Source organism: Mus caroli, unplaced genomic scaffold (genome assembly GCF_978045245.1).
Source record: "Mus caroli unplaced genomic scaffold, Mus_caroli_1 scaffold_18, whole genome shotgun sequence".
NCBI lineage: Eukaryota > Metazoa > Chordata > Mammalia > Rodentia > Muridae > Mus > Mus caroli.
This window is the reverse complement of record NW_028227273.1, coordinates 70739234-70807480: the sequence shown is the minus strand read 5'-3', so window position 1 is coordinate 70807480 and position 68247 is coordinate 70739234. Positions and strand designations below refer to the sequence as shown.

Below are 68247 nucleotides of genomic sequence, written 5' to 3'. Positions count from 1 at the left end.
GCAAGAACAACATGGCATCAATAATAATGTCAGTGTTTGGTGCCTGCATGTGGAATGGAACTCAAATTGGACAGGTCATTTGATGGCCTTTCCTTCAGTCTCTGCTCCATTTTTCTCCATGCATTTTCTTTAGACATGACAGAATTCTGGATCATAAATTTTGAAGATAGATTTTGGCCCCATCCCAACACTAGGGACCTTGGGTAACTACTGGAGTGGGACTATTCATGTTCCATATCACTATTGTTGGACATTTCAGCTAGGGTTATCCATATTGAGTTCAGAAAGACTCTCACATTCCAGATATTTTGAACTTTTTAGAAATTCCTCCACTGTCCCCTACCTACATCCCCGCAGCTGCATATTTGTATACATTCTCCCTGTCCTCTGGCTTTCTCTCCTTTTGCCTGCCAAACCTGATCCTGCTTTTCCTCTCACCATCCCATCTTCCACACAAGTTCGTCCTTCCCCCATTTTCCCATACTTGTCTTGATCCCCCTTCTAAGTAGGATTGAAATATCCTGACTTGGGCCTTCCTTCTTGTTAAACTTCATATGGTCTCTAAGTAGTATAATGATTATTCTTTATATTTTGGCTAATATGTACTAATAAGAGAGTACATACTATGTATGTCCTTTTAGTTGTTACTTTGCTCAGGATAATATTTTCTAGTTCCATCCATATTGTGGAAAATTTCATACAGTCCTTATTTTAAAAGCTGAATAGAACTACATTGTGTAATTGAACCAAACTTTCTGTATCTATTCTTCTATTGAAGGACATCTGCGTTTTTTCTAGCTTCCCACTATTATAAATAAGGCTGCTATGAACAGGGAGGAGGATGTGTTCTTATGGTGTACTGGTGCATATTTTGGGTATATGCCTGGGGTTGGTATAGCTGAGTATTCAGATAGTACTATTTCCAGTTTTCTAAGGAAATACAAGATTGATTTTGAAAGTGGTTGTACCAATAAAAATTTCACCAGCATGGAGGATGTTCCTGTATTTCCCTCTCCACACAAGAATGTGCTATCAATTGAGTTAACTTTAAGGCAACCTTGTAAATATCAAAAGACATTACTTTTATATAAAATTCAATCATATGTACTTTAAATGCTTTGAGTGCATATTTACTAATCAGCAATTCTTATCAAATTTTATCACTTTCCTGTAAGCAAAAATTGGTATATGAAATCAATCATCACCAGTCAGTTTCTGAGGTACATCAAACAGTACTGCCATTTTTCTTCTCCTGTGACCATTAAAACACCTGTATTAACTAAGAAAAGTATGCCTTTCTGAACTTCTAATTGTTCCCTTAGATTTTGTACATCAGGGCCAATAGCAGAATCATCTTAAACTTGCTTCCCTACCAATTTTAGTTTTCAAAATACTTTCTAAGGGATGCAGTCATTACTGATAATATACATCTCTTAATTATTTCATAGGGTGATGATTGAACCAATCATCTGCTCTAGAAGCAATGCCTGAAAATGATTAAGTATTATTATTGTGAATGCTAGAGATACTGCACACTGAGGAGTTGCAAGACCATTTGGAATTTTCATATATTTCTTAGATTAAAAGGGAAGTGGTGACAGCAAACAGAATAGAAACACATAATAGCATGAAATCTTCAGGACACAGCACTTGAGACCTTTACTTAACCAAGGTGCACCCATAGTGGTTGTGCTAACAAGTGGGCCATATTCCATGAGTTCTAAAGCCATTTGTCATTCCTCCAGCATGGTCCTGTGCAATTTTGGCCATCAAAACTCTTGCCAGTTGTCACATTACCCTTGAAATAAAACACTTGTCAAAATAAAACTTTATTATATAGGAACTATGAATGATGAAGAATTTATAGCTTAAATATCCCTGGAACTAGATTAGAATTGCTAAATTTCTTTTATAAAAATTATTTTATTAACTTTCCTCTATCACGTTCTTTAATAATATACAAGTAGGACCCACAGAGTCAAGAATGAGGCCTTGAGTCTTCCAGTATCATCTGCACCTCAGATCTAAGGCTGTGCCACAGGAAAACAAGCTCAAATTCTGAATGGAGATGTCTCCCAGGATTATTGACACACATAAGACCACAGGTTTATAGGCTCCCAGAACAGAAAAGTTTCAGTCAGAGACAGCAAAACAAAATAGCACCAAAGTTAAACATAAGGCAAGAGGCAAGCACAAGAACCTAAACAACAGAAACCAAGGCTTCTTGTCATCATCACAACCAATTTTCCCCCACTAGATCAAGTCCTGGATACTCAAACACACACACAAAAAGCAAGATTCTAATTTAAAATCACATATCATGATGATGATAGAAGATTTTAAGAAGGACATAAATCACTCACTTAAAGAAATAAGAGACCACAGATAAACACGTAGAAGACCTAAAAGAGGAAAAACAAAAATCACTTAAGGAATTACAGGAAAACACAATGAAACAGATGAAGGATTTGAACAATCCCATATAGGATCTGAAAATGAAAATAGAAACAATAAAGAAATCACAGAGGGAGATAATTATGGAACTAGAAAACCTAGGAAATAGATCAGGAGTCCTAGATGATAACATTACCAACAGAATACAAGAAATAGAAGAGAGAATCTCAGGTGCAGAAGATATTATAGAAAACATTGATGGAACTGTCAAAGAAACTGAAAACTGCAAAAAGCTCCTAATCCAAAACGTCCAGGAAATCCAGGACACAATGAGAAGACCAAACCTAAGGATAATAGGTATGGAAAAGAGCAAATATTCGCAAATTAAAGGGACAGTAAATATCTTCAACAGAAATAGGGAAGAAGACTTCCCTAACCTAAAGAAGTCAGTCTGGAGGTTTCTCAGAAAATTGGACATAATACTACCAGAAGATCCAGCAATACCTCTCCTGGGCATATGCCCAGAAGAAGTTCCAACTGGTATTAAGAACACATGCTCCACTATGTACATAGCAGCCTTATTTTTAATACACAGAAGCTCGAAAGAACCCAGATGCCCCTCAACAGAAGAATGGATACAGAAAATGTGGTACATTTACACAATGGAGTACTACTCAGCTATTAAAAACAATGAATTTATGAAATTCTTGGACAAATGGATGTATCTGGAGGATATCATCCTTAGTGAGGTAACACAATCACAAAAGAAGTCATTAGATATGCACTCACTAGTAAGTGGATATTAGCCCAAAAACACAGAACACCCCAGATACAATTGTCAAAACAGAAGAAAATCAAGAAGAGGGTAGACTAATGGGGGGATACTTCATTCCTCCTTAGAAGAGGGAACAAAATACCCATAAAAGGAGTTAAAGAGACAAAGTTTGGAGCTAAGATGAAAGGATAGACTATCCAGAGACTACTGCACCTGGGGATCCATCCCATAATCAGCCTCCAAATCCTGATACCATTGCATACGCTAGCAAGATTTTGCTGAAGGGACCCTGTTATAGCTGTCTCATTTGAGGCTATGCCAGTGCCTTGCAAATACAGAAGTAGATGCTCACAGTCATCTATAAGATGGAACACAGGGCCCCCAATGGAGAAGCTAGAGAAAGCACCCAAGAGCTGAAGAGGCCTGCAACCCTATAGGTGGAACAACAATATGAAATAACCAGGAACCCCAGAGCTCATGTCTCTAGCTGCATATGAATCAAAAGATGGCATAGTCAGCCATTACTTGGAAGAGAGGCCCCTTGGCAGTGCAAATTTTATATGCCCCAGTACAGGGGAATGCCAGGGCCAAGAAGCAGGAGTGCGTAGGTAGGGGAGCAGGGCGGGGGGGGGGGGAGTATAGGGAACTTTCAGGATAGCATTAGAAATTTGAAATGTATATAAAGAAAATATCTAGTAAAAAATAAGTATGCATGCAAGTGAAAAAAATAAAGAAATAGAAACAATAAATAAATAAATATTAAAAAGATGTCCATAAACATATAAGAAGCCTACAAAACTCAAAAAGATTGGATCAAAAAAGAAATACCACTTTCACATTGTCAGTAAAATTGCAGTTTTTAAACCTTCAATATTCAATTATTTTGTGATAATTACCTGGACAGAAGTGTTCACTCTTTCCACATTTGTTTTGATCATTGGGAAAACATTATGAAAGGTGAAGAAATGAATATTTACAACACTGAAGACTTACACCAGTGACAAACTAAAACAAAGTTACATGGTTCAATCAAGACTCTAATGACACCATGCAAGTAACCAGAAATCCAAATTTGCAAGCCTAACTCCTCTACTCTTTCACTCTCTGGGTGGTCACTCAGCTTATCCCTACTCACCCAACTTCTCTTCACAGTATCTAATCCTCCAGCAGTGGCATATGTACCTGTGCTACCAGAGACCACACTAGCTGCCAGCGTTCTTGCTGTGTACCTCGCAAACTGGCTTTGTATCCACCCACGAATAATATCTTCAATCCTCTCCATTTCACATGACATTTTTCAAGGTACATGTATCTGGAAGATTCCCTGCTCTACCTGTGGAGAGACTTCCTGCTCTCCTAGAGAACAAACAGGGCACCAAAAGTCCAGGCAGGAACCCTGCCCATGTTCCTACTCCATTTACTCAGTGCTTCAACCATCACATCTACATCTAACACCTCCATTTCTCTGTCACCATTTCCAAGTCCTTAGCTTGGGTTAAGACCCCTGTACATGAGACCATGCCAGACAGAAGAAATCCAGCCTTGAACTATCATGGATATCGTCTGACCAACAACAAGCCACATCAACCAGATGACCAGAAGGAAAACAAAAGGATAAAACCAAATACCTATCAAGAAATACAAAACAGCCCTTCCAGTCCATGCCAGCATCAGGTCCTTGCCTGCGGAGTCTCCAGACAGCCGCAAGAACCCCGACAGGATCCCCCACAGTTCTTAAGACATCTGGTAAGTGGAACACAACTTCTGCCAGGAGGCAGGTTCGAACACCAGATATCTGGGCACCTTCCCGGCAAGAGGAGAGCTTGCCTGCAGAGAGTACTCTGACCACTGAAACTAAGAAGAGAGCTAGTCTCCCAGGTCTGCTGATAGAGTCTAACATAATCACCTGAGGAACAAGCTCTAACCAGAGACAACTATAACAACTAGCTCTAGAGATTACCAGATAGTGAAAGGCAAATGTAAGAATCCTACTAACAGAAATCAAGACCACTCACCATCATCAGAACGCAGCACTCCCACCCCACCTAGTCCTGGGCACCCAAACACACATGAAAAGCTAGACCCGGATTTAAAAACATATCTCATGATGATGGTAGAGGGCATCAAGAAGGACTTTAATAACTCACTTAAAGAAGTAAAGGAGAACACAGCTAAACAGGTAGAAGACCTTAAAGAGGAAACACAAAATTCCCTTAAAGAATTGCAGAAAACACGACTAAACAGGTGATGGAATTGAATAAAACTATCCAAGAGCTAAAAAGGGAAGTAGACACAATAAAGAAAACTCAAAGTAAGGCAATGCTGGAGATAAAAACCCTAAGAAAGAAATCTAGAACCATAGATACCAGCATCAGCAACAGAATACAAGAGATGGAAGAGAGAATCTCAGGTGCAGAAGATTCCATAGACAACATCAGCACAACAATCAAAGAAAATACAAAACGCAAAAAGATCCTAACTCAAAACATCCAGGAAATCCAGGACGCAATGAGAAGACCAAATGTATGGATAATAGGAGTAGATGAGAATGAAGATTTTCAAATTAAAGGGCCAGCAAATATCTTCAACAAAATTATAGAAGAAAACTTCCCAAACCTAAAGAATGACATGCCCATAAACATACAAGAAACCTACAGAACTCCAAATAGACTGGACCAGAAAAGAAATTCCTCCCGACACATAATGATCAGGACAATAAAACACTAAATACAGATAGAATATTGAAAGCAGTAAGGGAAAAAGGTCAAGTAACATATAATGGCAGGCCTATCAGAATTACACCAGACTTTTCACCAGAGACTATGAAAGCCAGAAGAGCCTAGACAGATGTTATACAGACACTAAGAGAACACAAATGCCAGCACAGGCTACTATACCCGGCCAAACTCTCAATTACCATAGATAGAGAAACCAAAGTATTCCACAACAAAACCAAATTCACACATTATCTTTCCACGAATCCAGCCCTTCAAAGGATAATAACAAAAAAAAACAATACAAGGAGGGAAATCACGCCCTAAAAAAGCAAGAAAGCAATCCCTCAACAAACCTAAAAGAAGACAGCTGCAATAACAGAATGCCAACTCTAACAACAAAAATAATAGGAAGCAACAATTACTTTTCCTTAAAATCTCTTAATATCAATGGACTCAATTCCCCAATAAAAAGACATAGACTAACAGACTGGCTATACAAACAGGACCCAACATTCTGCTGCTTACAGGAAACCCATCTCAGGGGAAAAGATAGACACTACCTCAAAGTGAAAGGCTGGAAAACAATTTTCCAAGCAAATGGTCTGAAGAAATAAGGTGGAGTAGCGATTCTAATATCGAATAAAATCTACTTCCAACCCAAAGTTATCAAAAAAGACAAGGAGGGACACTTCATACTCATCAAAGGTAAAATCCTCCAAGAGGAACTCTCAATTCTGAATATCTATGCTCCAAATGCAAGGGCAGCCACATTCATTAAAGACACTTTAGTAAAGCTCAAAGCACACATTGCACCTCACACAATAATAGTGGGATACTTCAACACACCACTTTCATCAATGAACAGATCGTGGAAACAGAAACTAAACAGGGACACAGTGAAACTAACAGAAGTTATGAAACAAATAGACTTAACAGATATCTACAGAATATTTTATCCTAAAACAAAAGGATATGCCTCCTTCTCAGTACGTCACAGGACTTTCTACAATATTGACCATATAATTGGTCACAAAACAGGCCTCAACAAATACAAAAATATTGAAATTGTCCCATGCATCCTATCAGACCATCATGGACTAACGCTGATCTCCAATAAAAACATAAATAATGGAAAGTCAACATTCACGTGGAAAATGGCCAACACTCTTCTCAATGATACCTTGGTCAAGGAAGGAATAAAGAAAGAAATTAAAGACTTTTTAGAGTTTAATGAAAATGAAACCACAACACACACAAACCTATGCGACACAATAAAAGCATATATAAGAGGGAAACTCATAGCTCTGAGTGCCTAAAAAAAGAAACTAGAGAGAGCACACACTAGCAGCTTTACAACACACCTAAGAGCTCTAGAAAAAAAAAGGAAGAAAATTCACCCAAGAAGAGTAGACAGCAGGAAATAAGGAAACTCAGGGGCAAAATGAACCAAGTGGAAACAAGAAAAACTATTCAAAGAATCAACCAAACGAGGAGCTGGTTCTTTGAGAAAATCAACAAGATAGATAAACCCTTAGCTAGACTCACTAGAGGGCACAGGGAAAGCATCCTAATTAACAAAATCAGAAATGAAAAGAGAGACATAACAACAGATCCTGAAGAAACCCAAAACACCATCAGATCCTTCTACAAAAGGCTATACTCAAGAAAACTGTAAAACCTGGATGAAATGGACAAGTTTCTAGACAGATACCATGTACCAAAGTTAAATCAGGATCAAGTTGATAATCTAAACAGTCCCATATCCCCAAAAGAAATAGAAGCAGTCATTAATAGTCTCCCAGCCAAAAAAAAGCCCAGGACCAGATGGGTTTAGTGCAGAGTTCTATCAGAACTTCAAAGAAGATATAATTCCACTTCTGCACAAACTATTCCACAAAATAGAAGTAGAAGGTACTCTACCCAATTCATCCTATGAAGCCACAATTACTCTGATACCTAAACCACAAAAAGACCCAAGAGAGATAGAGAACTTCAGACCAATTTCCCTTATGAATATCGATGCAAAAATACTCAATAAAGTTCTCGCTAACCGAACCCAAGAACACATCAAAACAATCATCCATCCTGACCAAGTAGGTTTCATCCCAGGGATGCAGAGATGGTTCAATATACGGAAATCCATCAACATAATCCAGTATATAAACAAACTCAAAGACAAAACCCACATGATCATCTCGTTAGGTGCAGAAAAAGCATTTGAAAAAATCCAAAACCCATTCATGATAAAAGTCTTGGAAAGATCAGGAATTCAAGGCCCATACCTAAACATGATAAAAGCAATCTACAGCAAACCAGTAGCCAACATCAAAGTAAATGGTGAGAAGCTGGAAGAAATCCCACTAATATCAGGAGCTAGACAAGGCTGCCAATTTCTCCCTACCAGTTCAACATTGTACTTGAAGTCCTACCCAGAGCAATTCGACAACAAAAGGAGATCAAGGGGATACAAATGGGAAAGGAAGAAGTCAAAATAGCACTTTTTGCAGATGATATGATAGTATATATATGTGACCCTAAAAATTCCACCAGAGAACTCCTAAGCCTGATAAACAGCTTCGGTGAAGTAGCTGGATATAAAATTAACTCAAACACGTCAATGGCCTTTCTCTACACAAAGAATAAACAGGCTGAGAAAGAAATTAGGGAAACAACACCCTACGCAATACTCACAAATAATATAAAATACCTTGGCGTGACTCTAACTACACAAGTGAAAGATCTGTATGATAAAAACTTCAAGTCTCTGAAGAAAGAAGTTAAAGAAGATCTCAGAAGATGGAAAGATCTCCCATGCTCATGGATTGGCAGGATCAATATAGAAAAAAAAAAAAGGCTATCTGCCAAAAGCAATCTACAGATTCAATGCAATCCCCATCAAAATTCCAATTCAATTTTTCAACGAATTAGAAAGGGCAATCTGCAAATTCATCTGGAACAACAAAAAACCTAGGATAGCAAAAACTCTTCTCAAGGGTAAAAGAACCTCTGGTGGAATCACCATGCCTGACCTAAAGCAGTGCTACAGAGCAATTGTGATAAAAACTGCATGGTACTGGTATAGCAACAGACAAGTAGACCAATGGAATAGAATTGAAGACCCAGAAATGAACCCACACACCTATGGTCACTTGATCTTTGACAAGAGAGCAAAAACCATCCAGTGGAAAAAAGACAGCATCTTCAACAAATGGAGCTGGCCTAACTGGCCATTATCATGTAGAAGAATGCGAATTGATCCTTTCCTATCTCCTTGTACTAAGGTCAAATCTAAGTGGATTAAGGAACTCCACATAAAACCAGAGAAACTGAAACTTATTAAGGAGAAATTAGGGGAAACCCTCATAGATATGGGTAAAGGGGAAAAATTCCTGAATAGAATAGCAATGGCTTGTGCTGTAAGATTGAGAATGTACAGATGGGACCTAATAAAATTGCAAAGCTTCTGCAAGGCAAAAGACACCATCAATATGACAAAAAGGCATATTCCCAATATTCCCAAAAGATTGGGAAAGGATCTTTACCTATCCTAAATCAGATAGGGGTCTAATATCCAATATATGTAAGAACTCAAGAAGGTGGACTCCAGGAAATCAAATAACCCCATTAAAAAAATGGGGCTCAGAGCTAAACACAGAATTCTCACCTGAGAAATATCAAAAGGCTGAGAAGCACCTGAAAAAATGTTCAGCATCCTTAATCATCAGGGAAATGCAAATCAAAACAACCCTGAGATTCCACTTCACACCAATCAGAATGGCTAAGATCAAAATTTCAGGTGACAGCAGATGCTGGTGAAGATGTGGAGAAAGAGGAACACTCCTCCATTGTTGGTGGGATTGCAAGCTTGTACAACCACTCTGAAAATCAATCTGGCGGTTCCTCAGAAAACTGGATATATTACTACCGGAGGGTCCTGAAATACCTCTCCTGGGCATATATCCAGAAGATGTTCCAACCAGTAAGAAGGACACATGCTCCACTATGTTCATAGCAGCCTTATGTATAATAGCCAGAAGCTGAAAAGAGCCCAAATGTCCCTCAACAGAGGAATGGATACAGAAAAATGTGGTACATTTACAAAATGGAGTACTACTCGGCTATTAAAAAGAATAAATTTATGAAATTCCTAGGCAAATGGATGGACCTGGAGGGTATCATTCTGAGTGAGGTAACCCAATCACAAAGGAACTCACACAATATGTACTCACTGATAAGTGGATATTAGCCCAGAAACTTAGAATACCCAAGATATAAGATACAATTTGCTAAACGCATGAAACTCAAGAAGGATGAAGACCAAAGTGTGGACACTTTGCCCCTTCTTAGAATTGGGAACAAGGGCTGGCGAGATGGTTCAGTGGTTAAGAGCAACGACTGCTCTTCCGAAGGTCCCGAGTTCAAATCCCAGCAAACACATGGTGGCTCACAACCATCCGTAACGAAATCTGATGCCCTCTTCTGGAGTATCTGAGGAAAGCTACAGTGTACTTACATATAATAAATAAATAAATATTTAAAAAAAAAAAAAGAATTGGGAACAAAACACCCATGGAAGGAGTTACAGAGACAAAGTTTGGAACTGTGTTGAAACGATGGACCACCTAGAGCCTGCCATATCCAGGGTTCCATCCCATAATCAACCTCCAAACGCTGACAACATTGAATATACTAGCAAGATTTTGCTGAAAGGACCCAGTTATAGCTGTCTCTTGTGAGACTATGCCGGGGCCAAGCAAACACAGAAGTGGATGCTCACAGTCAGCTATTGAATGGATCACAGGGCCCACAATTGAAGAGCTAGAGAAAGTACCCAAGGAGCTAAAGGGATCTGAAACCCTATAGGTAGAACAACATTATGAACTAACCAGTAATCTGGAGCTCTTGACTCTAGCTGCATATGTATTAGAAGATGGCCTAGTCAGCCATCACTGGAAATAGAGGCCCATTGCATTTGCAAACTTTATATGCCCCAGTACAGGGGAATTCCAGGGCCAAAAAGTGGTAGTGGGTGGGTAGGGGAGTGGGTGGGAGGGTATGGGGGACTTTTGGGATAGCATTGGAAATGTAAATGAGGAAAATACCTAATAAAAAGTATTAAAAAATAAAATAAAAATAAAAATTATAATTGATGACTTAAATACAAATAAATATATGTAAGAAAATATGGTTCTGTGATAATCTGGATAGTTTTGGATACAGCAGGATTCAGGTATTTCTAGACTGGAAAATTTTTTTAATTCTCAAGACAGTGTTAGTACTGATTCTCTTTAGATATTCTGTATTTGTTACTGCTGCATCCTTGTCCATATGCATTCTCAGTGGATATCAAGTGCTCTAAACATGAGGCTGATTTTTTTCTCTGGAGATTTTGACACAAAGACCAATGGGTAACAAAGACCTCAGATTTTGTGAGGCCTTCCTGAGTCATTAATGCATGTCTCATGGTGGATCAACTAACAAAATCCATTGATATTATTTAAGGTGTTCACATAAACAGATTTTGAGGCAGTCCTGGGACCAAATTTTCACAAAGAGAAATCTTTCCAGGGACCTTAATTTCCTTAAATATGTGTGATGTCAACCATCAAGCTACATCATCCTCATCTGTATTATCAACCAAGTTTATCACACAGTGGACATCAGGTGAAGATCCTCAGGAGAGAGCATCAATGATTCTTCCAGGGGTGAGGAAACACCTGTAGAGAAGGAAACATGAATGCATGTGTAGCATCTCCCTGGGACACAGTGTTAATAGTACATGGGGATATATTGGTACCTGTTTGATTTCCTGATCTGTTTGGCACTTCACAATCAATACTGCCCAGACTCAGAACAGGAAAAATATGTTCACCTTAATTTTCCTCTTCTGGCTCCTGAACATTCCACTTCTTGTGGCTGATTTTATTTATCCGAGGTGCTTTTGGAAAATAAAGCAGAATGAAGACAAGAATAGAAACCAGGGAACAGGATGTACCTTCATGATTCAGGCAGTACAACAACCTGTGGAGAAAGAGTATTTTAGTCATATTTTGGATATACAGTAAGTGCTTTTGTGTTTTCCATGTACAGTCATCATGAATGTTTCCCAAGACTACTGAGGATGAGGAGCAAACCAAAACTATGAGTCTTTTGCAAAACAAGCAAGAACTTGAAATATTATTACATACTTAATGCTATATTATCACTTTAATTTGCAGAGTATTTTTTTCATCCGCCTCACACTTAGGAATGGAAATTTAGCAATAAAACAAATCTGGACCTGAATATGTCACATAAATACAGTTTCCATTTCTCAAGCCAATGGTATCTTATCAAAAGAATGCCCATAAATTTTCTACAATTTTACCCTAGGTGTTTAGGCAAATGGCCATAGAGTTTTCTGATGGTCCTTCCATCTCAGTATAGATTCTTGTTCATGTTTTAGGGCCATTAATATTTGAGACACACCTACCTGTGCACATTCAGCCACTTTTTAAATTTCCTTCATGTGGTCCCTGTTTATGTACAGATGCTGCATCAAAAGTTGAATGAAGATAGATGTCCACTGTGAAGTTTATATTTTTATCTATACAAATTCACTGGCTTTAACAACTTACAAATTCCAGTTCTTTACTGTCTCTTTAGAATAAGGACACGATATATGTACTTTAAGGGATCTGTTTGTGTTTTTTTTAAAGTGATGTTATTACTAATAGTGGCTCATTTATGTGAGGTGACCTTTCATAAGCATTTCAGAGTTTAATGAACTTCCAGCTTCTTTGTCATTTCAACCACATTACACAGATCATTTCAATCTTTATGGGGTAGAGAAAATGCAATCCAGTGTAGAATTGTCCTTTTATTGATTACAAATGTTATTTGTAAATTGCTGTTAATTATAAACACTATAAACTTTTACAGAACTCATACTGAAAATCACAAGTATGCTCTGGCTTTGGCTTTTTCCATATATGAAATCAACATGAACCCTGATATTTTGCCAAATATGTCGCTAATATTTGAATTTTCAGCACAAAATTGTGTCTGGGAATCTGAATTAATGAGTCTTATGCATTTGAGTTTACAAAATTTTGATATTTTCCCTAATTATATGTGTGAAGAATACACCAAATGTGCAATGGCCCTTACAAGGCTGAATTGGGCAACAACTGTGAAACTTAATACAATCCTAAACAACTTTATGTCTCAGCAGGTAAGTGTGTGTGTGCATGTGTGTGTGTGTGTGTGTGTGTGTGTGTGTGTGTGTGTGTGTGTGTGTGTTTATTGAGGCAGAGTGGGAATTCTGTCATGAAATCATATATCTCTAGTGCCAGCATGACCTTACTGGGCCTGGGCAAATATAAGTAGTTCAAGGGTATTATTCACAGACCTGATGGGGCTTCCAGATTACTTTATATGGATTATATATGAGGGATAAAATAATGGCTAGCTAAGATATCTAGAACTGTGTATAAAAATATGTTTACAAGTTCTAAGAATTCATTGTACCTTGTGCTGGTTCCTGTTTTCTAGTTCTTTCAGATTACTTATGGACCCTTTCATCCTGTCCTGAGTGATCATGAAAATTTTCCCTATCTATATCAGATGGCTTCTGACCATACATCTCTAGCCCTTGCCCTGGTATCCTTCATAATTCATTTCAGTTGGAACTGGGTAGGGTTGGTCATCTCAGACAATGATGAAGGTATCCAATTTCTCTCCTATTTGAGAAGAGAGATGGAAAAATATACAGTCTGCTTTGCCTTTGTCAACATGATTCCAGTCAACATGAATTTATACATGTCAAGAGCTGAAGTGTATTACAACCAAATCATGACATCATCCACAAATGTTGTCATCATTTATGGTGACACAGACAGTACCTTAGCTGTGAGCTTTAGAATGTGGGAATCCCTAGGTATACAGAGACTATGGATCACCACCTCACAGTGGGATGTCAGTCCTAGTATGAAACACTTTACATTTGGTAACGAATATGGGACTTTTGCTTTTGGACAACACCATAGTGAGATTTCTGGTTTTAAAATTTTTGTCCAGGCATTGAACTCTGTCAAATGCTCAGATGAGCATCTAGTAAAGCTGGAATGGATGCACTTTAACTGTGAGGTCTCAGCCTCTAAATGTAAGACACTGAAGAACTGCTCATCCAATCACTCATTGGAATGGTTAATGGTACATACTTTTGACATGGCCTTTATTGAAGGGAGTTATGACATATACAATGCTGTGTATGCTTTTGCCCACGCACTCCATCAGATAACTTTTCAAAAGTTTGATAATCTGCCCAAGGACAATGGGAAAGAACACAATTATAGCTGCAGAAAGGTAATGTTTCTACTGTTAAATCATGTTTAGTGTTATTAATGTTATAGTTGTAAGAGACTACGAATGCCCAAAACAATTGTGCTAGAAAATGCTTTCCAAAATACGAAGAATTTTTATTGAGCAAGTATATTTTTATATTAGTATAAGACTCTAATATTAAGCAAATAGACTATGAGGCATAATCTGTCCATGTAGACCTGTCATTTTGTTATTGATTACTTGGATATCATTATACATGTTCTGTTACTGAAAACATACTGAGCCCATGCTCATGAGTCTACTAAATGATGAGTTGTAGTTCGTTAGTTCTCAAGTACATTATAATCATTGTAGAGTATTGTTTTAACTGGACATCCAAACTCATGCTGTTCCCACTCTAGACTAGAAGTATCATTTTGTGCTCTGATAGTATTTACAGAGAAATTCATGTTAGAATTCAGTTCATTACATTTATGTGTAGTTATGTGTGAATGTATATTTCTCCTTTCCTATTTGTATGTTTCTATGTTTTTCTATACTTGTGTGTATATCTATATCTGTTTCTATTAATAGATATAGATGATAGATATGTATATATAGAGATATATATACATACATATATATATATAGAGAGAGAGAGAGAGAGAGAGACAGAGACAGAGACAGAGAAAGACACACGGAGAGAAACAGAGAGAGATGAGTCATTTTTTTGATATTTTTATTACATATTTTCCTCAATTACATTTCCAATGCTATCCCAAAAGTCCCCCATAGCGCCCCCCACTTCCCTACCCACCCATTCCCATTCTTTTGGCCCTGGCATTCCCCTATATTGGGGCATATAAAGTTTGCAAGTCCAATGGGCCTCTCTTTCCATTGATGGCCGACTAGGCCATCTTTCGATACATATGCAGCTAGAGACAAGAGCTCCGGGGTTCTGGTTAGTACATCATGTGGTTCCAACAATAGGGTTGCAGATCCCTTTAGCTCCTTGGGTACTTTCTCTAGCTTCTCCATTGGGAGCCCTGTGATACATCCAATAGCTGACTGTGAACATCCACTCCTGTGTTTGCTAGGCCCCGGCATCGTCTCACAAGAGACAGCTATATTTGGGTCCTTTCAGCAAAATCTTGCTAGTATATGCAATGGTGTCAGCGTTTAGAAGCTGATTATGGGATGGATCCCTGGATACAGCAGTCTCTAAATGGTCCATCCTTTCATCACAGCTACGAACTTTGTCTCTGTAACTCCTTCCCTGGGTGTTTTGTTCCCAATTCTAAGAAGGTGCACAGTGTCCACACTTTGGTCTTCATTCTTCTTGAGTTTCATGCGTTTAGCAAATTGTATCTTATATCTTGGGTATCCTAAGTTTTGGGCTAATATCCACTTATCAGTGAATACATATTGTGTGAGTTCTTTTGTGATTGTGTTACTTCACTCAAGATGATGCCCTCCAGGTCCATCCATTTGGCTATAAATTTCATAAATTCATTCTTTTTAATAGCTGAGTAGTACTCCATTGTGTAAATGTACCATAATTTCTGTATCCATTCCTCTGTTGAGGGACATCTGGGTTCATTCCAGCTTCTGGCTATTATAAATAGGGCTGCTATGAACATAGTGGAGCATGTGTCCTTTTTACCGGTTGGGACATCTTCTGGATATATGCCCAGGAGAGGTATTGCTGGATCCTCCAGTAGAACTATGTCCAATTTTCTGAGGAACCGCCAGACTGATTTCCAGAGTGGTTGTACAAGCTTGCAATCCCACCAACAATGGAGAAGTGTTCCTCTTTCTCCACATCCTCGCCAGCATCTGCTGTCACCTGGATTTTTGATCTTAGCCATTCTGACTGGTGTGAGGTGGAATCTCAGGGTTGTTTTGATTTGCATTTCCCTGATGATTAAGGATGTTGAACATTTTTTCAGGTGCTTCTCTGCCATTCGGTATTCCTCAGGTGAGAATTCTTTGTTCAGTTCTGAGCCCCATTTTTTAATGGGATTATTTGACTTTCTGGAGTCCACCTTCTTGAGTTCTTTATATATATTGGATATTAGTCCCTTGTCTGATTTAGGATAGGTGAAGATCCTTTCCCAATCTGTTGGTGGTTTTTTTGTCTTATTGATGGTGTCTTTAGCCTTGCAGAAGCTTTGTAGTTTCATGAGGTCCCACTTGTCAATTCTCGATCTTACAGCACAAGCCATTACTGTTCTCTTCAGGAATTTTTCCCCTGTGCCCATATCTTCAAGGCTTTTCCCCACTTTCTCCTCTATAAGTTTCAGTGTCTCTGGTTTTATGTGAAGTTCCTTGATCCACTTAGACTTGACCTTAGTACAAGGAGATAGGAATGGATCGATTCGCATTCTTCTACATGTTAACAACCAGTTGTGCCAGCACCATTTGTTGAAAATGCTGTCTTTCTTCCACTGGATGTTTTTAGCTCCCTTGTCGAAGATCAAGTGACCGTAGGTGTGTGGGTTCATTTCTGGGTCTTCAATTCTATTCCATTGGTCTATTTGTCTGTCACTATACCAGTACCATGCAGTTTTTATCACAATTGCTCTGTAGTAGAGCTTTAGGTCCGGCATGGTGATTCCACCAGAGGTTCTTTTATCCTTGAGAAGAGATTTTGCTATCCTAGGTTTTTTGTTATTCCAGATGAATTTGCAGATTGCACTTTCTAATTCGTTGAAGAATTGATTTGGAATTTTGATGGGGATTGCATTGAATCTGTAGATTGCTTTTGGCAAGATAGACATTTTTACAATGTTGATCCTGCCAATCCATGAGCATGGGAGATCTTTCCATCTTCTGAGATCTTCTATAATTTCTTTCTTCAGAGACTTGAAGTTTTTATTATACAGATCTTTCACTTCCTTAGTTAGAGTCACGCCAAGATATTTTATATTATTTGTGACTATTGAGAAGGGTGTTGTTTCCCTACTTTCTTTCTCAGCCTGTTTATTCTTTGTGTAGAGAAAGGCCATTGATTTGTTTGAGTTAATTTTATATCCAGCTACTTCACCGAAGCTGTTTATCAGGCTTAGGAGTTCTCTGGTGGAATTTTTAGGGTCACTTATATATACTATCATATCATCTGCAAAAAGTGCTATTTTGACTTCTTCCTTTCCAATTTGTATCCCCTTGATCTCCTTTTGTTGTCGAATTGCTCTGGCTAGGACTTCAAGTACAGTGTTGAACTGGTAGGGAGAAATTGGCAGCCTTGTCTAGCTCCTGATATTAGTGGGATTTCTTCCAGCTTCTCACCATTTACTTTGATGTTGGCTACTGGTTTGCTGTAGATTGCTTTTATCATGTTTAGGTATGGGCCTTGAATTCCTGATCTTTCCAAGACTTTTATCATGAATGGGTGTTGGATCTTGTCAAATGCTTTTTCCGCATCTAACGAGATGACCATGTGGTTTTTGTCTTTGAGTATGTTTATATACTGGATTACGTTGATGGATTTCCATATATTGAACCATCCCTGCATCCCTGGGATGAAACCTACTTGGTCAGGATGGATGCTTGTTTTGATGTGTTCTTGCATTCGGTTAGCAAGAACTTTATTGAGGATTTTTGCATCAATATTCATAAGGGATATTGGTCTGAAGTTCTCTATCTTTGTTTGGTCTTTTTGTGGTTTAGGTATCAGAGTAATTGTGGCTTCATAGAATGAGTTGGGTAGAGTACCTTCTGTTTCTATTTTGTGGAATAGTTTGTGAAGAACTGGGATTAGATCTTCTTTGAAGGTCTGATAGAACTCTGCACTAAACCCATCTAGTCCTGGGCTTTTTTTGGTTGGGAGACTATTAATGACTGCTTCTATTTCTTTGGGGGATATAGGGCTGTTTAGATCATTAACCTGATCTTGATTCAACTTTGGTACCTGGTATTTGTCTAGGAACTTCTCCATTTCATCCAGGTTCTCCAGTTTTGTTGAGTATAGCCTTTGGTAAAAGGATCTGATGGTGTTTTGGATGTCTTCAGGATCTGTTGTTATGTCTCCTTTTTCATTTCTGATTTTGTTAATTAGGATGCTTTCCCTGTGCCCTCTAATGAGTCTGGCTAAGGGTTTATCTATCTTGTTGATTTTCTCAAAGAACCAACTCCTTGATTGGTTGATTCTTTGAATAGTTTTTCTTGTTTCCACTTGGTTGATTTCGCCCCTGAGTTTGATTATTTCCTGCTGTCTACTCCTCTTGGGCGAATTTGCTTCCTTTTGTTCTAGTGCTTTTAGGTATGTTGTCAAGCTGCTAATGTGTGCTCTCTCTAGTTTCCTTTTGGAGGCACTCAGAGCTATGAGTTTTCCTCTTAGAAATGCTTTCATTGCGTCCCATAAGTTTGGGTATGTTGTGGCTTCATTTTCATTGAACTCTAAAAAGTCCTTAATTTCTTTCTTTATTCCTTCCTTGACCAAGGTATCATTGAGAAGAGTGTTGTTCAGTTTCCACGTGAAGGTTGGCTTTCTATTATTTATTTTGTTATTGAAGATCAGCCTTAGTCCATGGTGATCTGATAGGATGCATGGGACAATTTCAATATTTTTGTATCTGTTGAGGCCTGTTTTGTGACCAATTATGTGGTCAATTTTGGAGAAGGTACCATGAGGTGCTGAGAAGAAGGTATATCCTTTTGTTTTAGGATAGAATGTTCTATAGATATCTGCCAGATCATTTGATTCATAATTTCTGTTAGTTTCACTGTGTCCCTGTTTAGTGTCTGTTTCCATGATCTGTCCATTGGTGAAAGTGGTGTGTTGAAGTCTCCCACTATTATTGTATGAGGTGCAATGTGTGCTTTGAGATTTACTAAAGTTTCTTTAATGAATGTGGCTGCCTTTGTATTTGGAGCATAGATATTCAGGATTGATAGTTCCTCTTGGAGGATTTTACCTTTGATGAGTATGAAGTGTCCCTCCCTGTCTTTTTTGATGACTTTGGGTTGGAAGTCAATCTTATCAGATATTAGAATGGCTACTCCAGCTTGTTTCTTCATACCATTTGCTTGGAAAATTGTTTTCCAGCCTTTCATTCTGAGGTAGTGTCTATCTTTTTCTCTGAGATGAGTTTCCTGTATGCAGCAAAATGTTGGGTCTTGTTTGTGTAGCCAGTTTGTTAGTCTATGTCTTTTTATCGGGGAGTTGAGTCCATTGATATTAAGAGATATTAAGGAAAGGTAATTGTTGTTTCCTGTTATTTTTGTTGTTAAAGTTGGCATTCTGTTCTTGTGGCTGTTTTCTTTTAGGTTTGTTGAGGGATTACCTTCTCGTTGTTTCTAGGGCATGGTTCCTGTCCTTGTATTGGTTTTTTTTCTGTTATTATCCTTTGAAGGGCTGGATTCGTGGAGAGATAATTCGTGAATTTGGTTTTGTCGTGGAATACTTTGGTTTCTCCATATATGTTAATTGAGAGTTTGGCTGGGTATAGTAGCCTGGGCTGGAATTTGTGTTCTTTTAGTGTCTGTATAACATCCATCCAGGATCTTCTGGCTCTCATAGTCTCTGGTGAAAAATCTGGTGTAATTCTGATAGGCTTGCCTTTATATGTTACTTGGCCTTTTTCTCTTACTGCTTTTAGTATTCTATCTTTATTTAGAGCATTTGTTGTTCTGATTATTATGTGTCAGGAGGTATTTCTTTTCTGGTCCAGTCTATTTGGAGTTCTGTAGGCTTCTTGTATGTTCATGGGCATCTCTTTCTTTAGATTTGGGAAGTTTTCTTCTATAATTTTGTTGAAGATGTTTGCTGGTCCTTTGAGTTGAAAATCTTCATTCTCATCCACTCCTATTATCCGTAGGTTTGGTCTTCTCATTGTGTCCTGTATTTCTTGGATGTTTTGAGTTAGGATCTTTTTGCATTTTACATTTTCCTTGATTGTTGTGCCGATGTTCTCTATGGAATCTTCTGCACCTGAGATTCTCTCTTCCATCTTTTGTATTCTGTTGCTGATGCTGGTATCTATGGTTCCAGATTTCTTTCCTAGGGTTTCTATCTCCAGTGTTGCCTCATTTTGGGTTTTCTTTATTGTGTCTACTTCCCTTTTTAGGTCTAGTATGGTTTTGTTCATTTCCATCATCTGTTTGGATGTGTTTTCCTGTTTTTCATTAAGGACTTCTACCTGTTTGATTATGTTATCCTGTTTTTCTCTAAGGATTTGTAACTCTTTAGCAGTGTTCTCCTGCAATTCTTTAAGGGATTTTTGTGCTTCCTCTTTATTGTCTTCTACCTGTTTACCAGCGTTCCTTTGTATTTCTTTAAGTGTGTTATTATAGTCCTTCTTGAAGTCCTCTATCATCATCAGGAGATATGCTTTTAGATCCGTGTCTAGCTTTTCCGGTGTGTTGGGGTGCCCTGGACTGGGCGAAGTCGGAGTGCTGGGTTCTGATGATGATGAGTGGTCTTGGTTTCTGTTAGTAAGATTATTACGTTTACCTTTCGCCATCTGGTAATCTCTGGGGTTAGTTGTTGTCGTTGTCACTGTTTAAAGATTGGAGCAGAAGCTGTGTTCCACTCACCAGCAGTCTCAAAATCCTGTGGCTGGAGTCGTGGGTAGCTGGCGGTACCCCGGTGCTGGTCCAGCCGGAAGAGGCCTGTGGTCCTACTCAGGCCGGTTTTCTGCTTCCCTAACTAAAGCAGTCTCAGGTCCCGCGTGATTGGACTGGAGCAGAAGCTGTGTTCCACTCACCAGCAGTCTCAAAATCCTGTGGCGGGGGTCGTGGGTAGCTGGTGGGTGTCAGCCGACCCTGCGCTCTAGCTCCCCTGGTGCTGATCCGGCTGGATGAGGCCTGTGGCCCTACTCAGGCCGGTTTCTGCTTCCCTAACTAATGCAGTCTCAGGTCCCGCGCGCAATTGGATTGGAGCAGAAGCTGTGTTCCACTCTCCAGAAGTCTTAAGATCCTGTGGCGGGTGATGTGGGTAGCTGGCAAGTGTCTGCCGACCCTGCGCCCTAGCTACCCAGGTGCTTTTCTGACCGGAAGAGGCTTGTGGCCCTATGTAGGCCGGATTTCTGCCTCCCCAACCAGAGCAGTCTCGGGTCCCGCGTGATTGGACTGGAGCAGAAGCTGTGTTCCACTCACCAGCAGTCTCAAAATCCTGTGGCGGGGGTCGTGGGTAGCTGGCGGGTGTCAGCCGACCCTGCGCTCTAGCTCCCCTGGTGCTAATCCGGCCGGATGAGGCCTGTGGCCTTATTCAGGCCGGTTTCTGCTTCCCTAACTAATGCAGTCTCTGGTCCCGCGCGCAATTGGATTGGAGCAGAAGCTGTGTTCCACTCTCCAGAAGTCTTAAGATCCTGTGGCGGGTGTTGTGGGTAGCTGGCGAGTGTCAGCCGACCCTGTGCCCTAGCTACCCAGGTGCTTTTCTGACCGGAAGAGGCTTGTGGCCCTATGTAGGCCAGATTTCTCTCTTTCCAACCAGAGCAGTCTCAGGTCCCACGTGATTGGACTGGAGCAGAAGCTGTGTTCCACTCACCAGCAGTCTCAAAATCCTGTGGCGGGGGTCGTGGGTAGCTGGCGGGTGTCAGCCGACCCTGCGCTCTAGCTCCCCTGGTGCTTATCCGGCCGGATGAGGCCTTTGGCCCTACTCAGGCCGGTTTCTGCTTCCCTAACTAATGCAGTCTCAGGTCCCGCGCGCAATTGGATTGGAGCAGAAGCTGTGTTCCACTCACCAGAAGTCTTAAGATCCTGTGGCGGGTGTTGTGGGTAGCTGGCGAGTGTCTGCCGACCCTGTGCCCTAGCTTCCCAGGTGCTTTTCTGACCGGAAGAGGCTTGTGGCCCTATGTAGGCCGGATTTCTGCCTCCCCAACCAGAGCAGTCTCGGGTCCCCCGTGATTGGCCTGGAGCAGAAGCTGTGTTCCACTCACCAGCAGTCTCAAAATCCTGTGGCGGGGGTCGTGGGTAGCTGGCGGGTGTCAGCCGACCCTGCGCTCTAGCTCCCCTGGTGCTGATCCGGCCGGATGAGGCCTGTGGCCTTACTCAGGCCGGTTTCTGCTTCTGTAACTAATGCAGTCTCAGGTCCCGCGCGCAATTGGATTGGAGCAGAAGCTGTGTTCCACTCTCCAGAAGTCTTAAGATCCTGTGGCGGGTGTTGTGGGTAGCTGGCGAGTGTCAGCCGACCCTGTGCCCTAGCTACCCAGGTGCTTTTCTGACCGGAAGAGGCTTGTGGCCCTATGTAGGCCGGATTTCTCTCTTCCCAACCAGAGCAGTCTCAGGTCCCGCGTGATTGGACTGGAGCAGAAGCTGTGTTCCACTCACCAGCAGTCTCAAAATCCTGTGGCGGGGGTCGTGGGTAGCTGGCGGGTGTCAGCCGACCCTGCGCTCTAGCTCTCCTGGTGCTGATCCGGCCGGATGAGGCCTGTGGCCCTACTCAGGCCGGTTTCTGCTTCCCTAACTAATGCAGTCTCCGGTCCCGCATTGGATTGGAGCAGAAGCTGTGTTCCACTCACCAGAAGTCTTAAGATCCTGTGGCGGGTGTTGTGGGTAGCTGGCGAGTGTCTGCCGACCCTGTGCCCTAGCTTCCCAGGTGCTTTTCTGACCGGAAGAGGCTTGTGGCCCTATGCAGGCCGGATTTCTGCCTCCCCAACCAGAGCAGTCTCGGGTCCCGCTTAATTGGACTGGAGCAGAAGCTGTGTTCCACTCACCAGCAGTCTCAAAATCCTGTGGCGGGGGTCGTGGGTAGCTGGCGGGTGTCAGCCGACCCTGGGCTCTAGCTCCCCTGGTGCTGATCCGGCCGGATGAGGCCTGTGGCCTTACTCAGGCCGGTTTCTGCTTCCCTAACTAATCGAGAGATGAGTCATACATAGAAATTTTTGCCAATCTGCTCATCTATCTGTATAAGAGTTAACATAAATTTGTCTGTTTCCATTTCTTTCTTCATGGTGGATATTGTCAGGATGTATATTCTTTGTACAATTATAAATGTATGCATCTGCAAGTGCCTGGATTTTGTGTGTTTTGTGTATGTTCTTTCATTTTTGTCTGTTTGTCTATGCATGAGATCATAAATTTTTCAGTGTATCAATATCACTCTGTGTTGGGGTATCAATACTTGTCTATGTGAACCTATGAATATTCCTCTATGCATGCATTTTGTGTGTGTGTGTGTGTGTGTGTGTGTGTGTGTGTGTGTGTGTGTGTAAAACTGAATATGTGTTTTGTGTGTTTCTGTGTCTATTTGATGTTTTTGATGCATATTCTGTGTCTGTGTGTATGTGTGTTTTTACATGTGTGTTTGGATATGTATATTTATGTTTCTGTAAATAAGTGTGTGCTTGTGCTGTGTGTGTGTCTCTATATGGATGCAAGTCTCTCTGTTTCATGTGTCTGTGTTTCATACTGCAAATATATTTGATGTCTACACATATGTTTGTACTTGATTGGTAATCTCGTAGAGAACTAAAATAACAGCAACATTATAATTTTGTACATTCATTAAATTTCACTGAAATTTTCACTGGCATAGTGTTAATAAATTTGTCTTTAAGATGAAGTAAGAATATATTTTATTACTTTAAGGAAGAGACTATACTCTATATTATTCTGACTGTCTTTCAGCTGTATTCCTTTCTGAGAAAGACCCAGTTCACTAATCCTGTTGGGGACAGAGTGAATATGAACCAAAGAGACAAACTGCAGGAAGAGTATGACATTTTCTACATTTGGAATTTCCCACAGGGCCTTGGACTTAGAGTTAAAATAGGGATGTTTAGTCCCTATTTTCCAAATGGTCAACAGGTACATTTATCTGAAGATATGATAGAGTGGGCAAAAGGAAGTACACAGGTGGGTCCAGCCTAATTGTACTAATTTAAATTGAACCGTCAAGTGTGTGCATCTAAACTTCCTTGAAACTGGTGAGGTAAAATTGATTGCCATGTGAAAGACTAATCTGTGGCACCCTATAATATGTTTATTTTTTCATGTTTAAGTCACTTTTTAGTAATTCATTGAGATTTCCAACATTAATACAGTGTATTTGTATCATATCAGAACCTGTTTCATGCCCTTAATATTAACTTAACTATTTTAGAAAATAGTTTCTATTACTTCCAGTATACTGAGCAATATACTATTAGTCCAAATATTACTCTTACAGAGTGAGTTTCAATCTGATGATAAACCCTTACAAAGGATGTTCAAAGAATCTGGTTCTTTGTAAAGACATAGTAAATGCATAATATCCAAGTTACAGATTTTTATTATAGTATTTTCAAACCTGTTTAAGAACTAGTCCTAAATTTCCTACACCTCTACATAACCATACATTAACATTTTATAACAAATTTAGATACCTTATAAACTATACCTTCTCTTTTTCTGTTTCTTTTTTATGTTAGTATAGATGTTTTGTCTACATATTTATGTGTGCAAAACGTTCATGTGTAGTATATATGGATAGCAGAAGATTCATTCAAACCTCAGAGTATTTGCAAGAGCTTCATGCCACATAGTTGGTGCTGGAAATTAAACATGGGTTTTCCTCCTGAAAAGAATTGTTTTTGAGATTTTAGCCATGTCGATAGCCCTAGATCATACCTTGTAAAAGAGAATGCTCACTAAAGGAAACTTGTCTGGTCCATTCATTTCTGCATAGGCCATTCAAATAAAGAAGCCTGTGCAAGTTGCATTCTCTATATGAGGAGAAATTGGTAGTAGTAAAAATTTGCTTTTGAGAAAATTTGAAAATTAAATATCTAATATGCATATAGGTATAACATAGATATGAATTCTGATGTGATAAGTTTCAATACATCATATTCAAACTGTCCAGTTTCATTTGAAGTAATATCTCCTTTTGCTCTGATAGTATGAAATTTAAAGTTCCTATTCTTCCTCAATGTCATTAAGAATTCCATTCATAGAGGAAAGAACATAAGAGCTGAAAATGAAATTATAAAACTGCATATCCATTTAGAGGATAGTATTGAAATCTCCTGTGTGTTCTAACCAGACCTCAAATGCAATATATATATGTATATGTATATATACATATATTCTAATCTCAATGTCGAATCTTAATTAAAAATGTGAAGACATCAATGAAATATTTCAAATATTAGAATCATATATTTATGTGAAAGACTGTTGTTCAATGATATACTATACAAGGAAGTACAGAATTATTATAAGAATGGTAATAAAAAAATCAAAGAAGGGCAGGAATCACCTCTGGGTGAATACAATTAAACTCTGAAATATTTAATCACTGAGACACTGAGTCCAAAAATCACAAAGGATTTCAGTAAATTATAAAATAATTACAGACTTTCAAGTGTATATACATACATATATATATATATATATATATATATATATATATATGAAAAACAAAATGAACCAAAAGAAAAAAGTACCTCAGTGAATAATCTCACAGAGGCATGCTCCAAATTGAGGACTGAAGAAAAAGCCATAAGAAGTAGAAAATTCAAACTACAACAAAGATAAAAATAAGGAGGAAAAACGAAACTCATTGAATAAGGATGTTTGATTAAAAGATCAAATTTAAAACCAATGGGAAGGAGAGAAAGAAGAAGCCACTCTAGGTATCAACAGTATACCCATTATATTGCTGCTGTACAAATCCAAAATAGTGTGGGAAAAGTAGACATCTGTCTAGTAGACACATATAAATACAAAGTTTAAAATAGCAAATACTGAGCCTTTGAAATAAAATAGTTCTTCACAAACTTTACTTAAAATTTATTGTGGACCAAGGAGCATATATGAAAGCACAGGAGAGAACCCCTGGTATCTCTCTTGTTAACAGGAGGTTCCACCAGCTTCAATCATTTTTAAATGTAGCTTGCTCATTCATTCATTCATTCATTCATTCATTTACTTTACGTACTGATAACCATTTACTCACCTTCTTCTACTCCTATTCCTTCTCCTATTCTTCCCCTCCCTCTCATCCACTAGTCCTTCATTCTTTAGAAAAGGGGAGTGCCCCCCCCCATAGCAAAATGCTTTGGCATATTATGTAGTACAACAATTAGGCGCAGGTTCACGTTCTCTTATTGGGGCCAGAGGAAGCAGCCAAATAGGAGTAAAGTATCTCAAAGAAAGTCAGCAAAGTGAGATACAGACCCCAGTACTGCTCTTAGGAGTCCCACTGCAAAGATCAAGCTTCACAAAGGTCAAAAATGTTTAGAATGACTATGTCAGTCCCATGCATTATTTTGCTCCCAAAATCCTTCTTTCCCCTCTTCCCCTCTTGTTCAGGATTCCCCAAGCTCAACCTATCTTGGGTGTGTATCTCTGCATCTGCTTCCTTCAGTTGCTGAGTGATGCCTCTCTCATCATGGATATTTTAGGCTCTTGCCTTCAAGTATGAGTATTATTATCAACATCAAGGGTAAGCTTTCTCTTATGGGATATCTCTCAAGCTGGACCAGTCATTGGTTATCTATCCAATTATCCTCTGCTCCTTCTTTACTCCCACATATAGTTAGGCAGGATAAAGTGTAGGTCAAAGGTTTTGGGTATGGGATATTGTCTCAATCCCTACCCTGGAAAACTTGCCTGGTTCTTGGAGCTGGACATTACAGGCTCCCTATCCCCCTTTGCTAGGAGTATTAGCTAAAGTCACCCTCATATATTTCTAAGAATTTCTATTTCCTTAGCTTTCTAACTTGAATCAGACATGCCACCCCCATTTTAATAGCCTCACCAAATATTCTGTGTGTTACTCTACACTCACTATTATTTCCTTTTCTTCTCATCCCCACCCAAATCCTTTCAGTGCAAAACCACATTCACCCATGACTTCTATACTATTTCTGCTTCTCAGGGGATACATTGGTTTCACCTTGTGCTATCTATTTTTACTTATCGTTTTTTTAGGTTTAGGGAATTTTTAGCATGAAATTTATATTCTTAAAGGAGGAGAATAAAAATTATGTCTTTCAAAAATTAAGAAATATAATTGCCAATTCAGTTATGATACCTAGTGAGTTTATTCCTTACAATAAAAGGAAAAATAAAGATCTTCATGAGGAAAACAATTACAGTAAGTCATAACTGATAAATGAGTACTAAGAAGAACTTTAAAAGAACTCCATCATATATAAAAGTAAAATGAGCACAAGAGGTCAAAATAGCATATAAACAACATTTAAAAGCTTTAAAGAAAAACTGCTAAAATTTATTATATATTAAAATGACAACTAGTGAGCAATAATTAGCAATTTTAGTAATAATTGAGTGTTAGTGGTTATCTTCTCTAATAAAATATCACAGAAAATTAGTTTGGTTTATTTTTAGCATAATATTTTTATTGATTCTTTCAGAATTTCACATAATGAAGCCTGATCATACTCAGTTCTCAGTCTTAGATGTCAACTTCTCCATGACAACACCTTTCAAAAAAAAGTAAAATGAAAGAAACCACTTTCTGCTATGTATGTACTCACTGGAGCATGGCAAACCTCTCAGTTCCTGCTCTCAAAACTGAAACTAAATTTTCCATCCCAGAAGCCTTCAGTTATGGATAACTAACATCAGAACCTTTACAATGTATTTTAAGAGTTCTTGGCCCTGGCATTCCCCTGTATTGGGGCATATAAAGTTTGCAATACCAAGGGGCCTCTCTTCCCAGTGATGGCTGACTAGGCCATCTTCTGCTACATATGCAGCTAGAGTTATGAGCACTGGGGGTACTGGTTAGTTCATATTGTTGTTCTGTTGATGGGGTTGCAGACCCCATCAGCTCCTTTGGTGCTTTTTCTAGCTTCTCCATTGGGGGGGCTATGTTCCATCTTATAGATGACTGTGACTTCTGTATTTGCCAGGCATTGGCATAGCCTCATATGAGACAGCTATAACAGGGTCCCTTCAGCAAAATCTTTCTGGCATTGTGCAATAGTGTCTGGGTTTGGTGGCTGATTATGGGATAGATCCCCAGGTGGGGTAGTCTCTGGTTAGTCCATCCTTTTGTCTTAGCTCCAAACTTTGTCTCTATAACTCCTTTCATGAGTATTTTGTTTCCTACTCTAAAGAAGAATGAAGTATCCACACATGGGTCTTCCCTCTTCTTGATTTTCTTGTGTTTTGCAAATTGTATCTTGGGTGTTCTATGTTTCTGGGCTAATATCCACTTATCAATGAGTGCATATCTAATGACTTCTTTTGTGATTGGATTACCTCACTAAGGATGATATCCTTCAGATACATCCATTTGTCTGAGAATTTCATAAATCCATTGTTTTTCATTGCTGATTAAGTACTCCATTGTAGGGGAACAGGGTGGAGGGAGGGTATAGGGAACTTTTCGGACAGCATTTCAGATGTATATAAAGAAAATATTTTTAAAAAATAAAAGGAAAAGAAAAGAAAAAAGAAAATATCTAATTATAAATTAATAAATAAGTAACTAAATAAATAAATAAAGAGTTCTTTACATTGTTTCCACCTATATCTGTTCAGACATTGTTAAAAACAAAAACCACAAAAACCACAGATATCAGCAAAGTCTTTAGCTGCCATAGGCATACATGCCCAGATAAGGACATTGGTAGTACTAATGATTTAAACAGCACCATGGCTAAATATAACAGCAGAGGCTACTCCCATCAATATTGCCACTGGGGAAACTATTGGTTTATTAAAAATTCAATTTTGATTGCTTCATACTGTGGAGGTTTCATGCCTCAGAAAAGGGAGGTGCTAGAAGGGTGAGGCAGAAGTAGGAGGATAGATGGAGGAGTACTCTCTTAAAGAGAAAAGGGGAAGGGGCTATGGAGCAGGGTGCATAGAGATTAGATTGACACAGAGCATAATATTTGAAATGTAAACAAATAAAATGAATAACAACAAAAAATTAGGAACCATTTGTGGCATACCTGGAAGGGAAAAAAATCCCTTGTATATGAACAAAGCACATCTGAAAAATGGGGTCCCATTTGTCCATGCTTGATCTTACAGCACAAGCCATTGCTGGTCTGTTCAGGAATTTTACCCCTGTGCCCATATCTTTGAGGCTTTTGCCCACTTTATCCTCTATAAATTTCAGTGTCTCTGGTTTTATGTGGAGGTCTTTGATCCACTTAGAGTGGAGCTTTTTAAAAGGAGATAAGAATGGATCAATTAGCATTCTTGTACATAATAACTGACAGTTGTGCCAGGACCATTTGTTGAAAATGCTGTCTTTTTTTCCACTGGATGGTTTTAGGTCCTATGCCAAGTAACCATAGGTGTGTGGGTTCATTTCTACGTCTTCAATTCTATTCCATTGATCTACCTGTCTGTCACTGTACCAGTACCATGCAGTCTTTATCACAATTGCTCTGTAGTAAGGTTGAGGTCAAGCATGGTGATTCCACCAGAGGTTCTTTTACTATTGAGAATAGTTTTTGCTAATCTAGGTTTTTTTGTTATATGAGATGAATTTGCAAATTTCCCTTTCTAACTCAGTGAAGAATTGAGTTGAGATTTTGATGGGGATTGCATTGAATCTGTAGATTGCTTTTAGGAAGATAGCAATTTTTACTACATTGATTTTACCAATCCATGAGCATGGGAGATCTTTCCATCTACTGAGATCTTCTTCGATTTCTTTCTTCAGAGTCTTGAAGTTCTTGTCATATAGATCTTTCACTTCCTTAGTTAGGGTCACACCAAGATATTGTATATTAATTGTGACTATTTCAAAGTGTGTTGTCTCCCTAATTTCTTTTTCATGGTGTTTATCTTTTGGGTAGAGAAAGACCACTGTTTTTTTTTTTTGTTTTTTTTTTTGTTTGTTTTAGTTAATTTTATATCCAGCTACTGCCTTGAAGCTGTTTATGAGGTTTAAGAGTTCTCTGGTGGAATTTTTAGGGTCACTTATATATACTATCGTATCATCTGCAAATAGTGAAGTTTAGACTTTTTACTTTCCAATTTGTATCTCCTTGATCTCCTTTTGTTGTCGAATTGCTCTGGTTAGGACTTCAAGTACTATATTGAATAGGTAGGGAGAAAGTGGGCAGACTTGTCTAGTCACTGATTTTAGTGGGATTGCTTCCATTTAGTTTGATGTTGTCTACTGGTTTGCTGTATATTGCTTTTATTATGTTTAGTTATGGGCCTTGAAGTCCTGATCTTTCCAAGACTTTTATCATGTTGGCATGTTGGATTTTGTCAAATACTTTTTCAGCATCTAAGGAGATGATCGTGTGAATTTGTCTTTCAGTTTGTTTATATAGTGGATTGCATTGTGGATTACAGTACATTAAACCATCCCTGCATTCCTGAGATGAAGCCTACTTGGTCATGACAGATGATCATTTTGATGTGTTCTTGGATTCGGTTTGTGAAGATTTTATTGAGTATTTTTGCATCAATGTTCATAAGGGAAATTAGTCTAAAGTTCTCTTGCTTTGTTGGATCTTTGTGTGGTTTAGGTATCAGAGTAGTTGTGGCTTCATAGAATGAATGAGATAGAGTATTGTCTGTTTCTATTTTGTGGAATAGTTTGAGGAGAATTGGAATTAGGTCTTCTCTGAAGGTCTGATAGAACTCTTCACTAAACCTATCTGGTCCTGGGCTTTTTTTTTTTTTTTTTTTTTTTTTTTTTTGATTGGGAGACTTTTAAGGACTGCTTCTATTTCTTTAGAAGAAATGGGACTGTTTTGTAGTAGTATCTGATGATGTTTTGGATTTTCTCAGGTTCTGTTATGTCTCCTTTTTCATTTCTGATTTTGTTAATTAGGATAATGTCCCTGTGCCCTCTAGTTAGTCTGGCTAAGGTTTTATCTATCTTGTTGATCTTCTCAAAGAACCAGCTCCTGGTTTGGTTGATTCTTTGAATAGTTCTTTTTGTTTCCACATGGTTGATTTCAGTCCTAAGTTTGATTATTTCCTGCCGTCTACTCCTCTTGGGTGAATTTGCCTCCTTACATTCTAGAGCTTTTAAGTGTGCTGTCAGGCTGCAAGTTTATGCTCTCTCTAGTTTCTTTTTGGTGGGATTCAGAGCTATGAGTTTTCCTCTAAGAACTGGCTCCATTGTGTCCCATAAGTTTGGGTATGTTGTGGCTTCATTTTCATTAAACTCTAAAAAGTCTGTAATTTCTTCCTTTATTACTTCCTTGACCAAGGTATCATTGAGTAGAGTGTTGTTCAGTTTCCACATGAATGTTGGCATTCTATTATTTATGTTGTTATTGAAGATCACCCTTAGTCCATGGTGATCTGATAAGATGCATGGGACAATGTCAATGTTTTTGTATCTGTTGAGGCCTATTTTGTGACTGATTATATGGTCTATTTTGGTGGAGGTGCTGAGAAGAAGGTATATCCTTTTGTTTTAGATTAAAATGTTCTGTAGATACCTGTTAAAAATATTTGTTTCATAACTACTGTTTGTGTCCATGTGTCTCTGTTTAGTTTCTGTTTCCAGGATCTTCCACTGATGAGAGAGTTGTGTTGAAGTCTCCCACTATTATTTATGTGTGCTTTGAGCTTTACTAAAGTTTCTTTAATGAATGTGGCTGCCCTTGCATTTGGAGCATAGATATTCAGGATTGAGAGTTCATCTTGGTAGATTTTAACTTTGATGAGTACAAAGTGCCCCTCCTTGTCTTTTTTGATAACTTTGGGTTGGAAGTTGATTTTATTCGATATTAGAGTGACTACTCCAGCTAGTTTCTTCGGCCCATGTGCTTGAAAAATTGTTTTCTAGCCTTTCACTTTGAGGTAGTGTCTGTCTTTTTCCCTAAGGTAGGTTTCCTGTAAGCAGCAAAATGTTGGGTCCTGTTTGTGTAGCCAGTCTGTTAGTCTGTTAGTCTGTCTTTTGGGGGGGGTGGGGAATTGAGTCCATTGTTATTAAGATATATTGAAGAAAAGTAATTGCCGCTTATTGTTAATTTTGCTGTTAAAGATGGGATTCTGTTCTCGCGGCTGTCTTCTTTTAGGTTGATTGACTATTTTCTTTCTAGCATTTTCTAGGGTGTAGTTTCCGTCCTTGTGTTAGTATTTTCCCTTTATTATCCTTTGAAATACTGGATTCAAGGAAGGATATTGTGTATTTGGTTTTGTCATGGAAGGATTTAGTTTCTCTATCTACAGTAATTGAGAGTTTGGCTGGGTATAGTAGCCTGGGCTGGCATTTGTGTTCTCTTAGGGTCTCTTTAACATCTGTCCAGGATCTTCTGGTTTTCATTGTCTCTGGTGAGAAGTCTACTGTAACTCTGATAGGTCTGCCTTTATATGTTACTTGAAATTTTTCCCTTACTGCTTTTAAAATTCTATCTTTATTCAGTGCATTTGTTGTTCTGATTATTATGCATGGGGAGCAATTTCTTTTCTGGTCCAGTCTATTTGGAGTTCTGTAGGCTTCTTTTATGTTTATGGGTATTTCTTTCTTTAGCTTAGGGAAGTTTTGTTCTATAATTTGGTTGAAGATATTTGCTGGCCCTTTAAGTTGAAAATCTTCATTCTCATCTACTCCTATTATCCATAGGATTGGTCTTCTCATTGTATCCTGGATTTCCTGGTTTTTTTGAGTTAGGATCTTTTTGCATTTTGCATTTTCTTTGTTGTTGTATCCATGTTCTCTATGGAATCTTCTGCATCTGAGATTCTCTCTTTAATCTCTTGTATTCTGTTGCTGATGTTCGCATCTATGGTTCCAGATTTCTTTCCTAGGGTTTCTATCTCCAGAGTTGTCTCCCTTTTTTGTTTTCTTTATTGTTTCTACTTCCCTTTTTAGGTCTTGGATGATGTGTTCAATTCCATCACCTGTTTGCTTGTGTATTCCTGTAATTCTTTAAGGAATTTTTGTGTTTCTTCTTTAAAGTCTTCGACTTGTCTAGCAGTGTTTTCCTGTAATCCTTTAAAGGATTTTTGTCCTCTACCTGTTTAACCATGGTCTCCTGTATTTCTTTAGGTGAGTTATTAATTTCGTTCTTAAGCTCCTCTACCAGGATCATGAGGTACAATTTTAAATCTGAATCTTGCTTTTCTGGTGTGTAGGGGTATCCAGGACTTGCTGAGGTTAGAGTGCTGGGTTCTGATAATGGTGAGTGGTCTTGGTTTCTGTTAGTAAGATTCTTACATTTGCCTTTCGCCAATTGATAATCTATAGTGTTAGTTGTTATACCTGTGTCTGGCTGGAGCTTTTTCCTCCTGTGATTCTGTTAGCCTCTGTCAGCACTCCTGGGTGTCCAAGTCTCTCCTGCATCTCAGTGGTCAGAGTACTCTCTGCAGGCCACCTCTCCTCTGCAGGTGAAGGAGCACAGATGTCTGGAGCTCAGATCTGTTTCCTGGATGAAGATGAGGGCCCAAAACAGGACCTGTCCCAGAGGCTATGTTGCTTCTGCAGTCCACAGGCTCTCCTGCGCAGACTGGTCTCTCCTGAAATAATTCTTCTCCAAAAATCTACCTACAGATGTCAGCAACACAACTAAAATATTAGTCAATGTGCCCAAATAACTTCATTCTATGAAAGCAACTATGGCTCATCGAATGAATATACTTTACATGTAAAACATCACACATTCAAACTTCAGTATAGAACTACATTTTGTACAAAAACATGCAGAAAAAGGTCTTAATGCAGTCTACCATCATTTCAGAATTTAAAAAAGAATAAACCAAATCTGACAATCTATGAGAATACTTGTTTCAATAAGGAAGATTTATTTATTTATTTATTTATTTCCTTTTTTCAGTCTAGTAGCTTTAATATTTATGACAACATTTTATATTTATAAGAACATAGCTCTAGAAAAATTTCACACGATACTCAATTTTTATATTTACTGAAAAAAAATTGTTTTTTCTTTTTCAGTTCTAGTAACCAGTGGCTACTGGCATGTTTTATTTTTTTATTTGGGTATTTATTTCATTTACATTTCCAATGCTATCACAAAAGTTCCCCACCCACTCCCCCACCCACCCACTCCCACTTCTTGGCCCTGTCTTTCCCTGCACTGAGGCATATAAAGTTTGCACGACCAATGGGCCTCTCTTTCCACTAATGGCTGACTAGGCCATCTTCTGTTTCATATGCAGCTAGAGATACGAGCTCCAGGGTGTTACTGGGTAATTCATATTGTTGTTCCACCTATAGGATTTCGGATCCCTTTAGCTCCTTGGGTACTTTCTCTAGCTCCTCCATTGGGGGCCCTGTGATCCATCTAATAGCTGACTGTGAGCATCCACTTCTGTGTTTGCTAGGCCCTGGAATAGTCTCACAAGAGACAGCTATATCTGGGTCCTTTCAGCAAAATCTTGCTAGTGTATGCAATGGTGTCAGCGTTTGGAAGCTAATTATGGGATGGATCTCCAGATATGGCAGTCTCTAGATGGTCCATCCTTTCATCTCAGCTCCAGACTTTGTCTCTGTAACTCCTTCCATGGGTGTTTTGTTCCCAATTCTAAGAAGGGGCAAAGTGTCCACACTTTGGTCTTCGTTCTTCTTTAATTTCATGAGTTTAGCAAATTGTATCTTATATCTTGGGTATTCTAAGTTCATGGGCTAATATCCACTTATCAGTGACTACATATTGTGTGAGTTCCTTTGTGATTGGGTTACCTCACTCAGGATGATGCCCTCCAGATCCATCAATTTGCCTAGGAATTTCAAAAATTCATTCTTTTTAATAGTTGAGTAGTACTCATTTTCTAAAGGTACCATATTTTCAGTATCCAGATATTTTCTTTGTTCACATTTTTATTTCAAACTACTGATGATATTGTACTACATGGACAGGAGAATCAAAGAATTTCAATTAAAATTAAATCTTGTGAGAACAAGATTTTGTAGTGGCACGTGCCTTTCATCTACATTTTTGAATTAAGAGTCAGAAGTATCTCTCTGCATTTGTAGTCAGTCAGACTTTTGCATTGCCTCTACTCAAACCTGGGCTGAAATGGATACTATGCATTAAATGAAGAGCAGGATGTGGACAAGGAAATGTATGTTCAGAACTCATCATAAAAATAGTCTTTATATTCTTAATGGGAAACTGAATAATATAAACTATAGTAAAAGAAGGAAAACCTGTGCCCTGATATATAAAGGAAGCTAAGGTCTACTAACACTGCAAAGGAATATGGCAACTCCGTACCTGCTAACCACAAATGCAATAGGACTCATCATAGGCTGCTGTTGATGTATTTCCTCTTAGTTTGTTAAGTTTTGCTGTCTAATGTTGTTGAGGTTATTTTGGTTATATGATATTTGAAGCCTAATTTCCCCTGTTTTTGTATGTCCTTTACTCCTAATTTGCTACAATTTGCTGTTATTAAACAGTAATTATGAGCAAACTGAGGAGGAAAAGGTCGATTTGACTCATAGGTTACACTCAAGGGAAGAAAAGGCATGGCCCTGGATAATGCAACTGAAACAGAGTCACTCAAGGAACTCTGCTTACTGGCTTGTTCTGTATGATTTCTAATGTACCACTGCCTACAGACAACTCTGCTCCCAGTAGGCTTGCTACTCACACCTCAATTAACAATTTAGGGGGCTGGAGAGATGGCTCAGCGGTTAAGAGCACAGACTGCTCTTCCAAAGGTTATGAGTTCAAATCACAGCCACCACATAGTCCCTCACAACCATCCATAACGAAATCTGATGCCCTCTTCTGGAGTGTCTGAAGACACCTACAGTATACTAACAATTAATAAAAAAATAAGACTTTAAAAATATTTAATATATGCTTCCCATATGTGATGACAGACTATCCTGACAGAGATAAATTCTCAATTATGATTCTCTGTGCCTTTACACTGTATTATGTGCTCAGGTGACAAGAATTAACTAGAATGACCACCTTGAAACCTCTGTAGTGTTTTCACACAGGAGGCTTTCATGGTTTATTTCAAATAGTTGGGAAACAAGTCAACTTTTACTCATTTTTTCCATATCTTGATATCTGTCCTCATAAAATGCACTAGGTAAAAATCTGCTAACTCTGTTGGTTTATATGAAATTAGTTTCTTAATGTCACACACTAATATAATATAATTATGGAAGGGTAAATAAAACTCCAGTTAGCAGCATATGTCTACTTTTCATTAGATGCCAACTTCAGTGTGCAGTGCTGATTGTGGTCCTGGATCTAGAAAATTCAGGATGGACGGAATGGCAGCATGCTGTTTTCATTGCAAACCCTGTCCTGAAAATGAAATTTCTAACGAGACAAGTGAGTATTTCCTGCTAGAATAAGTTCTTCAAAAGGGTTATCATTTTGTTCCAAAATTGGAACACTGAAGTAGTTTAAAATGAAAGCTTAAAAATAAAATACATTTCTGTCCTATGTTAGACATTATAGGAATACAATGGTTTATAATGTACTTATTAAGAAAAAAAGTAGAAATTGCCCTACATCTTTAATTCCTTGAAAATTCATAGTAAATGGCATACTCTCAAATACTTTTGATAATAAAATTTAAGTGTACTCTACACAAGATATTTTCTAGTAATTACTACTCTCTAAAATATATATGTAGATCATGAATATTTAAATACTGTATTTATTTTGACTTGATGTATATGGTTTTACTTAAGGTCATGCTTACCTTGCATGTATAGAAGAACATGGAAGACAAAATAAGGCATGTGGGTATAGGTAAACAAATCCCAGTACTCTGTAAGATGAAAGAACATGGAGAATAATAACTTGTAAAATTATAAAATATTCAAATGAGTATTTTCTTACTTTACACGATATTTTGCATACTACAGAACACTCTTATTCAAAAGTTCAATGTATTTTAAATTTAGAAAACTGAGGATCACTCTGGACACATGATATGAAAATATGAATGGTCCTCAAGTCATTACTACTATGTATCATGCCAATTTAGATTTCTCCACAATAGAACACATAATTATTGAGTTTTTATTTGGTTTTGTATGTGTATTTATTAAATAACTTGTTTTTCTTTATATTTTATTATTTAAATTAATTTGTTTTTTACACTCTATGTTTTATTCTCCTACTCCTGATGCATCCTACAACTGTTTCACATACCAAACCCCCTCTGTACCCTCCTGTCTTTCCACATAGATGTTTCCATCTCCCACCCCACCTGAACCTCTAAACTCCCTGGGACCTCCAGTCTCTTGAGGGTTAGGGAAAAGGACTGAAGCCCTGAGGGCCAGCAGAAGGAATGCAAACAGACAACCTCAGGGAAACAGGAGGTTGGGGAGACACTCCAGAATGCACCAAAGACCTGGGAGGTGAGAGACTCTCAGGACTCAAAGGGAGTGACCTCAGATGAAATGCCTGACAGTAGGGAGAGGGAATTTATAAAGCCCACCTCCATCAGTAAGACAGGACATCAAGTGAGGGATGGGGTAGCCATACCACAGTCACAACTCTGACCCATAATTGTTCCTGTCTAAAATAATGACTGGGATGGAAATGGAGAGGAGCCTGGGAAAAAGAAGATCCAGTGACAGGTCCAGAGTGGGATCCAGCTCAAGGGGAGCTACCAAAGCCTGACACCATTACTGAGGTTATGGAGCACTCAAAAGAAAAAAAATGGACCTATTATGACTGCTCTCCGAAAGACCCAACAAGCAGCTGAACGATTCAGATGCAGATGTTTTCACCCAACCCATTGACAGAAGCAGCTGATCCCTGTTGTTGAATTAGGGAAGGCTGAAAGAAGTTGAGAAGGGAAATCCTGTAGGAGGATCAGCACTCTCAATTAATCTGGATCTCTGAGATCTCTCAAACACTGGACCACCCAAAAGGCAGCATACACAAATTGATATGAGGCCCCTAACACACATACAGTTGAGGACTCCCGGGTTTGTGTTTATATCATTTATTAATATGATTCATATTAATATTGTTTTGTCCTGGTTACCAACAAGTACTTGCTGACAGGACCCTGATATAGCTGTCTCCTGAGAGCTCTATCAGAGTCTGAAAAATACAGAGGTGGATGCTCTCAGCCAACCTTTGGACTGAGCACAGAGTCCCCAATGGAGGAACTAGACAAAAGATCCAAGGAGCTGAAAGGGTTTGCATCCCTATAGGAGGAACAACAATATGAACCAGCCAGTATCCCCAGAGCTCCCAGGGACAAAACTATCAACCAAAGAGTACACATGGAGGGAGCCATGGCTCCAGATGCATCTGAAGCAGAGGTTGGCATTGTTAGTCATAAATGGGAGGAGAGGCCCTTGGTCCTGTGAAGGCTCTAGGCCCCAGTGTAGGCCAGGAAGTGGGAGTGAGTGGGCTGGTAAGCAGGGAAGTAGGGAAGAGATAGGGGATTTTCAGAGAGGAAACCAGAAAAAGGGGATAATATTTGAAATGTAAATGAAGAAAATATCTAATAAAATATTTTTTAAATAATAATAATAAAAAAGAATGGAATTAGCCACAGACTTCAAATGGCATTGGCACTAGCATAGCACATGTTAATCAAATAAATATTTCATCAGGATGAGCTGAATACAAATGGCAGGAATGTAGTTTTTCTGGGCCTTTTTGTGCCAAAGTATATAATTGAGGTGATATCCTAAGAGGACATTTATTGCTAATAAAATGGCTTATCAGGGCGGGGGAGGGTATGGGGGACTTTTGGGATAGAATTGGAAATGTAATTGAGGAAAATACGTAATAAAAAAAATTTTAAAAATTAAAAAAAAGATGGCTTATCAGTTAAATCTTATCCCATTAAGTGTGATGATGTAGGTTTATCCCCAGAACCCACCAAATAGCAGGAGGTAATCAACTTCTACAAATTACTTTGTGATATTCATGCAGTTCTACATTGAACATACACATAAGTAATTCAATAAAATTTCAACCAAACTCAAGTATTCTCCAAAAGCAATACATTTTGCTCACAATCAAGCTAAATTCTTAGTCCTAAACAAATAAAATAATAATGACTTTATACATATGCATTGTTCTGTATAAAAGACTTCTAACCTTGGAAGTACATTATTTATCCCATATGGCAAATGTTCAATAACTCAGTGAAATGACAATCAAATTTCCTACACACACAATGGTGGGAATTACAGAACCCTTTACATTCAGAAATAGTCTTGCTGCCTTTATATAAAAAGGCCTAGGAATGTGATATTAATATAGTCATAAGAGGCCAAAACTTGGAAATATATTTAAATTCTTATTTTGCATTTACCAAGATACAATTTGCAAAATGAAAATCAAGAAGAGTGGATACTTCATTCCTCCTTAGAATATGGAACAAAATACCCATGAAAGGAGTTACAGAGACAAAGTTTGGAGCTAAGATGAAAGGATGAACTATCCAGAGACTACCCCACCCGGGGATCTATCCCATAATCAGCCACCAAACCCAGACACTATTGCACAATGCCAGGAAGATTTTGCTGAAGGGACCCTGTTATAGCTGTCTCCTATGAGGCTATGCCAGTGCCTGGCAAATACAGAAGTGGATGCTCACAGTCATCTATAAAATGGAACCCAGGGCCCCCAATGGAGAAGCTAGAGAAAGCACCCAAGGAGCTGATGGGGTCTGCAACCCTATAGGCAGAACAACAATATTAACTAACCAGTACCCCCAGAGCTCGCATATGTAGCTGCATATGTAGCAGAAGATGGCCTATCGACCATTACTAGGAAGAGAAGCCCCTTGGTATTGCAAACGTTATATGCCCTAATACAGCGGAATGCCAGGGTTAAGAAGTGGGAGTGGGTGGGTAGGGGAGCAGGGCAGAGGGAGGGTATAGGGAACTTTCAGGATAGCATTTAAAATGTATATAAAGAAAATATCTAATAAAATGTTATTTTAGTCTATTAAAATTAATTAATTTAAAAAAACAAAAATCAATATTATAGATGTATAAATTTCAAGTCTCATGCTCACCAACATGTTTCCTTTATACAAACCCAATAATTTTCAAGTTAATGATACCTTCTGTTACATTTATATGTAAACACACTCATAAATGTACATATCCACAATAAATGGCCAAAACAATGCAGTAAAATAGGCTAAAAAAATATTTGTTGCTTTCATATTCCTAATGTTGATCACCATTAAAAAATGGAATGAATTATTTCATGAAACAGTGACTTTCAATGCATTCTAACCTACCTCTTGAGGGAAATATCTAGAACTGGCCCCTGCAGCAGGTGATCTCACTCACTAAGTTTCTCAGCCTGCCAACTAGCCAGCCCTGACAGGCCACATGTCTCCCACCAGGCCGTCTCTTCGAAGAGGCCCCTAAGTTACTCTTCCTTTCATGCAATGTCCCAAGCATCACTCATTAGCCATCTCAACACCTAATTACCCAGTAGACTGAAGATACTTAATGCTTTATTAGCCAATCATATGTATGCATCAATAATAACAAATGTCAATACAATAATTTCAGGTCCAAATGATCATGATAAAGTTTCAACACAATTATTCTAACCTTTTGAAAACACCATGTCAGCCTCTGGTCTGGTTCCCTCTCTCCTCCTCAGACACCTCTCTCTCCTCAACTTGTTCTGCCTCCCTTCTCCTGTTCTGCCTCCAACCGCCCTAATGTGATTGAACATGGAAAATGCTGAAACACCAACCAAACTCATATGTTGCAAATTTTCTTCTATATGCTTAAGTGAAATATTCTGTCAGTAAAATTGCTAAAGCCACACTAACAATATTTTCATTTCTAAATTAGATGTGGATTATTGTGTCCAGTGTCTGGAGGACCAATATACTAACACAGAACAGAATCACTGCATTCATAAAGCTGTTGTATTTCTCAGCTATGAAGAACCATTGGGAGTGGCACTTTTCTTAATCTCCTTGTTCTTCTCTGCATTTACAACTGTGGTTCTTGGGGTCATTGTGAAGCACCACAGTAATCCAGTTGTTAAGGCCAATAACAGAACTCTCACCTATATCTTGCTCATCTCACTCATCTTTTGTTTCCTCTGCCCTTTGCTCTTCATTGGCCATCCAAATGCAGCCACCTGCATCCTACAGCAAATCACATTTGGAATTGTATTCACTGTTTCTGTTTCTACTGTCTTGGCTAAAACAATTACTGTAGTTATGGCATTCAAAATCACAGCCTCCCAAAGAATGATGAAGTACTTTCTAGTTTCAGGGGCAATTAACTACATCATTCCCATTTGTATTCTCATCCAAGTTATTGTATGTGCAGTCTGGCTGGGAGCTTCTCCTCCTTCTGTTGATATTGATGCACAGTCTGAGCATCAACAGATCATCATTGTATGCCACAAGGGTTCAGTCAATGCATTTTACTGTGTTCTGGGATACTTGGCAATCCTGGCCATTGGGAGCTTCACTCTGGCTTTCTTTTCCAGAAACCTTCCTGGTGCCTTTAATGAAGCCAAATCCATAACATTCAGCATGCTGGTGTTCTGCAGTGTCTGGATCACTTTCATCCCTGTTTACCATAGCACCAAAGGCAAGGTCATGGTGGCTATAGAGATCTTCTCCACTTTGGCCTCCAGTGCAGGGATGCTGGGATGCATATTTGTTCCCAAATGTTACACAATATTGTTTAGACCAGACCAAAATTCTCTTGAAATGATCAGGATGAAATCATCTTCCCATGCTCATATTTCATAAATTCAGAAAAAATGTATAGTTTGTTCATAATCACCAATATTGGATTATATTGCCATACCTTTCTGATGTTGGAATAACTCTCACTGTTTCCTCTAAGGATATTGCCTAGCAATACCTATCTACTAATATTCCTATTGATTTTATAATCTTCCACAATATTCTAAATCACTCGTCCTCTTTGACAGAAAGAGATACTGGAATCCTGATACATTCTAAGACTTAGAGAAGTTCTTCTAGTAGCATGGATGAGAGAGGAATATTTTATCAATAGGTTTTAGAATATTTCCAAAGATGAATTGATGTCTCTGAAGATAGATATAATCATGGCCTGTTCTTGTAGAGGAACTGATTCAATACTCAGCCCCACCAACTGCTATTACCAAACACCTGTAACAATAGCTACAATTAACAGGATGCTCTCTTTTGTGTTGCAATTTACCTAAAGCTATTTATGCTCATAATGAGACACTCAAACACGCACTTGAGCACACACACACACGCACACACACACACACACACACACACACACACACATATATATATATATATATATATATATATATATATATATATATATATAATTACATAAAATTTAAAAAGATACAGAAGAATGTGACAGAAACTTTACACTGGGAGTCTGCTTTTCAATGTTCGTCTAAGGTGTCAGAATTATAGTAATCTACAGAGAAAGGATCAGATATGTGTGGAAATGACTAGGTTTTTCTTTCAGACACTTTACATATAACTCTCAATTTTAAGTATATCATCAAAGACACACTAATGAAATTGTCAGGGAAAGTACAGCTTATCAAAGTAATTTCTTCTATGTGTGGAATTTAGATGACTCTGTGCAAATGATCAGCTTTGACACCACAGAATAACCCAAAGGAGGTAGCTGGTGAGAGTCTGTGCTGAGATCAGCAGACATGGGTTGGTTGGCCAAGAAATTCACAGGGACTGCTGGCTATGACATCCCATGTTTAGAGAAGAGAAAGAGAGTGAAAATCAAACATTAATAGACACATGCACACAAACATACTCACCCACATGCACATTGGCACATACACACAGTGGTCGAGGCAAATATAAGTTCTAGCAACTTAGCACATACAAATACATATATTTACACACAACAAGGGACAGACAGAGAGACAGAGAGACAGAGAGACAGACAAACACATAATACTTCCGGGTTTGAAGGCTTAAGCCAAACTCTTTTTTTTTCCACATTTTTTTAATTTTTAATATTTTTATTACATATTTTCCTCAGTTACATTTCCAATGCTATCCCAAAAGTCCCCCATAGCGCCCCCACTTCCCTACCCACCCATTCCCATTCTTTTGGCCCTGGCATTCCCCTATATTGGGGCATATAAAGTTTTAAGCCAAACTCTTACATCAGGTTCAAAGCATTTCACATAAACACTTTTGTACAAATATACACAGATGAACATCTAAACATATACACATACTAATGGCATAATGTAACAAAGTTCAAACTGACAGGTTCCAACTATTTCTCACATAACACAAACACACGTACATATATACACACAAATGTTGGAAGGAACAAGCTTCAGAACACAGCCAGGCATCCTTACATATATACATATGTGGAGAGATGATGAATGGAACAAATCTCCAACACAAACTTACACACAGTTTACATAGACAAACACACATACATATTTATGTATGTGTATATATATATATATATATATATATATATATATATATATATATACACACACACACACATACACATTGGAAGACACAAAGTTCCAACATAATCCTACATGAAGTTTATACACATACATACATACACATAGTTGATGGGTGTAAAGTACATGTTCTAACCACTTAATTCTTTCTCCCATCACTTATTTAGTCTAGAAAAACCTTTCAGGAATTAAAATAGTTTTAGTTCTCTTCTCCTGAATTACTATGAACACAACAATATGTTTGCAATTACTTCACAAGAAAATATAACATAGTACAGGTAGAGAAAAAAAAAACTAGTTATAGATTAACCAATTGTAAGGTAGCAAGGTAATCTTTCAGCAAATTTCTCTTACTGGCAGACAGAAATCTGTAGTTACAAAAATAGAAACAATTATTGTATTATACTGTTTTTCTTCTTTTTTAAAATTAAATTATTTTATATATTTACATTACAAATACTGCCTCACTTCCTGGTTCTCAGTCCAGAATTCTTCGTCTCATCCCCTCTCATTTACATATGAAAGGCTGCTTCCCATTCCCAGCCACCCAGTATCCCCCATACCTGGGACAGCAAATCTCTACAAGAGTAGATGCACCCTCTCCCAGAGAAGTCTGTCTGTCAAGGAAGTCCTCTGCTACATATGTGTATTATTATTGTGAGTGCCAAGATACTGCACAGGGAGGAGTGGCAAGACCATTTTCAATTTTCATGTATTTCTTAGATTAAGAGGGAAGTGGTGACAGCAAGCCCAGTAGAAACGGATAACAGCATGATATCTTCATGACCTCCATGGGACCTTAACTTAACCAAGGTGCACCCATATTAGTTGTGCTAACCACTGGGCAATCTTCCATGAGTTCTAAATCCATTTGTCATTCCTCATGCATGGACCTGTGCAATTTTGGCCATCAAAACTCTTGGCATTTGTCACATTACTCTTGAAATAAAACATTTGTCAAAATACAACTATATTATATAGGAACTATCAATGATGAAGAATTTATAACTTAAATAACCCTGGACCTAGTTTATAAATGCTAAATTTCTTTTATAAAAATATTTTATTAACTTTCCTCTATCAGGTTCTTTAATAATATACAAGTAGGACCCACAGAGTCAAGAATGAGGCCTTGAGTCTTCCAGTATCATCTGCACCTCAGATAAGGCTGTACCACAGGAAAACAAGCTCAAATTCTGAATGGAGAGGTCTCCCAGGATTGTTGACACACCTAAGATCACAGATTTACAGGCTCCCATAACAAAAAAGCTCCAGTCAGTGACATCAAAACAAAATAACACAAAAGTTAAACATAAGGCAAGAGGCAAGCACAAGAACCTAAGCAACAGAAACCAAGGCTTCTTGTTATCATCAGAACCAATTTTTCCCACTAGATTAAGTCCTGGATACTTGAACACACACACACAACAAGATTCTAATTTAAAATCACATATCATGATGATGATAGAAGATTTTAAGAAGGGCATAAATCACTCACTTAAAGAAATAAAACAGACCACAGATAAACACGGAGAAGACCTAAAAGAGGAAACATAAAAATCACTTAAGGAATTACAGAAAAACACAATGAAACAGATAAAGGATTTGAACAAACCCATATAGGATCTGACAATGAAAATAGAAACAATAAAGAAATCACAAAGGGAGACAATCCTGGAAATACAAAAGCTAGGAAATAGATCAGGAGTCCTAGATGATAACATCATCAACAGAATAAAAGAAATAGAAGAGAGAATCTCAGGTGCAGAAGATACAATAGAAAACATTGACACAACTGTCAAAGAAACTGCAAACTGCAAAAAGCTCTTGATCCAAATCATCCAGGAAATCCAGGACACAATGAGAAGACCAAACCTAAGGATAATAGGTATGGAAGAGAGTAAATAAAGCCAAATTAAAGGACCAGTAAATATCTTCAACAGAAATAGTGAAGAAGACTTCCTTAACCTAAAGAAAGAGATGTCCATAAACATACAAGAATCCTACAAAACTCAAAAAAGATTGGACCAAAAAAGGAATTCCTATTACACATTGTCAGAAAAATGGCAAAGTTTTTAAACTTTCAATATTCAATTATTTTGTGATAATTACCAGGTCAGAAGTGTTCACTCTTTCCACATTTGTTTTGATCATGGGGAAAACATTATGGAATGTGAAGAAATGAGTATTTACAACATTGACTACTTACACCAGTGACAAACTAAAACAAAGTTACATGGTTCAATCAAGACTCTAATGACACCATGCAAGTAACCAGAAATCCAAATTTGCAAGCCTAACTCCTCTACTCTTTCACTCTCTGGGTGGTCACTCAGCTTATCCCTACTCACCCAACTTCTCTTCACAGTATCTAATCCTCCAGCAGTGGCATATGTACCTATGCTACCAGAGACCACACTACTTGCCAGCTTTCTTGCTGTGTACCTCGCAAACTGGCTTTGTATCCACCCACAAATAATATCTTCAATCCTCTCCATTTCACATCAGATTTTACAAGGTACATGTATCTGGAAGAGATTCCCTGCTCTACCTGTGGAGAGACTTTCTGCTCTCCTAGAGAACAAACAGGGCACCAAAAGTCCAGGTAGGAAGCCTGCCCATGTTCCTACTCCATTTACTCAGTGCTTCAACCATCACACCTCCATTTCTCTGTCACCATTTCCAAGTCCTTAGCTTGGGTTAAGACCCCATGGTGTACATGAGGCCATGCCAGACACAAGAAATCCAGCCTTGAACTATCATGGATATCGTCTGACCAACAACAAGCCACATCAAGCAGATGACCAGAAAGAAAACAAAAGGATAAAACCAAATACATATCAAGAAATACAAAACAAAAATCAAAAAACAAAAAAACCTGAGCTTCGAGTTTTTACCTAGACTTATTACAACCACAAACAAACTGAGATCCTTCCACATCAGTTTGAAAACACAAACAAAATCAGTCACGGTAATATGTCACATCTTGGGGCCAGCTATCTTTCTTCTACAATCTGTCCATATTGCATCACATACAAAGGATAAATAAATACCTTACAAGCATTTTACGGAGATAAAAGATTCCCAAAGGAGAAAAAGAGTAATAAATATATTATCAAAGAAATAGAAAAGAATGTCACACAAAAGAACAAAGAAATCAAAAAATACCTTAAAGAAAACAAAAAATAAAAGAATTGGAAAAAAATGAATGAAAATGTCCATGAACATAAAATGCAAATAGAAAAAACAAAGAAAACAAAAATTGATAGTATTCTAAAAATGTTTAAAAATCTAGGATAGGATACAGTTTCTACAAAGCATCATGAATACAGGAAATGGAAGACAGAATATAAGTCATTGAAAATATGATATAAGAATTAAAAACGACTCCACAGAGACTACTCTGCACAGAGGATAGGTGTCTGCCTGGCCCGGAAGGGCTTTGCCTGAGCATCTGCAGGAGACATCTTGTATCCCGGACTCCACCAAGACTACTCTTCACAGGTGAGAGTGTGGATTGCTTCTGGGACAGGCGGGAGCCACAGAGGTTTTGAGGCAGCCCCATTTTCAGGCTCCACACATCCGGGCACCTTCCCTGCCAGAGGATAGGTGTCTGAGCAGACCAGGAGAGCTTTGCCTGAACATCTGTGGGGGAATCTTGGATCCCAGACTCCACCAAGACTACTAATCACAGGTGAGAGTGTGGATTACAGAAGATAACAAGTAAATGTTGAGAAGCTGGAAGCAATCACACTAAAATCAGGGAATAGACAAGGCTGTCCACTATCTCCCTACCTATTCAACATTGTATTTGAAGTCCTAGCCAGAGCAATTAGACAACAAAAGGAGATCAAAGGGATACAAATTTGAAAGGAAGAAGTCAAAATATCACTTTTTGCAGATGATATGATAATATATATGTGACCCTAAAAATTCCACCAGGAAACTCCTAAACCTGATAAACAGCTTCAATGAAGTAGCTGGATATAAAATTAACTCAATTAAGTCAATGACCTTACTCTACACAAAGGATAAACAAGCTGAGAAAGAATTTAGGAAAACAACTCCCTTCACAATAATCACGAATAATACAAAATACCTTGGTGTGACTCTAACTAAGGAAGTGAAAGATCTGTATGGTAAGAACTTTAAGTCTCTGAAGAAAGAAATTAAAGAAGATCTCAGAAGATGTAAAGAACTCCCATGCTCATGAATTGGCAGGATCAATGGAGTAAAAATGGCTACCTTGCCAAAAGCAATCTACAGATTCAATGCAATCCCCATCAAAATTCCAACTCAATTCTTCAAAGAATTAGAAAGGGCAACCTGCAAATTCATCTGGAATAACAAAAAACCTAGCATAGCAAAAACACTTCTCAAGAATAAAAGAACCTCTGGTGGAATCACCATGCCTGACCTAAAGTTGTACTACAGAGCACTTGTGATAAGAACTATATGGTACTGGTATAGGAACAGACAAGTAGACCAATGGAGTAGAATTGAAGACCCAGAAATGAACCCACACACCTATGGTCACTTGATCTTTCACAAGGGAGCAAAAACCATCCAGTGGAAAAAAGACAGCATTATCAACAAATGGTGCTGACACAACTGGCAGTTATCATGTAGAAGAATGCAAATTGATCCATTCCTATCTCCTTGTCCTAAGGTCAAATCTAAGTGGATCAAGGAACTCCACATAAAACCAGAGACAATAAAATTTATAGAGGAGAAAATGGCGAAAAGCCTCGAAGGTATTGGCACAGGGGAAAAATTCCAGAATATAACAGCAATGGCTTGTGTTTTAAGGTCGAGAATCAACAAATGGGACCTCATAAAATTACAAAGCAAAATTGTAAGGCAAAAGACACCATCAATAAGACAAAAGGCCACCAACAGATTTGGAAAGGATCCTTACCTATTCTAAATCAGATAGGGGACTAATATCCAATATATATATATAAAGAACTTAAGAAGGTAAACTCCAGAAAATCAAATGACCCCATTAAAAAATGGGGCTCAGAGCTAAACAAAGAATTCTCACCTGAGGAATACCGAATGGCCAAGAAGAACCTAAAAAAATGTTCAGCATCCTTAATCATCAGGGAAGTGCAAATCAAAACAACCCTGATATTCCACCTCACACCACTCAGAATGGCTAAGATCAAAAACTCAAGTGAGCCCTTCCGGTCCACTCGAGTATCAGGGTGCCTTGCCAGGGGAGTCTCCGGACACCCGCAAGGACCCACACAGGACTCCCCACGGGATCTTAAGACCTCTGGTGAGTGGAACACAGCTTCTGCTCCAATCCAATCCTGCGGAACCTGGGACTGAATTAACTAGGGAAGTAGGCAACCCGGCCTCTGCTGGGGCACAAGTCCCTTCCAGTCCACTCGAGTATCGGGGTGCCTTGCCAGAGGAGTCTCCGGACACCCGCAAGGACCCACACAGGATTCCCCACGGGATCCTAAGACCTCTGGTGAGTGGAACACAGCTTCTGCTCCAATCCAATTGAGCGGGACCTGAGACTGCATTAACTAGGGAAGCAGGCAACCCGGCCTCTGCTGGGGCACAAGTCCCTTCCGGTCCACTCGAGCACCAGGGTGCCTTGCCAGTGGAGTCTCCGGACACCAGCAAGGACCTGCACAGGATTCCCCACAGGATCCTAAGACCTTTGGTGAGTGGAACACAGCTTCTGCTCCAATCCAATTGAGCAGGACCTGAGACTGCATTAACTAGGAAAGCAGGCAACCCGGCCTGAGGTGGGACACAAGTCCCTTCCAGTCCACTCGAGCACCAGGGTGCCTTGCCAGTGGAGTCTCCGGACACCCTCAAGGACCCACACAGGATTCCCCACAGTATCCTAAAACTTCTGGTGATTGGAACACAACTTCTGACAGGAGGCAGGTTCGAACACCAGATATCTGGGCACATTCCCTGCAAGAATAGAGCTTGCCTGCAGAGAATACTCTGACCACTGAAACTAAGGAGAGAGCCAGCCTCCCAGGTCTGCTGATAGAGGCTAACAAAGTCTCCTGAGGAATAAGCTCTAATCAGAGACAACTATAACAGCTAGCTTCAGAGATTACCAGATGGCGAAAGGCAAATGTAAGAATCCTACTGACAGAAATCAAGACCACTCACCATCATCAGAATGCAGCACTCCCACCCCACCTAGTCCTGGGCACCCCAACACAGCCGAAAATCTAGACCCAGATTTAAAAGCATATCTCATGATGATGGTAGAGGACATCAAAAAGGACTTTCATAACTCACTTAAAGAAATACAGGAGAGCACTGCTAAAGAGTTACAGGTCCTTAAAGAAAAACAGGAAAACAGAACCAAACTGGTAGAAGTCCTTAAAGAAAAACAGGAAAACATATCCAAACAGGTGATGGAAATTAACAAAACCATACTGGACGTAAAAAGGGAAGTAGACACAATAAAAAAAAAAACCCAAAGTGAGGCAAAGCTGGAAATAGAAACCCTAGGAAAGAAATCTAGAACCATAGATGCAAACATCAGCAACAGAATACAAGAGATGGAAGAGAGAATCTCAGGTGCAGAAGACTCCATAGAGAACATCAGCACGACAATCAAAGAAAATACAAAATGCAAAAGGATCCTAACTCAAAACATCCAGGAAATAGAGGACACAATGAGAAGACCAAACCTACGGATAATAGGAGTTGATGAGAATGAAGATTTTCAACTTACAGGGCAAGCAAATATCTTCAAGAAAATAATAGAAGAAAACTTCCCAATCCTAAAGAAAGAGATGCCCATGATCATACAAGAAGCCTACAGAACTCCAAATGGACTGGACCAGAACAGATATTCCTCCCGACACATAATAATCAGAACAACAAATGCACTAAATAAAGATAGACTATTAAAAGCAGTAAGGGAGAAAGGTCAAGTAACATATAAAGGCAGGCCTATCAGAATTACACCAGACTTTTCACCAAAGACTATGAAAGCCAGAAGATCCTGGACAGATGTTATACAGACACTAAGAGAACACAAATGCCAGCCCAGGTTACTATACCCGGCCAAATCTCAATTACCATAGATGGAGAAACCAAAGTATTCCACGACAAAACCAAATTCACACATTATCTTTCCACGAATCCAGCCCTTCAACGGATAATGACAGAAAAAAAACAATACAAGGACGGAAATCATGCCCTAGAAAATGCAAGAAAGTAATCCCTCAATGAACCTAAAAGAAGACTGCCAAAAGAACAGAATGCCAACTCTAACAACAAAAATAAAAGGAAGCAGCAATTACTTTTCCTTAATATCTCTTAATATCAATGGACTCAATTCCCCAATAAAAAGACATAGACTGCTCTTCCGATCAGAAAAGCACAGGGGCAGCTAGGGCGCAGGGTCGGCTGACACTCGCCAGCTACCCACAACACCCGCCACAGGATTTTAAGACTTCTGGTGAGTGGAACACAGCTTCTGCTCCAATCCAATTGTGTGCGGGACCTGAGACTGCATTAGTTGGGGAAGCAGAAACCGGCCTGAGTAGGGCCACAGGCCTCATCCGACCGTATCAGCACAGGGGTAGCTTGAGTGCAGGGTCGCCTGACACCCGCCAGCTACCCACGACCCCCGCCACAGGATTTTGAGACTGCTGGTGAGTGGAACACAGCTTCTGCTCCAGTCCAATCACGCGGGACCTGAGACTGCTTTGGTTGGGGAGGCAGAAATCCGGCCTACAGACCTCTTCCGGCTGGACCAGCACTGGGATACCGCCAGCTACCCACGACCCCCGCCACAGGATTTTGAGACTGCTGGTGAGTGGAACACAGCTTCTGCTCCAATCTTTAAACAGTGACAACGATAACAACTAACATCAGAGATTACCAGATGGCGAAAGGTAAACGTAATAATCTTACTAACAGAAACCAACACCACTCACCATCATCAGAACCCAGCACCCCCACTTCGCCCAGTCCAGGGCACCCCAACACACCTGAAAAGCTAGACATGGATCTAAAAGCATATCTCATGATGATGGTAGAGGACATCAAGAAGGACTTTAATAACTCACTTAAAGAATTACAGGAGAACATGGCTAAAGAGTTACAAGTCCTTAAAGAAAAACAGGATAACACAATCAAACAGGTAGAAGTCCTTAAAGAAAAACAGGATAACACAATCAAACAGGTAGAAGTCCTTAAAGAAAAACAGGAAAACACATCCAAACAGATGATGGAAATGAACAAAACCATACTAGACCTAAAAAGGGAAGTAGACACAATAAAGAAAACCCAAAATGAGGCAACACTGGAGATAGAAACCCTAGGAAAGAAATCTGGAACCATAGATACGAGCATCAGCAACAGAATACAAGAGATGGAAGAGAGAATCTCAGGTGCAGAAGATTCCATAGAGAACATCGGCACAACAATCAAGGAAAATGTAAAATGCAAAAAGATCCTAACTCAAAACATCCAAGAAATACAGGACACAATGAGAAGACCAAACCTACGGATAATAGGAGTGGATGAGAATGAAGATTTTCAACTCAAAGGACCAGCAAACATCTTCAACAAAATTATAGAAGAAAACTTCCCAAACCTAAAGAAAGAGATGCCCATGAACATACAAGAAGCCTACAGAACTCCAAATAGACTGGACCAGAAAAGAAATACCTCCCGACACATAATAATCAGAACAACAAATGCTCTAAATAAAGATAGAATACTAAAAGCAGTAAGAGGAAAAAGGCCAAGTAACATATAAAGGCAAGCCTATCAGAATTACACCAGTTTTTTCACCAGAGACTATGAAAGCCAGAAGATCCTGGACAGATGTTATACAGACACTAAAAGAACACAAATTCCAGCCCAGGCTACTATACCCAGCCAAACTCTCAATTAACATAGATGGAGAAACCAAAGTATTCCACGACAAAACCAAATTCACACATTATCTCTCCACGAATCCAGCCCTTCAAAGGATAATAACAGAAAAAAACCAATACAAGGACAGGAACCACGCCCTAGAAACAACAAGAAGGTAATCCCTCAACAAACCTAAAAGAAGACAGCCACAAGAACAGAATGCCAACTTTAACAACAAAAATAACAGGAAACAACAATTACCTTTCCTTAATATCTCTTAATATCAATGGACTCAACTCCCCGATAAAAAGACATAGACTAACAAACTGGCTACACAAACAAGACCCAACATTTTGCTGCTTACAGGAAACTCATCTCAGAGAAAAAGATAGACACTACCTCAGAATGAAAGGCTGGAAAACAATTTTCCAAGCAAATGGTATGAAGAAACAAGCTGGAGTAGCCATTCTAATATCTGATAAGATTGACTTCCAACACAAAGTCATTAAAAAAGACAGGGAGGGACACTTCATACTCATCAAAGGTAAAATCCTCCAAGAGGAACTATCAATCCTGAATATCTATGCTCCAAATACAAAGGCAGCCACATTCATTAAAGAAACTTTAGTAAATCTCAAAGCACACATTGCACCTCATACAATAATAGTGGGAGACTTCAACACACCACTTTCACCAATGGACAGATCATGGAAACAGAAACTAAACAGGGACACAGAGAAACTAACAGAAATTATGAATCAAATGATCTGGCAGATATCTACAGAACATTCTATCCTAAAACAAAAGGATATACCTTCTTCTCAGCACCTCATGGCACCTTCTCCAAAATTGACCACATAATTGGTCACAAAACAGGCCTCAACAGATACAAAAATATTGAAATTGTCCCATGCATCCTATCAGATCACCATGGACTAAAGCTGATCTTCAATAACAAAATAAATAATAGAAAGCCAACCTTCACGTGGAAACTGAACAACACTCTTCTCAATGATACTTTGGTCAAGGAAGGAATAAAGAAAGAAATTAAGGACTTTTTAGAGTTCAATGAAAATGAAGCCACAACATACCCAAACTTATGGGACGCAATGAAAGCATTTCTAAGAGGAAAACTCATAGCTCTGAGTGCCTCCAAAAGGAAACTAGAGAGAGCACACATTAGCAGCTTGACAACACACCTAAAAGCACTAGAACAAAAGGAAGCAAATTCACCCAAGAGGAGTAGACAGCAGGAAATAATCAAACTCAGGGGTGAAATCAACCAAGTGGAAACAAGAAGAACTATTCAAAGAATCAACCAATCAAGGAGCTGGTTCTTTGAGAAAATCAACAAGATAGATAAACCCTTAGCCAGACTCACTAGAGGTCACAGGGAAAACATCCTAATTAACAAAATCAGAAATGAAAAAGGAGACATAACAACAGATCCTGAAGACATCCAAAACACCATCAGATCCTTCTACCAAAGGCTATACTCAACAAAACTGGAGAACCTAGATGAAATAGAGAAGTTCCTAGACAGATACCAGGTACCAAAGTTGAATCAAGATCAGGTTAATGATCTGAACAGCCCTATATCCCCCAAAGAAATAGAAGCAGTCATTAATAGTCTCCCAACTAAAAAAAGCCCAGGACCAGATGGGTTTAGTGCAGAGTTGTATCAGACCTTCAAAGAAGATCTAATTCCACTTCTGCACAAACTATTCCACAAAATAGAAACAGAAGGTACTCTACCCAACTCATTCTATGAAGCCACAATTACTCTGATACCTAAACCACAAAAAGACCCAACAAAGATAGAAAACTTCAGACCAATATCCCTTATGAATATTGATGCAAAAATCCTAAATAAAGTTCTTGCTAACCGAATCCAAGAACACATCAAAACAAGCATCCATCCTGACCAAGTAGGTTTCATCCCAGGGATGCAGGGATGGTTCAATATACGGAAATCCATCAACGTAATCCAGTATATAAACAAACTCAAAGACAAAAACCACATGGTCATCTCGTTAGATGCGGAAAAAGCATTTGACAAGATCCAACACCCATTCATGATAAAAGTCTTGGAAAGATCAGGAATTCAAGGCCCATACCTAAACATGATAAAAGCAATCTACAGCAAACCAGTAGCCAACATCAAAGTAAATGGTGAGAATCTTGAAGCAATGCCTCTAAAATCAGGGACTAGACAAGGCTGTCCACTTTCTCCATACCTATTCAACATTGTACTTGAAGTCCTAGCCAGAGCAATTCGACAACAAAAGGAGATCAAAGGGATACAAATTGGAAAAGATGAAGTCAAAATATCACTTTTTGCAGATGATATGATAGTATATATAAGTGACACTAAAAATTCCACCAGAGAACTCCTAAGCCTGATAAACAGCTTTGGTGAAGTAGCTGGATATAAAATTAACTCAAACATATCAATGGCCTTTCTCTACACAAAGAATAAACAGGCTGAGAAAGAAATTAGGGAAACAACACCCTTCTCAATAGTCACAAATAATATAAAATATCTTGGCGTGACTCTAACTAAGGAAGTCAAAGTTCTGTATGATAAAAACTTCAAGTCTCTGAAGAAAGAAATTATAGAAGATCTCAGAAGATGGAAAGATCTCCCATGCTCATGGATTGGCAGGATCAACATTGTAAAAATGGCTATCTTGCCAAAAGCAATCTACAGATTCAATGCAATCCCCATCAAAATTCCAAATCAATTCTTCAACGAATTAGAAAGTGCAATCTGCAAATTCATCTGGAATAACAAAAAACCTAGGATAGCAAAAACTCTTCTCAAGGATAAAAGAACCTCTGGTGGAATCACCATGCCGGACCTAAAGCTCTACTACAGAGGAATTGTGATAAAAACTGCATGGTACTGGTATAGTGACAGACAAATAGACCAATGGAATAGAATTGAAGACACAGAAATGAACCCACACACCTATGGTCACTTGATCTTCGACAAGAAAGCTAAAAACATCCAGTGGAAGAAAGACAGCATTTTCAACAAATGGTGCTGGCACAACTGGTTGTTAACATGTAGAAGAATGCGAATCGATCCATTCCTATCTCCTTGTACTAAGGTCAAGTCTAAGTGGATCAAGGAACTTCACATAAAACCAGAGACACTGAAACTTATAGAGGAGAAAGTGGGGAAAAGCCTTGAAGATATGGGCACAGGGGAAAAATTCCTGAATAGAACAGTAATGGCTTGTGCTGTAAGATCGAGAATTGACAAGTGGGACCTCATGAAACTGCAAAGCTTCTGCAAGGCTAAAGACACCATCAATAAGACAAAAAAACCACCAACAGATTGGGAAAGGATCTTCACCTATCCTAAATCAGATAAGGGACTAATATCCAATATATATAAAGAACTCAAGAAGGTGGACTCCAGAAAGTCAAATAACCCCATTAAAAAATGGGGCTCAGAACTGAACAAAGAATTCTCACCTGAGGAATACCAAATGGCAGAGAAGCACCTGAAAAAATGTTCAACATCCTTAATCATCAGGGAAATGCAAATCAAAACAACCCTGAGATTCCACCTCACACCAGTCAGAATGGCTAAGATCAAAAATTCAGGTGACAGCAGATGCTGGCGATGATGTGGAGAAAGAGGAACACTCCTCCATTGTTGGTGGGATTGCAAGATTGTACAACCACTCTGGAAATCAGTCTGGCGGTTCCTCAGAAAATTGGACATAGGACTACCGGAGGATCCAGCAATACCCCTCCTGGGCATATATCCAGAAGATGGCCCAACCGGTAAAAAGGACACATGCTCCACTATGTTCATAGCAGCCCTATTTATAATAGCCAGAAGCTGGAAAGAACCCAGATGTCCCTCAACAAAGGAATGGATACAGAAATTATGGTACATTTACACAATGGAGTACTACTCAGCTATTAAAAAGAATGAATTTATGAAATTTATAGCCAAATGGATGGACCTGGAGGGCATCATCTTGAGTGAAGTAACACAATCACAAAAGAACTCACACAATATGTATTCACTGATAAGTGGATATTAGCCCAAAACTTAGGATACCCAAGATATAAGATACAATTTGCTAAACGCATGAAACTCAAGAAGAATGAAGACCAAAGTGTGGACACTGTGCACCTTCTTAGAATTGGGAACAAAACACCCAGGGAAGGAGTTACAGAGACAAAGTTCGGAGCTGTGATGAAAGGATGGACCATTTAGAGACTGCCGTATCCAGGGATCCATCCCATAATCAGCTTCTAAACGCTGACACCATTGCATACACTAGCAAGATTTTGCTGAAAGGACCCAAATATAGCTGTCTCTTGTGAGACGATGCCGGGGCCTAGCAAACACAGGAGTGGATGTTCACAGTCAGCTATTGGATGTATCACAGAGCTCCCAATGGAGAAGCTAGAGAAAGTACCCAAGGAGCTAAAGGGATCTGCAACCCTATTGTTGGAACAACATGATGTACTAACCAGAACCCCGGAGCTCTTGTCTCTAGCTGCATATGTATCGAAAGATGGCCTAGTCGGCCATCAATGAAAAGTGAGGCCCATTGGACTTGCAAACTTTATATGCCCCAATATAGGGGAATGCCAGGGCCAAAAGAATGGGAATGGGTGGGTAGGGAAGTGGGGGGGCGCTATGGGGGACTTTTGGGATAGCATTGGAAATGTAATTGAGGAAAATATGTAATAAAAATATTAAAAATCAAAAAAAAAAAAAAGACATAGACTAACAGACTGGCTACACAAACAGGACCCAACATTCTGCTGCTTACAGGAAACCCATCTCAGGGAAAAAGATAGACACTACCTCAGAGTGAAAGGCTGGAAAACAATTTTCCAAGCAAATGGTCTGAAGAAACAAGCTGGAGTAGCCATTCTGATATCGAATAAAATCAACTTCCAACCCAAAGTTATCAAAAAAGACAAGGAGGGACACTTCATGCTCATCAAAGGTAAAATCCTCCAAGAGGAACTCTCAATTCTGAATATCTATGCCCCAAATGCAAGGGCAGCCACATTCATTAAAGACACGTTAGTAAAGCTCAAAGCACACATTGCACCTCACACAATCATAGTGGGATACTTCAACACACCACTTTCATCAACAGACAGATCCTGGAAACAGAAACTAAACAGGGACACAGAAAAACTAACAGAAGTGATGAAACAAATGGACTTAACAGATATCTACAGAACATTTTATCCTAAAACAAAAGGATATACCTTCTTATCAGCACCTCACGGGATCTTCTCCAAAATTGACCATATAATTGGTCACAAAACAGGCCTCAACAGATACAAAAATATTGAAATTGTCCCATGCATCCTATCAGACCACCATGGACTAAGGTGGATCTTCAATAACAACATAAATAATAGAAAGCCAACATTCACGTGGAAACTGAATAACACTCTTCTCAATGATACCTTGGTCAAGGATGGAATAAAGAAACAAATTAAAGACTTTTTACACTTTAATAAAAATGAAGCCACAACTTACCCAAACCTATGGGACACAATGAAAGCATTTCTAAGAGGGAAACTCATACCTCTGACTGCCTCCAAAAAGAAACTGGAGAGAGTACACACTAGCAGCTTGACAACACATCTAAAAGCTCTAGAAAAAAAGGAAGAAAATTCACCCAAGAGGAGTAGACGGCAGGAAATAATCAAATTCAGGGGTGAAATCAAGCAAGTGGAAACAAGAAGAACTATTCAAAGAATTAACCAAACGAGGAGTTGGTTCTTTGAGAAAATCAACAAGATAGATAAATCCTTAGCTAGACTCACTAGAGGGCACAGGGTTATCTAATTAACAAAATCAGAAATGAAAAGGGAGACATAACAACAGATCCTGAAGAAATCCAAAACACCATCAGATCCTTCTACAAACGGCTATACTCAACAAAACTGGAAAACCTGGACGAAATGGACAAATTTCTGGACAAATACCAGGTACCAAAATTAAATCAGGATCAAGTTAAGGAGTTAAACAGTCACATATCCCCTAAAGAAATAGAAGCAATCATTACTAGTCTCCCAGCCAAAAAAAAGCCCATGAGCAGATGGGTTTAGTGCAGAGTTCTACCAGGCCTTCAAAGAAGATCTAATTCCACTTCTGCACAAACTATTCCACAAAATAGAAGTAGAAGGAACTCTAACCAACTCATTCTATGAAGCCACAATTACTCTGATACGTAAACCACAGAAAGATCCAACAAAGATAGAGAACTTCACACCAATTTCCCTTATGAATATTGATGCAAAAATACTCAATAAAATTCTGCTAACCGAAACCAAGAACACATTAAAGCAATCATCCATCCTGACCAAGTAGGATTTATTCCAGGGATGCAGGGATGGTTTAATATACGGAAATCCATCAACGTAATCCATTATATAAACAAACTCAAAGACAAAAACCACATGATCACCTCATTAGATGCTGAGAAAGCCTTTGACAAAATCCAACACCCCTTCATGATAAAAGTCTTGGAAAGATCAGGAACTCAAGGCCCATACCGAAACATGATAAAAACAATCTACAGCAAACCAGTAGCCAACATCAAAATAAATGGTGAGAAGCTTGAAGCAATCCCACTAAAATCAGGGACTAGACAAGGCTATCCACTCTCCCCATACCTATTCAACATTGTACTTGAAGTTCTAGCCAGAGCAATTCGACAACAAAAGGAGATCAAGGGGATACAAATTGGAAAAGATGAAGTCAAAATATCACTTTTTGCAGATGATATGATAGTATATATAAGTGACCCTAAAAATTCCACCAGAGAACCCTTAAAACTGATAAACAGCTTCGGTGAAGTAGTTGGATATAAAATTAACTCAAACAAGTCACTGGCCTTTCTCTACATAAAGAATAAACAGGCTGAGAAAGAAATTAGGGAAACAACACCCTTCTCAATAGTCACAAATAATATAAAATACCTTGGCGTGACTCTAACTAAGGAAGTGAAAGATCACTATGATAAGAACTTCAAGTCTCTGAAGAAAGAAATTAAAGAAGATCTCAGATGATAGAAAGATCTCCCATGCTCATGCATTGGGAGGATCAACATTGTAAAAATGGCTATCTTGCCAAAAGCAATCTACAGATTCAATGCAATCCCCATCAAAATTACAACTCAATTCTTCAACGAATTAGAAAGAACAATCTGCAACTTCATCTGGAATAACAAAAAACCTAGCATAGCAAAAACTCTTCTCAAGGATAACGAACCTCTGGTGGAATCATCATGCCTGACCTAAAGCTTTACTACAGAGCAATTGTGATAAAAACTGCATGGTACTGGTATAGTGACAGACAAATAGACCAATGGAATAGAATTGAAGACCCAGAAATGAACCCACATACCTATGGTCACTTGATCTTCAACAAGGGAGCAAAAACCATCCAGTGGAAGAAAGACAGCATTTTCAACAAATGGTGCTGGCACAACTGGTTGTTATCATATAGAAGAATGCAAATCAATCCATTCCTATCTCCTTGTACTAAGGTCAAATCTAAGTGGATCAAGGAACTTCAAATAAAACCAGAGACACTGAAACTTATAGAGGAGAAGTGGGGAAAAGCCTTGAAGATATGGGCACAGGGAAAAGATTCCTGAATAGAACAGCAATGGCTTGTTCTGTAAGATTGAGAATTGACAAATGGGACCTCATGAAACTGCAAAGCTTCTGCATGGCAAAATACACAGTTAATAAGACAAAAAGACCACCAACATATTGGGAAAGGATCTTTACCTATCCTAAATCAGATAGGGGACTAATATCCAATATATATAAAGAACTCAAGAAGGTGGACTCCAGAAAATCAAATAACCCCATTAAAAAATGGGGCTCAGAACTGAAAAAAGAATTCTCACCTGAGGAATACCGAATGGCAGGGAAACACCTGAAAAAAATGTTCAACATCCTTAATCATCAGGGAAATGCAAATCAAAACAACCCTCAGATTCCACCTCACACCAGTCAGAATGGCTAAGATCAAGAAGTCAGGTGACAGCAGATGCTGGCAAGGATGTGGAGAAAGAGGAACACTCCTACATTATTGGTGGGATTGCAAGCTTGTACAACCACTCTGGAAATCAGTCTGGCAGTTCCTTAGAAAATTGGACATAGTACTACCGGAGGATCCAGCAATACCTCTCCTGGGCATATATCCAGAAGATGTCCCAACCGGTAAGAAGGACACATGCTCCACTATGTTCACAGCAGCCTTATTTATAATAGCCAGAAGCTGGAAAGAACCCAGATGCCCCTCAACAGAGGAATGGATACAGAAAATGTGGTACATTTACACAATGGAGTACTACTCATCTATTAAAAAGGAATGAATTTATGAAATACCTAGGCAAATGGATAGACCTGGAGGGCATCATCCTGAGTGAGGTAACCCAATCACAAAAGAACTCACATGGTATGCACTCACTGATAAGTGGATATTAGCCCAGAAACTTGGAATAACCAAGATATGAAATACAATTTGCCAAACACATGAAACTCAAGAAGAACAAGGACCAAAGTGTTGATACTTTGTTTGTTCTTAGAATTGGAACAAAACACCCATGGAAAATGTTACAGAGACAAAGTTTGGAGCTGAGACGAAAGGATAGACCATCTAGTAACTGCCATATCGAGGGATACATCCCATAATCAGCTTCCAAACGTTGACACCACTAGGAAGGACCCTGATATAGCTGTCTCTTGTGAGACTATGACTGGGCCTAGCAAACACAGAAGTGGATGCTCACAGTCAGCTATTGGATGGATTATAGGGCCCCCAATGGAGGAGCTAGAGAAAGTACCCAAGGAGTTAAAGGGATCTGCAACCCTATAGGTGGAACAACAATATGAACTAACCAGTACCCCCTGGAACTCAAGTCTCTAGCTGCATATGTATCAGAAGATGGCCTAGTCGGCCATCAGTGGTAAGAGAGGCCCATTGCTTGTGCAAATGTTATATGCCTCAGTGCAGGGAAAGCTAGGGCCATGAAGTGGGAGTGGATGGGTTGGGGACTGGGTGGGGGAGGGTATGGGGGACTTTTGGGATAGCACTGGAAATGTAAATGAAATGAAAAACTAATAAAAGTATATTAAAAGAAAGAAGAAATAAAGAACAGAATGCCAACTTGAACAACAAAAATAATAGGAAGCAACAATTACTTTCCCTTAATATCTCTTAATATCAATGGACTCAACTCCCCCAAAAAAAGACATACACTAACAGACTGGCTACAAAAACAGGACCCAACATTTTGCTGCTTATAGGAAACCCATCTCAGGGAAAAAGACAGACACTACCTCAGAATGAAAGGCTGGAAAACAAATTTCCAAGCAAATGGTCTAAAGAAACAAGCTGAAGTAGCCATTCTAATATCTAATAAAATCGACTCCCAACCCAAAGTTATCACAAAAGACAAGGAGGGGGACTTCATACTCACCAAATGTAAAATCTTCCAAGAGGAACTCTCAATCCTGAATATCTATGATCCAAATGCAAGGGCAGCCACATTCATTAAAGAAACGTTAGCAAAGCTCAAAGCACACATTGCACATCAAACAATAATAGTGGGAGACTTGAACACACCACTTTCATCAATGGACAGATCATTGTAACAGAAACTAAACAGGGACACAGTGAAACTAAGAGAAGTTATAAAACAGAGCAATTCGACAACAAAAGGAGATCAAGGAAATACAAATTGGAAAGGAAGAAGTCAAAATATCACTTTTTGCAGATGACATGACAGTATATATAAGTGACCCTAAAAATTCCACCAGAGAACTAAACCTTATGGGACACAATGAAAGCATTTCTAAGAGGGAAACTCATAGCTCTGAGTGCCTCCAAAAAGAAACTAGAGAGAGCACACAGTAGCAGATTGACAACACACCTAAAAGCTCTAGAACAAAAGGAAGCAAATTCACCCAAGAGGAGTAGACAGCAGGAAATAATCAAACTCAGGGGTGAAATCAACCAAGTGGAAACAAGAAGAACTATTCAAAGAATCAACCAATCAAGGAGCTGGTTCTTTGAGAAAATCAACAAGATAGATAAACCCTTAGCCAGACTCACTGGAGGGCACAGGGACAGCATCCTAATTAACAAAATCAGAAATGAAAAGGGAGTCATAACAACAGATCCTGAAGAAATCCAAAACACCATCAGATTCTTCTACAAAAGGCTATACTCAACAAAACTGGAGAACCTGGATGAAATGGACAAATTTCTGGGCAGATACCAAGTACCAAAGTTAAATCAAGATCAGGTTAATGATCTAAACAGTCCTATATCCCCTAAGAAATAGAAGCAGTCATTAATAGTCTCCCAACCAAAAAAAGCCCATGACCAGATGGGTTTAGTGCAGAGTTCAATCAGACCTTAAATTAGACCTAATCCCAGTTCTTCACAAACTATTCCAAGAAATAGAAGCAGAAGGTACTCTACCCAACTCATTCTATGAAGCCACAATTATTCTGATACGTAAACCACAAAAAGACCCAAGATAGAGAACTTCAGACCAATTTCCCTTATGAATATCGATGGAAAAATCCTCAATAAAGTTCTCGCTAACCAAATCCAAGAACACATTAAAACAATCATCCATCCTTACCAAGTAGGTTTCATCCCAGGGATGCAGGGATGGATCAATATATTGGAAATCCATAAACATAATCCAGTATATAAACAAACTCAAAGACAAAAACCATGTGATCATCTCCTTAGATGCTGAGAATACTTTTGACAAAATCCAACACCAATTCATGATAAAAGTCTTGGAAAGATGAGGAATTCGAGGCCCATACCTAACCATGATAAAAGCAATCTATAGCAAACCAGTAGCCAACATCAAAGTAAATGGTGAGAACCTAGAAGCAATCCCACTAAAATCGGGAACAAGACAAGGCTGCCTACTTTCTCCATACCTATTCAACAATGTACTTGAAGTCCTAGCCAGAGCAATTCAACAACAAAAGGAGATCAAGGGGATACAAATTGTAAAAGAAGAGGTCAAAATATCCCTTTTTGCAAATGATAAGATGATATACATAAGTGACCCTAAAAATTCCACCAGAGAACTCCTAAACCTGATAAACAGCTTCAGTGAAGTAGCTGGATATAAAATTAACTCAAACAAGTCAATGGTCTTTCTCTACAGAAAGGATAAACAGGCTGAGAAAGAAATTAGTGAAACAAGACCCTTCTCAATAGTCAAAAATAATATAAAATACCTTGGGGTGACTCTAACTAAGGAAGTGAAAGATCTGTATGATAAGAACTTCAAGTCTCTGAAGAAAGAAATTAAAGAAGATCTCAGAAGATGAAAGGTCTCCCATGCTCATGGATTGGCAGGATCAACATTGTAAAAAACGGCTACCTTGCCAAAAGCAATCTACAGATTCAATGCAATCCCCATCAAAATTCCAACTCAAGTCTTCAATGAATTAGCAAGGGCAATCGGCAGATTCATCTGGAATAACAAAAACCTTTGATAGCAAAAACTCTTCTCAAGGATAAAAGAACCTCTGGTGGAATCACCATGCCTGACCTAAAGCTTTACTATAGAGCAATTGTGATAAAAACTGCATGGTACTGGTATAGTGACAGACAAGTAGACCAATGGAATAGAATTGAAGACCCAAAAATGAACCCACACACCTATGGTCACTTGATCTTCGACAAGGGAGCTAAAACCATCCAGTGGAAAAAGACAGCACTTTCAACAAATGGTGCTGGCACAACTGGCAGTTATCCTGTAGAAGAATGGGAATTGATCCATTCCTATCTCCTTGTACTAAGGTCAAATCCAAGTGGATCAAGGAACTACACATAAAACCAGAGACACTGAAACTTATAGAGGAGAAAGTAGGGAAAAGCCTCAAAGATATGAGTACAGGGGGAAATTTTCTGAATAGAACAGCAATGGCTTGTGCTGTAAGATCTAGAATCAACAAATGGGACCTCATATAATTGAAAGCTTCTGCAAGGCAAAAGACACCGTCAATAAGACAAAAAGGCCACCAACAAATTGGGAAAGGATCTTTACCTATCCTAAATCAGATAGGGGACTAATATCCAATATATATAAAGAACTCAAGAAGGTGGACTCCAGAAAATCAAATAACCCCATTAAAAAATGGGGCTCAGAACTGAACAAAGAATTCTCACCTGAGGAATACTGAATGTCTGAGAAGCACCTGAAAAAATGTTCAACATCCTTAATCATTAGGTAAATGCAAATCAAAACAACCCTGAGATTCCACCTCACACCACTCAGAATGGCTAAGATCAAAAAAAGCTTTTACTCTGGAAATCACTCTGGTGGTTCCTCAGAAAATTGGACATAGTACTACTGTAGGATCCTGCAATACCTCTCCTGGGCATATATCCAGAAGATGTTCCAACCGGTATGAAGGACACATGCTCCACTATGTTCATAGCAACCTTATTTATAATAGCCAGAAATTGGAAAGAACTCAGATGCCCCTCAACAGAGGAATGGATAGAGAAAATGCGGTACATTTACACAATGGAGTACTACTCATCTATTAAAAAGAATGAATTTAAGAATGAGGGCTGGTGAGATGGCTCAGTGGGTAAGAGCACCCGACTGCTCTTCCGAAGGTCCGGAGTTCAAATCCCAGCAACCACATGGTGGCTCACAACCATCCGTAACGAGATCTGACTCCCTCTTCTGGAGTGTCTGAAGACAGCTACAGTGTACTTACATATAAGAAAGAAAGAAAGAAAGAAAGAAAGAAAGAAAGAAAGAAAGAAAGAAAGAAAGAAAGAAAGAAAGAAAGAAAGAAAGAAAGAAAGAAAGAAAGAATTTCCTAGGCAAATTCTGGATGGCATCATCCTGAGTGAGGTAACCCAATCACAAAAGAACTCACACAATATGTAGTCACTGCTAAGTGGATATTAGCCCAGAAACTTAGAATACCCAAGATATATGATACAATTTGCAAAACACATGAAACTGAAGAAGAACGAAGACCAAAGTGTGGACACTTTGCCCCTTCTTAGAATTGGGAACAAAACACCCATGGAAGGAGTTACAGAGAGAAAGTTTGGAGCTGAGACGAAAGGATGGACCATCTACAAACTGCCCTATCCGGGGATCCATCCCATAGTCAGCTTCCAAACACTGACACCATTGCATACACTAGCAAGATTTTGCTGAAAGGACCCTGATATAGATGTCTCTTGTGAGACTATGCTGGAGCCTAGCAAACACAGTAGTGGATGCTCACAGTCAGCTATTGGATGGATCACAGGGCTCCCAATGGAGGAGCTAGAGAAAGTACCCAAGGAGCTAAAGGGATCCACAACCCTATAGGTGGAACAACAATATGAACTAACCAGTACCCCCCGGAGCTCTTGTCTCTAGCTGCATATGAATCAGAATATGGCCTAGTCGGCCATCAGTGGAAAGAGAGGACATTGGTCGTGCAAACTTTATATGCCTCAGTACAGGGGAATGCCAGGGCCAAGAAGTGGGAGTAGGAGGGTGGGTCTGTGGGTGGGGGAGCATGTGGTGGACATTTGGGATAGCATTGGAAATGTAAATGAAATAAATACCTAATAAATAAATAAATAAATAAATAAATAAATAAATAAATAAATAAAATAAAAGAACATGCCATAGCCTAGAAATAGACAGGAAATGCTCACTGTTTTCCTGCCTGTGGAGAATGGTTGCTAGGCCAGAATGACATGTCAGGAACTGACTGGTTGTAATATCATGTCTTTTTTTCATGGTCTCCCATGTTGTAATCCACTAGTAAGTTGAACAAGAAAATAAACAACGACCTTAAAAAAAAAAATCTGTAAGTCTGCACCTTTTTCCCTCTCTCTCTTTCTCTTTTTTTTTTTTTTTTTAACTCGTTGTTTTATCATACCTTTAATTTCAGGACACATTCTTGAGAACCGACAGACCAAGCCAGCCAAAGAAGCATAAAAATTCTTTACAGTTGTTCACTTCTCCTTTACCACCTTCAAAAACAACCCTTAGATCCTGTATGCAGCTCTGTAGCAAATCACCAGCCACATATATTAATTTCTCCAGTGGATAATGCATTTATTTCTCTCCCATATTTCTTTGCCACATGCTTTTCTTTATCTCAGCCAACTACAAAACAAACAAAACAAAACAAACAGATATTCAAAGGGAATACTCAGAGCATCAAGGCCAGAGAAGTAGGTAGGATACAAACTGATCACCACCATTCTCTCCTTTCCTCTCAGTCCAATTTCCCATTTATCATTCTTAACTTTGCTGTAGAACTTATAGTGTGTCCTTGTCTCACTCTCTACTCCAAATCTCTGAAGACTAATGCCCTCTGCTATCCTCCCTTATATTAGCCCTTCAAGACCCCTTCTTAGCTTACCTTCATTCCTAAAGGTCAGCTACCAATACCTAAAATGACATTTTTCTTGGGAATTTCTATTTTGACATTGTTGGTGTTGGTGGGATTTGCCAAACAATCAATGGAAGAAAGCAAGCAACTAGAGGGAGAGTTTAGGATTCCCAGAAGCAGGAGAGATCAGGACATAAAGGAGAGAGCCCTGACTGTGTCATGGAAGATCTTTATATTTTGACACACAAGACCCTATCAAGTTAATTTCTGCATAACAAAACTTATATGTGATACAGGGTCTAAGTTGTAAGACACAATCACCTAAGCAAATTTCAACCATAGGAAACTTCCTGCATTGCCAGGTCCTTCTCTTGGATTAAGTTATGCAAAGGTTCTGAGAAACCTTCAATAGAGTAGCCCCATAACATCTCAGATTATAATTGCTGACAGAAAAAAGCAGCTACATCAAAGCTTATGTGTCAGCACGCTGGATTCCTACCAGATATAGAGGATCTACTAAAACTCTGCAGCAAGACATGTTTTTCAAGATGGTATAAAATTTCCTACAAGGCAACGCAGACGCAGGATCTAAAACAACTTTGACAAAAACAAAATAAAGAAATCAACAATGATTGGTCATTAATATGTCTAAATATCAATGTTTTCAAATTCTCAATAATAAAAAAACATACAATAACAGACTGTATGTGAAAATAGAACTCATCCTTTTATAGTATCCAATGAACATACCTCAATGTCAAATATGGTCATTATCTTAGGGTACACTGTTGGATTATGATATTCTAAGCAAATCTTCCTAAGAAGAAAGTTTGTTTATTTACATTAATGTGAAAAAAATAGATTTCAGACAAGACCCAAAATGAAAGGATAGGGAAGAATACTGTGTACTTATCAAATGATAAAAACTGGAGAGCACATTTCACTTCTTCTGTTCTGTGTCCTTAAAACAAGAACGCCAAGGTTAGCAAAAAGTACTACTAGAGTTACATATATACCATCAGCATTGATAGTGGTACACTTCAATTCTCATTTTTTACTACTGATCAGGTCATGCAGAAAAAAATTTAAAGAGTAATATTGGAGTTAATAATTTTGTAAACCAAATGAACTTAACAGTTATTTACATTATATTTCCCTTGAACATACATACTAATCATTGTTCTCCACTCTTTATAAAAAAAAAATGATCCAAAATTGACCAAATATTCATTTAGACATAGAATGATTTCACAGAAACCTCTAGAATAAAAAGACATAATTGCAACCAAAAGGAGGAAACAGAAAGTCATAACTGAACTGTGGGATTAAAACAATAAAGTAAAAACAAAGTGATAAATACAAAGTCATAACACATACAAGGAAATTTTTAAAAATCACTGCATCCTCTTATCAAAATCAACCACTGAAAGAATACAAACTCATGGAAACTGAACAATTCTCTACCAAGTAAAAAATGTGTCAACACAGACATAAAGAAATAAAAAAGCCTTTAGAATTC

At 38.8% G+C, this 68247-nt stretch overlaps 1 protein-coding gene across 1 annotated transcript; it reads left to right on the top strand.

Annotated features, from left to right (window-relative positions):
- Nucleotides 1-11676: 11676 nt before the first annotated feature.
- Nucleotides 11677-42226, top strand: LOC110287789 (vomeronasal type-2 receptor 116-like). Its single transcript, XM_085832551.1, has 6 exons — nt 11677-11947; nt 12808-13099; nt 13420-14232; nt 23761-23988; nt 36212-36335; nt 40811-42226. The coding sequence occupies exons 1-6, from the start codon at nt 11751-11753 to the stop codon at nt 41728-41730; spliced, it is 2574 nt and encodes an 857-aa protein (XP_085688677.1). The 5' UTR covers nt 11677-11750; the 3' UTR covers nt 41731-42226.
- Nucleotides 42227-68247: the final 26021 nt, after the last annotated feature.

What these genes read in the sequence shown, in the direction of transcription:
- LOC110287789 (XM_085832551.1), top strand. Translation starts at nt 11,751, where the DNA reads ATGTTCACCTTAATTTTCCTCTTCTGGCTCCTGAACATTCCACTTCTT. An exon ending in ACAACTTTATGTCTCAGCAG is followed by an intron (nt 13,100 to 13,419) that starts GTAAGTGTGTGT and finishes CCTGTTTTCTAG; the next exon opens with TTCTTTCAGATTACTTATGG. An exon ending in ACAATTATAGCTGCAGAAAG is followed by an intron (nt 14,233 to 23,760) that starts GTAATGTTTCTA and finishes ACTGTCTTTCAG; the next exon opens with CTGTATTCCTTTCTGAGAAA.